The 68421-nt window shown below is 45.4% G+C and overlaps 6 protein-coding genes and 4 long non-coding RNA genes across 10 annotated transcripts; all 10 read right to left on the bottom strand.

Moving 5' to 3' along the window:
* Positions 1-3106: 3106 nt before the first annotated feature.
* LOC116935913 lies at positions 3107-6249 on the bottom strand. The gene is made up of 2 exons (XM_045167619.1): positions 5741-6249; positions 3107-5674 (listed from the first exon to the last, which is right to left on the bottom strand). Exons 1-2 carry the CDS (start codon positions 6231-6233, stop codon positions 3447-3449), a joined length of 2721 nt encoding a protein of 906 aa, XP_045023554.1. The 5' UTR covers positions 6234-6249; the 3' UTR covers positions 3107-3446.
* A 1893-nt stretch (positions 6250-8142) lies between these two features.
* LOC123467850 lies at positions 8143-9416 on the bottom strand. The gene is made up of 4 exons (XR_006641947.1): positions 9371-9416; positions 9230-9304; positions 9088-9163; positions 8143-8581 (listed from the first exon to the last, which is right to left on the bottom strand). It is a non-coding gene; the product is annotated as an uncharacterized LOC123467850 (long non-coding RNA).
* A 7100-nt stretch (positions 9417-16516) lies between these two features.
* LOC123467845 lies at positions 16517-20478 on the bottom strand. Its single transcript, XM_045167613.1, has 2 exons — positions 19152-20478; positions 16517-19084 (listed from the first exon to the last, which is right to left on the bottom strand). Exons 1-2 carry the CDS (start codon positions 19945-19947, stop codon positions 16857-16859), a joined length of 3024 nt encoding a protein of 1007 aa, XP_045023548.1. The 5' UTR covers positions 19948-20478; the 3' UTR covers positions 16517-16856.
* Positions 20479-24236: 3758 nt separating this feature from the next.
* Positions 24237-27381, bottom strand: LOC123467846. The gene is made up of 2 exons (XM_045167614.1): positions 26873-27381; positions 24237-26804 (listed from the first exon to the last, which is right to left on the bottom strand). The coding sequence occupies exons 1-2, from the start codon at positions 27363-27365 to the stop codon at positions 24577-24579; spliced, it is 2721 nt and encodes a 906-aa protein (XP_045023549.1). The 5' UTR covers positions 27366-27381; the 3' UTR covers positions 24237-24576.
* A 5605-nt stretch (positions 27382-32986) lies between these two features.
* On the bottom strand, positions 32987-34455 carry LOC123467848. Its single transcript, XM_045167617.1, has 2 exons — positions 33947-34455; positions 32987-33879 (listed from the first exon to the last, which is right to left on the bottom strand). Exons 1-2 carry the CDS (start codon positions 34437-34439, stop codon positions 32987-32989), a joined length of 1386 nt encoding a protein of 461 aa, XP_045023552.1. The 5' UTR covers positions 34440-34455.
* A 1895-nt stretch (positions 34456-36350) lies between these two features.
* LOC123467851 lies at positions 36351-37623 on the bottom strand. Its single transcript, XR_006641948.1, has 4 exons — positions 37578-37623; positions 37437-37511; positions 37295-37370; positions 36351-36789 (listed from the first exon to the last, which is right to left on the bottom strand). It is a non-coding gene; the product is annotated as an uncharacterized LOC123467851 (long non-coding RNA).
* Positions 37624-45672: 8049 nt separating this feature from the next.
* On the bottom strand, positions 45673-48687 carry LOC123467847. The gene is made up of 2 exons (XM_045167616.1): positions 47361-48687; positions 45673-47294 (listed from the first exon to the last, which is right to left on the bottom strand). The coding sequence occupies exons 1-2, from the start codon at positions 48154-48156 to the stop codon at positions 45673-45675; spliced, it is 2418 nt and encodes an 805-aa protein (XP_045023551.1). The 5' UTR covers positions 48157-48687.
* A 1076-nt stretch (positions 48688-49763) lies between these two features.
* Positions 49764-51037, bottom strand: LOC116935914. Its single transcript, XR_004401496.2, has 4 exons — positions 50992-51037; positions 50851-50925; positions 50709-50784; positions 49764-50202 (listed from the first exon to the last, which is right to left on the bottom strand). It is a non-coding gene; the product is annotated as an uncharacterized LOC116935914 (long non-coding RNA).
* Positions 51038-61272: 10235 nt separating this feature from the next.
* LOC116933292 lies at positions 61273-63470 on the bottom strand. The gene is made up of 2 exons (XM_045167615.1): positions 62962-63470; positions 61273-62894 (listed from the first exon to the last, which is right to left on the bottom strand). The coding sequence occupies exons 1-2, from the start codon at positions 63452-63454 to the stop codon at positions 61273-61275; spliced, it is 2115 nt and encodes a 704-aa protein (XP_045023550.1). The 5' UTR covers positions 63455-63470.
* A 2251-nt stretch (positions 63471-65721) lies between these two features.
* Positions 65722-66635, bottom strand: LOC123466445. The gene is made up of 4 exons (XR_006641945.1): positions 66590-66635; positions 66449-66523; positions 66307-66382; positions 65722-65801 (listed from the first exon to the last, which is right to left on the bottom strand). It is a non-coding gene; the product is annotated as an uncharacterized LOC123466445 (long non-coding RNA).
* Positions 66636-68421: the final 1786 nt, after the last annotated feature.

Genomic DNA, 68421 nt, shown 5'->3' with positions numbered 1-68421 from the left:
ATGGGGCCAGAAAGGAATCTGGCCATCCAGGAATTGGATGAAATGGATGCCTTTTTGGCGGAGTTGATGGGCCAATAAAGTGGCTGAGTTTTGATTTGATTTTTTTCATTATTCAAAAAACCAACAAAAAGACAAAAAAAATATAAAAAACAAAAATACAAAAAAAACAGTTTATTACTAAACCTTTTTTTAGGGCGGGTGGGTGGGGCCATTAACATCAGGCCAGGTCTCTTAAGACCATATTCACATTGAATACAAGTATATTTGGTGCAAAACATATGCAAGAGTACCAAACTTTAAATCCATACTTTGTTTATATGGGTCGTGACATTAGCCGAGTCAATTGTTATGCTCAGTATATGGAATATGAGTGGTTTGATCGGGGCTATGGGGGCAGATGCCCTAGCCTGAGATGGTTCCCGTTTTGAGGGTTTGGTAGTAATTAACTCATAATATGAGGTAACAAGTTTGTATTGCTGGCTAATTGTTTTGGAAATGGTCGGTTTTTCCGGTTTATCCGCCTCCGTGTATTCGTGTAGTTGATAATGTAATTGCCTTTATGACATAAGAGTAGCCCGCCTGGGTCATTCCCCCGGGGCTGTGATAGGCAAAGCTGCCTACCACCGGGGGTATGCCTTTAGGTTAGGTGTTTTGTTCGTTATTTTGGCTTGTACGGCACAAGATCCCCTTACAGGGTTGGCTTTCAAGCGCATGCAAGATTAAAATTAAAAAGTAATTGATTTTATATGGATTTAGGTCAGGGCTGGCAGAAATAAACAAGTTTAAGAAAGAGCCGTGCTAGTTGTGTGTAATCCATGTGTGATGGAGAGACAGCGAAGAAAAAACCGCTTCACCCAGGGTGCAATGGACAAAGGCGTCGGGTCACAAGGGTCCCGCACAGGCGTACGCTTCCACCCCGGCAATGGTTTGTCTAGCTTGGCTGAAATCATCCATGCTGGGGTGGTGCTGGTCAGTCGGGTTCACGTGTAACCTTCGGACCCGTCCCGTATGCATAGACCGGGGCTGAGGTAATCACTTCCATCATAGGCTGTTGAGCAGTTGAAAGGTTACAACTGTTGGAGAGGGTAATCAGGATACCCGCTGGATTGGTTCGTCCAAGTAGTGGATTTTTATAGGAGAAAGGTTTGCCCCAACTCAGGGTGTACTCGCCCAACGGAGTGCGTAGGGTAACAAGGGCCCCGCACAGGCGTACGCTCCCACCCCCGCAGCGGTTAGTCTAGTTTGGCTGAGATCTTCCCCGCCGGGATGGTGCTGGTCAGTCGGGTTCCCGTGCACTCCCCGCAGCCGTCCAGTACGACATTGACCGAGGCTGAGGTAGCCCTTCTTGCCATATATTGAGGAAAAGCAACCGCTTATTGGGGATACCCATGATATCCGTTGATTGATTTTTCCCAGTGATGGGTAGTTAGATGTGTAAGCCTCGGGGCAATACCATGTAATTATGGATTGAACCACAACCGTTCTGTTTAAGGTTGATTTTGGCATGAGAACCATTCGGATGATAGAGAGGGTATAACCGACCCTTCCGAAAATTATGTTGTGTTTGGTCGAGAATAATTGAACTGATTTGTTCGAGGGTTTTATCAGGGGGTCGGGTTAGGTTAGGCTAGGTTCGGTTTGGTTAGGATAGTTAAGTTTTATAGGTTGTCAGGGGATTGGGTTAGGTTAGGCCAGGTTAGGATTGGTTAGGCTCGTGGGTTTTTTTAGGTTGTCAGGGGAATGGGTTAGGTTAGGCCAGGTCAGGTTTAGTTAGGATATTAAGACCATTTTTTGGTGATAGTTAGGTTAAGTAAAGTAGGTTAATTTGTTAGGTTAAAGTGGGGTAGGTTTATTCCAGGTAGGTTAATTTTTAGGTTTATGTAGTGTAGGTTAATTATAGGTTTGTTCCAGGTAGGTTAATTTTAGGTTTATGTAGTGTAGGTTAATTATAGGTTTGTTCTTAGGGTAGGTTTTTTTTCAGGATTATTTTTTAGGATAAGCAAAGTTAGGTTTAAGGTAGGTTTGATTATTTCGAACTCAGTCAATTGTTTTCATGTTCCAATTTGTTTATTATAAGTCCGAGTTGATAGGACACATTTCGTAGCATCGCGGGCAGAAAAAACTGGTACAATGCTTGTGGGGTGTTGTTCCACCATTTTCAATGGTGGGTACCAATAGGGTTGGGCAACAGGCCAATTCGAGACAATTAATGTACATACATTTGTGGCGTCTAGGATTGTCGCGTTGGTTTTTTAACCATTCAACGTCGTCTTTGGATGGCCGTGTGGCGAGTTTGATAGATAGTGGTCCGTTGTTGGTTACGGGGTGCAGGACCTCGAACACAAGAGGCGAGAAGTAAATCGCTTTAAAGTCACATAAGTTCGCGGTAAATCCTATTGGTAGGTTAAACCAGTAAATGTAGTTTTGTGGTAGGGTTAATAATTTCATAGGATCCTGGTTCTGGTCCCCCGGGTCGAATCGGATTTGTCTATATGCGATCCGTTTGATTGCGGTCCCGGAGAGACCCGCATGGTTATAGATAGAAATATCCAGTGTGATCCATGTGTCGTCACTCTTGAGTAGGTGTTGGAAGTGCTCCGGCAACCGGGAGTAATAACGGATCGGTTGGTTACCTAATTCCTCGTGGAGAGCGATTAGGTCGAGCCAAGCGAGGCCTGTTGCCAAGCCCTCTCTGTTGCATAATTGCGTGAGGTTTTCTTGTTGTAAGAGCACCTCAAGGTGTTTGTTGAATGGAAAAGACCTGGAACAGTCATAAGAAAAGGCAACCAAATGAGTTGGCTCAGTTTGGTGGTAGTATCCCTTGTGTTCAGTAGTTGGTGTTTATTTAATTATTAAGCTGCCCCCCGGTGACCCCTTTTAAGTCGATGAAGAACGTTTGGCCCTGGATGGTCAACAACCATATTACAATCAAACTAATTGGCACCGTAATAGGTAAGAAACCAGTGTGTGATTTTTTGTTGTTGTTGTTGTTGTTGTCTTTGCATTCTTCTGGTTGGTCCAGAAGAATGATGAGATGTCTTATTACCCGATTGGTATGTTTAGCACGGTGTTTTATTCAATGGAAAGGACTTGAGCAGACTTTTTCCAGGAAAGGACAACCAGTTTATTAGGAAGTGCAAGTGTTATACAGAACTTATTGTTGTGTTAAGGCTGAGAGTGCAGCCAGGTGTTTGGCTGTGGGCACCAAAGGCTCCAATAATTCAAAATCTTCACGGCCGATCGAGATCCAGTCATGGGATCCAGTTTGCGAGAGGAATTTGTAGATCGGCCTAAAGGGCCGGGATGATGCAGGTGCGATTCTGGAGAAGTGATACGCTGTATTTCCATTATACAAAATGGTTCCGCGGTGTTTTGGTTGGGTAGGTGTTAACATATAGTATTCTTTAAGGGTTTTCCCCTTCCGTCGAAGGTAGGTGTTGCCCCAGTCAAGGCTTCCCTGCCTGGATGTTAGTCCCCGATCCAGTATTCTTTGTACTGTGCCCGAGTTGGTGTTCCCTTGTCGGGTTTCGACGATGTGGGCCGCCCAGTCGAGATTGATATGTTGGGCCTGGTCTGGCATGTTGCTGGTTTGTGTTGGTGAATTCCAGCGTGGTGTAAGGGCTGTGGAGGCTTGGGTAGCTTCTGCCTGGTTGCGATGTATCGTGCTGGGTACTGGTGAGTCCCATGTTAGCCTGCGTCCCACCTGGGTAGGTGTTGAACGGTTTCTTGATTTGTCCAGAAAATCTGGAGTTAATGCTAGGTCCGTTAGTGAAGACGATTGCGGGACGCTTAGCTTGGAGTACCCGAATGTGTTTCCAGTTCTGGAAAGGTCCATTTTTACTGTAATGGTCCAGGATATAGTTGTAGAGGTTTTTTAGTTGGTACAACTTGTGTTTCCAGTTAGTGTATTTGTTAAATGTTGTAATGAGCCGGAATACGTCGTTATTAGTCTGTTTCGTAGTACTAGTCAATGTTGGGTTCCCGCAAAGGGCCTTATTATAGCTGCGCTTGAGTAGTTTCTTGTCGTATGTCATAATTTTGAAGTCGGTCATCATTTTTCGGGCGTGTTTTTTGAATATATCAATTGTAGACGAGTTTCGTCGTAATCTTAAAAATTGAGAGTACGGTATGGCCGAAAGGACATGACCGGGGTGATTGGAGGCTGGGTGTAAATAGGCTCCCGAGGCCGTTTCCTTAGTATAAGGTGAGATTTCAAGTGTGTTGGTAGAAGCTTTGAGGTGGATAGTGATATCCAAAAAATTGTCCGATTGGCTGGGCTGCGTGTGTGTATACGCTATATGCTCCGTAGTTATAGATTTAATTAATTCAGGTAGTTCGTTGGGTCCCGTGTGATTCGAGATGATGAGAATGTCGTCTATGAATCTTAGGAAGGTGATAAGCCAACCTGGAGGTCTTTCGATCACCGGTTGAGTAAGGTGGAACATATAGCAATTGGCGAAATAGACCGAGATACAACAACCCATGGCCGTGCCTTTGGTTTGGTGAAAAAACCGTATATCCTTGAAGTTAATGATAGAGTTGCATAAGACAGTGTTGAGAATTCTTTTGAATAGTGCTGGGTGGGGTGGTCGGAGTAGATTGTTTTGTTCCGCGACCTGTTGCAAGAATTCCAGGTTGCTGGTGTAGAATGAGGTTGCGGCCTCTATGCCAGGACCCCATGGTATGTTTGGGTATAGGCTGGTCACATCCATTGTGGTGATGAGTGTACCCTCAGGTAACTTTTGTTTAGGAAGTTTATCCACGAGGTCGCTAGTGTCAATTAGTGAACCCGGTATTCGGGGGAGGAGAGGTGCAGTAACCTCTGTTATCAGTTTGTCGAGTAGATAAGTTCCTGATGTGAAGGTAGCAACAATTGGTCGCCCAGGAAATGTTAAGCTTGTTTTGTTTATGTCTTTGTGGGTTTTGGGCAGAAAGTAAATATATGCTCCACGTGTTTCGGTGGAGCGTATTGCTTCGTCCTCCATTGTTGTTATGTAACCATTAGCTAGTAGATTCTCAGAGAGAGTCTCACATAGGCAATGGATTCGTTGGAGGTGAGAGTGATACTCAGATAAGGTTAATTCCGTATACGTAGTTATGTCTGACAACTGTCTAGTTGCCTCCCTGTCGTAGGCGTCTGCTTCCCAGATTACTGTGTTCCGGCCTTTATCCGCTTTAAGGATGTGTAGTTTGGTTTCTGATTGAAGTTTCTCGATTGCTTCTATAATTGGTTGGGGAGTTCCCACATGTTCAGCACCGTTTGGTACGCTCATGATATTGTCCAGGATATCGATCACAGCTGGAATTTGTGTCCATGATCGGGTAGGGGGGTCCCAAGTGCTCGGGAGGAACTTAGTTAGTCGTCCCTTCCTTGTATTCGTACTGGAGTTATCTCCAAAATGTAGGCTGATGTTGATTGCTCTAATTAGTTTGCTGACACCTTGGTTAAGGTTGCTGGAGTTGGCTTCTTTCGCTTCCGGACTAATGTCCGATGGTATGAAGTTAAGTCCGAGGCAGAGGGCCTCAATCTCTTCATCAGAGATATTGTAGTGAGATTGGTTTATAAGGACCTGGTTTCGGAGCATCCGATTTAATGCCTTAACGGTCGGGTAGATATGGGGTTTGTAGCCCGTGCTGACCCTTGTTATAAAATTACGGTACGGAATTTCAGTACCTATGGTGTAGGTAAAAAATTTTTTATTTTTCTCAAACAATTACAAATTATTATTGAATTGAGTACGTTGCTGAACCGGTTGTTGCTGAACCGGTTGAGGTGAGGCATAGACTAAGCCTGTTGGTTGGTTGGCGATTGCCGGGTTCCAATAGCCCTGTGGGGCTGCCAGCTGCTGGTTGAGCTGTTGTGGGGCTGGGTTGATGGCTATAGTTGGTGTACCAATGGTTGGTTGATACATTGGTTGCTCAGCTTGACGCTGGTTCCGGCTGTAATCATCCGGGCGGCGATATGATTGTCTGTCATAGTCGTCGTCACGCCAGTTGTTACGTCGGAAATTCTGGTTCCGGAATTCCTGTTGTATTTTTTTGCTCACCACCGAAGTGATATTATCGAGCCCGTGGCTAATAGCCTTCTTGATGGTGTCTTGGGTAGTGACCAGTTGTTTGCTAGAATTAGCTAATTGTGTAGCCCAGACATCATGTTGGATGTGGGAGGATATGCCTGTTTTGAAATCATCCGATTCCACCAGTGTTTTGGCATCGATGCCGTCTTTAAACATAAGTAGTTTAGCTACTTCATCGGTGGTTTCATTAACCACGACTTTTTCCAAATGAGCCAGTCCTTGACCTCATCACGGGCGAGGTGGAATGGTGCGCAAGGATGGTAGACATGTTTGCCTTGGTTACCCAAGTCAAGTGTGTAGAAGGAGTGCGGTATAGATACCGATGATGTCCAATTAATACGTCGAAAGAACGTATTCCATTTCGTGCCATTGCCCCCGTTATCGGTGGCTGGGATGATGATGAAGCTTAGATTATATTCTTTGCCTTCAATTGTCACGTAGTCACGTGATACATGCATGGCCCTATGGGAATAGTTATAGTTATATTCCCGTACCAGACAATGAGAGTATACATATAATTATGTATAGCTAAGTGGCAAGGTAGGTTCGCTTGCAAATTCACGCATTGTTATTTCACATGCGCAGAATCGCACGCGTCCCCTTAACCAGTATAGTGGCTATGGTAGCAGATCAAGGTTGTTTTTAAGTTCGTTGATCTGTCACCGTCCACGTCGATAGGTGGGGTAGAAATGGTCACTCATATAAAGTAAACACTACCACCCCACCCCTCGGTGCTGGAGGTAGTTCTCCTTATGTTGTTCTCACGGCTAATCAGACAAGAGACCACCGTAATAGGAACGAGAGCTTTATCGTACAAAAGTGGCCGACCGAAACAACCAGCGCTAATGTCCCGTAGTCTTATAGGCAGCCAAAAAAAGGCGATACACCAAGCGTTAATACCGTTAACCAGCGTGATTAGTTGTATAACAGTCATAGACCGGTGGTCGTCTCGAGGAGCACGAGTGCGTAATGAATCGTGCGAAACCAAGCGAGTGCACCACTGCCCCCGCACCACAACGCTTCTACCGTTTGGGAAAATGAGCAATTGCTACTACCCGGTCGGAAAAATAGCGAAGAGTGCCGCGAGACAAACCCGAGCGTAAAAACTTACCGCACTGAGCGATAGGGCTTGTGTGATGAACGATTATGACCAATGAAGGCCTCCTCGAACAATCGTTATAGCTTCCATCGAGACTCATTAGTGTGCGGCCATACTCGGGAACGAGGAACGGGTGGCTGAACGCCATTAAAGCCCGCTAACTCATTATCAGTCTTGCCAAGCATTTTTTGTACCCTCACAGAATTGTCTCATGTTCCAACTTGCAGTTGTCTGTCTTTTTCAACCGTATAGAGAAATCCACGTGGTGAAAGTTGTCATCGGTACCCGCAGATGGGGCGACCGTGATCACGTGAATAATTAGTAATAACCCTCGTCCCATCTGAGGGTGGCGATGGTATCGTTTGTTCCGGATCCGTGATTGGATGGCCGTCAGGCGAAAATTACATAGTAATTATCGTTGTTCTTATCAAGCTAAACAATATAAAGTACGGAGGGAGATAGCGGAAAAAGAGGTGTTTCTCCAGTTCGTCAGTAGGAAGTCTAAACCGTCCTCTTGCGAGGACAAGAATTTCGGCCCATTCCTATATTCTTATAGTTTAGATGGGCCGGCTGTGGCAGAGCCACAGCCACTGGACACCTTTTATGTAAGAAGAAAAAACTAAGTTTAACGATTACGGGAGGGCAGAAAAGAAAAAGAAAGAGTCTTATGATCTATAAGCTAAAAAAATAGTGGAAACTCGACCCTGCAGCCAAAGTTGGTCCACTTATCTACCTGACATTACGACAGGAACCACAGAATTCAGACAACACATAAGGCTAACGGGAGATCGGGTAGGTTGTGAACCGGGCTTGGCGGGTTGCGCTGTTTGACAACCCTCACGACTCAGAACGAGTGCGAGCCACAGTAACGGGTGCATTGCTCAATGACACCCTCACGATTAACCTTTTCGCCAGAGCGGCTGGGCCAGCCTCCAGCTAGATCGAGAACCGCCAAATGGTTGTAAGGTGGTTTGAAAACACACTACGAAGGGTTACTGGTCAAACCAGACCCGGCATAGCGGTAGCGTTTATCGATTACGCCAAACAGAATATTTGGTTTCCTAAACAGCTAACGGGAGGGCTAAGCTGACTTGGCCAGGATACATCACGTCTCCGTGGTCCATTTTTGCCGCCAGTAAGGCCAAGAACCGCTGAAAGGTCCCCAAATATTAAAGACGTTTATCGAGTACGTGAAACGAGCCTTATTACGTATACGCGCTGGAAGCCGCCGTATCGTCCCCCTGACGATTCACACGGGGCATGGGCGCATTGTATACGGTTGGGGTGCCAGGGCTTACAGGATGCTAGCCTTTAAAACATGCTTACATTTTTAGTTGTAGAATTCCCGAATGTAGGAAGGTGTAGTCGGCTCGTTGTGGAAGAGAACCGGAGCTGTTGGTGTCGTCTAATCAAGAATAGATTAGAGAGAGTTTAAAAAATATTCTTTGTATTTGAAAACAAAAAATATTGGCTGAGCAATTAAGGCCCATAGGGGGAGAATCTAGAGATTCTCCGTTTAGGCTGTTTAAAAGTAGGTGTATATTCAACAAAAGTTGGTTCCGTGGCCGTCTGTTCGGCTGGCTTAATCTCAGGATGTTGGATTAAAGCGGTGGTTGGGACTTCAAGCAGTGGTAACTGAGTTTCGACAGGTTGGTTTGTCGTGTCTGATTCTTGGGTTCGTTCAGAGGCTGTAATATCAGCGACCTGTTTCAGTAGGGAGGCTGACGGGAGCCATAAGTAACGCCATTTCTTAGGCATCGTCCAACCACTAGGGTAAGGGCGCACAATCATGGAAAGTTGCTTGGTTGTGATTGTCTCGTAGTAACTGATGTGATGCTCGTGAACGGCATTGAGATCCCAAACTATCTTAGGGCTACGGAGGCCACGTAAAATTTCGATAGGATTCATTACCTATGCTGTTGTCGACGTCAAAGTGTCGTGGTACACGGGCAAAGTTGATGTGTGACAGTGGAAATGTCCAATTGCACTAATAACAATAGCCATAGTAAAATAACAAGGCTTAAAGAGTCAATAGTTAAACAAGTTAACTTACAAGGGTGTTGACGTAAAAAGTGTCGTGGTACACAGGCAAAAATTGGTGTGTGACAGTGGAAAATGTCCAATTGCACTAATAACAATAGCCATAGTAAAATAACAAGGCTTAAAGAATCAATAGTTAAACGAGTTAACTTACAAGGGTAGTAGTTCAGGAGGATCCTTAGACTGTTCTTACGCTGGTGACGGCTGGCTGGAGACTGAATCCCGTATGCCGTTTGCCCGCTTTATATACCCCTGTCAGGGGGTGGAGCTAATATTGCTCTGTCAGGGGTTGGTACAGACCCCGGACAAGTGTAATTTTGCTCTGTCCGGGGTTGGTACAGACCCCGGACAAGTGTTATTTTTAATTTTTTAATTTTTTGCTCTGTCTGGGGTTGGTACAGACCCCAGACAAGTGTATTTTGCTTTGTCTGGGGTTGGTACTGACCCCAGACAAGTGTATTTTGCTCTGTCCGGGGTTGGTACAGACCCCAGACACGTGTTATTTTAATTTTTGCTCTGTCCGGGGTTGGTACGTACCCCAGACAAGTGTATTTTTCATTTTTTTGCTCTGTCCGGGGTTGGTACAGACCCCAGACACGTGTTATTTTAGTTTTTGCTCTGTCCGGGGTTGGTACGTACCCCAGACAAGTGTATTTTTCATTATTTTGCTCTGTCCGGGGTTGGTACAGACCCCGGACAAGTGTATTTTTCATTATTTTGCATTATTTTGCTCTGTCCGGGGTTGGTACAGACCCCAGACACGTGTTTTTTTAATTTTTGCTCTGTCCGGGGTTAGTACAGACCCCAGACAAGTGTATTTTTAATATTTTGCTCTGTCCGGGGTTGGTACAGACCCCGGACACGTGTTATTTTAATTTTTGCTCTGTCCGGGGTTAGTACAGACCCCGGACAAGTGTATTTTTCATTATTTTGCATTATTTTGCTCTGTCCGGGGTTGGTACAGACCCCAGACAAGTGTATTTTTCATTATTTTGCATTATTTTGCTCTGTCCGGGGTTGGTACAGACCCCAGACACGTGTTATTTTAATTTTTGCTCTGTCCGGGGTTAGTACAGACCCCAGACAAGTGTATTTTTTGTTATTTTGCTCTGTCCGGGGTTGGTACAGACCCCGGACACGTGTTATTTTAATTTTTGCTCTGTCCGGGGTTGGTACAGACCCCGGACAAGTGTATTTTTCATTATTTTGCATTATTTTGCTCTGTCCGGGGTTGGTACAGACCCCGGACAAGTGTATTTTTCATTATTTTGCATTATTTTGCCCTGTCCGGGGTTGGTACATACCCCAGACACGTGTTATTTTAATTTTTTGCTCTGTCCGGGGTTAGTACAGACCCCAGTCAAGTGTATTTTTTATTATTTTGCTCTGTCCGGGGTTGGTACAGACCCTGGACACGTGTTATTTTAATTATTTGCTCTGTCCGGGGTTGGTACAGACCCCGGACAAGTGTACCTTTCACCACTTTGCATTGTTTTGCTCTGTCCGGGGTTGGTACAGACCCCGGACAAGTGTATTTTTCATTATTTTGCATTATTTTGCTCTGTCCGGGGTTGGTACAAACCCCAGACACGTGTTATTTTAATTTTTGCTCTGTCCGGGGTTAGTACAGACCCCAGACAAGTGTATTTTTATTATTTTGCTCTGTCCGGGGTTGGTACAGACCCCGGACACGTGTTATTTTAATTTTTGCTCTGTCCGGGGTTGGTACAGACCCCGGACAAGTGTAGTTTTCATTATTTTGCATTATTTTGCTCTGTCCGGGGTTGGTACAGACCCCGGACAAGTGTATTTTTCATTATTTTGCATTATTTTGCTCTGTCCGGGGTTGGTACAGACCCCAGACACGTGTTATTTTTAATTTTTGCTCTGTCCGGGGTTAGTACAGACCCCAGACAAGTGTATTTTTTATTATTTTGCTCTGTCCGGGGTTGGTACATACCCCGGACACGTGTTATTTTAATTTTTGCTCTGTCCGGGGTTGGTACAGACCCCGGACAAGTGTATTTATCATTATTTTGCTCTGTCCGGGGTTGGTACAGACCCCGGACAAGTGTATTTTTCATTATTTTGCATAATTCTGCTCTGTCCGGGGTTGGTACAGACCCCAGACACGTGTTATCAATAAGCCGTATATAAGGGTAGACAATCCAGTGTCAAGATCAGTTCGTTTTCATCAGTTGCATTGGTAAGTCAAGCTTTCTCTGCTCTAAGTATTTGTTTTTTGTTAATTTATTATTATTGTTCTCTTTTTTTATTTTTCCATTCAGGATAGTATTTATCGGAGATGGCGGAAGGTGGAAATAATGATCCGGCTGATTTAGATGCCGTTAGCATTCAGAGCGATGCGTCAACCGAGATACTCTATATACCAGAGGGCCAGGTAGTTCCAGTTGTGGATTTAATTACTCCATCAACAACTCCTGATAGTAGTGTACATTTTGTATCACCATCCGGGAGTTCTTGTTCTGATTTGATTGATTCCGATGGAGAGTCTATATGTGATCCCCCATGTTGGATGAATCGGATTATAGTATGTCAATTCCCTCCCCTTGGAATTCGTCTGAAGAGGATCAGATTGTGTATCGAAGGCCAATTTCACCCTCTACATCATTGTTTTCATTAAAGTCCTCGTATTCTGGATCGTTTACCGGATCGGAGCTGTCTTTAGAGAGCTCGGCTGTGTCAGAAGACCTTTTGTTTTGTTGTTCAGAAAGCTCACTGTGTAGTGATGATTCTTAATTTGGAAATAAATAAGATGTTTCATCCGGTGTCTTCTGGTTATCTTTCGTTTTATTCAAAAACGGATGATACCTCCGTTGGTTAAAAAACCTCCAAGTAGGTTGATATTCAATTATTTGAATGTTAATTACTAAGCCGGAGGGCTTAGGTGCTGAATTTGTAGTCATTTTAGTTCAGTTGTTAAGGTTAGGATACGGCCTGTTCTAAGTAGCCTAAATGGCTACAGATGGCAGGGGAAGGTAGTGCCAAAAGCATCGAGTCCTTCGCGAAAAGATGTTCCGTATCAAAGGAATTATTAATCATCCATGTTGTAGTATGTTAATCTCGGGAAAAACAAGTTTCCTCAATAACCAACCGTTCATTTTATTATCTGGTTGTAAGGAGACCATTTTGTCTCGGGACGAAATAAAATATTAGGTCTTAATTTATTCTGACCGTTTGGTATATATTTTTCCGTAAATGTAGGAAATTCAAAGGTTTAGGTGCGGCTAACTCATTGTTATTGAGACTAGGCCTCACTCATCTTCCATTCATCATCCCAATCACACGCACACCTCATCTCTTCCCAAAATCTTTTCGCTGTCTTTTTTTAAGATAATACAAATATGGAGCTATCCACATCGGATGAGGATATGCCTCAGCTTTTCTTTGAGGGCCGGGTATTCACGGAATCCCGCGATACTTTCGGTTCTCCAATTTGGATAGATCGGCTCGATCTCAATTGCTACGCACAGGGAGCCAGGGGAACCCCAAGGGGTTCCTTGACTTGTAAAAGTCACAACGTCCTCCGGGATGCGCACTGCCGTCGCATCGAAGGTGTGTGCGGAGTGGCTCCCGGAGGGGAACATGATCATAGAGACCCGGTGGCAGCCGAAATACGTTATCTTCGGGTAAGGTATTTGGCCCGGGTTTTTTGCTGCGAGGAACGGTCAGCGGTAGGGTTGACGGCCTACCTCGGTGGGTTGGTTGACATCTACCGGCTACCCTGGACACCGAGGGCGCTAATGCGTAGTATGATGGACATGGCGGCCACCTGTGTGCGCACAGGTCGGATCTGGCCCCATGTCCTCCCTTGGGCAGACCCTGAGTCACCCGAGCGTGCCCTTCATTATGGGCGGCTTCGGGCCGCTCAAGGAAGACGGGACGCCCGTATCGCCATGCAAGGCCAATGGGAGCAACTTGGTAATGGTGCCCAGGTACCAGAACCAGTTGCTGGGTTCGACCCGGAGGTCTTTGCTATGGATGGTGCGGTGCCCCTGGTACCGGGCCCGGAGTTGGCCGAATTCATGGGTGAAGTGGCCCCAGTAGAATTGGATGAAGGGTTGCCGGTGCAAAATGCCCCGGTTCCCGATTTGGAAGGGTTCGGGGCGTGGGTGGAGGCAGTAATGCCGACCCCGCTCCCCAACCCGTGGATGTGGAACCCGAGGTTCTAGAGCAGATGGGGCCAGAAAGGAATCTGGCCATCCAGGAATTGGATGAAATGGATGCCTTTTTGGCGGAGTTGATGGGCCAATAAAGTGGCTGAGTTTTGATTTGATTTTTTTCATTATTCAAAAAACCAACAAAAAGACAAAAAAATATAAAAAACAAAAATACAAAAAAAACAGTTTATTACTAAACCTTTTTTTAGGGCGGGTGGGTGGGGCCATTAACATCAGGCCAGGTCTCTTAAGACCATATTCACATTGAATACAAGTATATTTGGTGCAAAACATATGCAAGAGTACCAAACTTTAAATCCATACTTTGTTTATATGGGTCGTGACATTAGCCGAGTCAATTGTTATGCTCAGTATATGGAATATGAGTGGTTTGATCGGGGCTATGGGGGCAGATGCCCTAGCCTGAGATGGTTCCCGTTTTGAGGGTTTGGTAGTAATTAACTCATAATATGAGGTAACAAGTTTGTATTGCTGGCTAATTGTTTTGGAAATGGTCGGTTTTTCCGGTTTATCCGCCTCCGTGTATTCGTGTAGTTGATAATGTAATTGCCTTTATGACATAAGAGTAGCCCGCCTGGGTCATTCCCCCGGGGCTGTGATAGGCAAAGCTGCCTACCACCGGGGGTATGCCTTTAGGTTAGGTGTTTTGTTCGTTATTTTGGCTTGTACGGCACAAGATCCCCTTACAGGGTTGGCTTTCAAGCGCATGCAAGATTAAAATTAAAAAGTAATTGATTTTATATGGATTTAGGTCAGGGCTGGCAGAAATAAACAAGTTTAAGAAAGAGCCGTGCTAGTTGTGTGTAATCCATGTGTGATGGAGAGACAGCGAAGAAAAAACCGCTTCACCCAGGGTGCAATGGACAAAGGCGTCGGGTCACAAGGGTCCCGCACAGGCGTACGCTTCCACCCCGGCAATGGTTTGTCTAGCTTGGCTGAAATCATCCATGCTGGGGTGGTGCTGGTCAGTCGGGTTCACGTGTAACCTTCGGACCCGTCCCGTATGCATAGACCGGGGCTGAGGTAATCACTTCCATCATAGGCTGTTGAGCAGTTGAAAGGTTACAACTGTTGGAGAGGGTAATCAGGATACCCGCTGGATTGGTTCGTCCAAGTAGTGGATTTTTATAGGAGAAAGGTTTGCCCCAACTCAGGGTGTACTCGCCCAACGGAGTGCGTAGGGTAACAAGGGCCCCGCACAGGCGTACGCTCCCACCCCCGCAGCGGTTAGTCTAGTTTGGCTGAGATCTTCCCCGCCGGGATGGTGCTGGTCAGTCGGGTTCCCGTGCACTCCCCGCAGCCGTCCAGTACGACATTGACCGAGGCTGAGGTAGCCCTTCTTGCCATATATTGAGGAAAAGCAACCGCTTATTGGGGATACCCATGATATCCGTTGATTGATTTTTCCCAGTGATGGGTAGTTAGATGTGTAAGCCTCGGGGCAATACCATGTAATTATGGATTGAACCACAACCGTTCTGTTTAAGGTTGATTTTGGCATGAGAACCATTCGGATGATAGAGAGGGTATAACCGACCCTTCCGAAAATTATGTTGTGTTTGGTCGAGAATAATTGAACTGATTTGTTCGAGGGTTTTATCAGGGGGTCGGGTTAGGTTAGGCTAGGTTCGGTTTGGTTAGGATAGTTAAGTTTTATAGGTTGTCAGGGGATTGGGTTAGGTTAGGCCAGGTTAGGATTGGTTAGGCTCGTGGGTTTTTTTAGGTTGTCAGGGGAATGGGTTAGGTTAGGCCAGGTCAGGTTTAGTTAGGATATTAAGACCATTTTTGGTGATAGTTAGGTTAAGTAAAGTAGGTTAATTTGTTAGGTTAAAGTGGGGTAGGTTTATTCCAGGTAGGTTAATTTTTAGGTTTATGTAGTGTAGGTTAATTATAGGTTTGTTCCAGGTAGGTTAATTTTAGGTTTATGTAGTGTAGGTTAATTATAGGTTTGTTCTTAGGGTAGGTTTTTTTCAGGATTATTTTTTAGGATAAGCAAAGTTAGGTTTAAGGTAGGTTTGATTATTTCGAACTCAGTCAATTGTTTTCATGTTCCAATTTGTTTATTATAAGTCCGAGTTGATAGGACACATTTCGTAGCATCGCGGGCAGAAAAAACTGGTACAATGCTTGTGGGGTGTTGTTCCACCATTTTCAATGGTGGGTACCAATAGGGTTGGGCAACAGGCCAATTCGAGACAATTAATGTACATACATTTGTGGCGTCTAGGATTGTCGCGTTGGTTTTTTAACCATTCAACGTCGTCTTTGGATGGCCGTGTGGCGAGTTTGATAGATAGTGGTCCGTTGTTGGTTACGGGGTGCAGGACCTCGAACACAAGAGGCGAGAAGTAAATCGCTTTAAAGTCACATAAGTTCGCGGTAAATCCTATTGGTAGGTTAAACCAGTAAATGTAGTTTTGTGGTAGGGTTAATAATTTCATAGGATCCTGGTTCTGGTCCCCCGGGTCGAATCGGATTTGTCTATATGCGATCCGTTTGATTGCGGTCCCGGAGAGACCCGCATGGTTATAGATAGAAATATCCAGTGTGATCCATGTGTCGTCACTCTTGAGTAGGTGTTGGAAGTGCTCCGGCAACCGGGAGTAATAACGGATCGGTTGGTTACCTAATTCCTCGTGGAGAGCGATTAGGTCGAGCCAAGCGAGGCCTGTTGCCAAGCCCTCTCTGTTGCATAATTGCGTGAGGTTTTCTTGTTGTAAGAGCACCTCAAGGTGTTTGTTGAATGGAAAAGACCTGGAACAGTCATAAGAAAAGGCAACCAAATGAGTTGGCTCAGTTTGGTGGTAGTATCCCTTGTGTTCAGTAGTTGGTGTTTATTTAATTATTAAGCTGCCCCCGGTGACCCCTTTTAAGTCGATGAAGAACGTTTGGCCCTGGATGGTCAACAACCATATTACAATCAAACTAATTGGCACCGTAATAGGTAAGAAACCAGTGTGTGATTTTTTGTTGTTGTTGTTGTTGTTGTCTTTGCATTCTTCTGGTTGGTCCAGAAGAATGATGAGATGTCTTATTACCCGATTGGTATGTTTAGCACGGTGTTTTATTCAATGGAAAGGACTTGAGCAGACTTTTTCCAGGAAAGGACAACCAGTTTATTAGGAAGTGCAAGTGTTATACAGAACTTATTGTTGTGTTAAGGCTGAGAGTGCAGCCAGGTGTTTGGCTGTGGGCACCAAAGGCTCCAATAATTCAAAATCTTCACGGCCGATCGAGATCCAGTCATGGGATCCAGTTTGCGAGAGGAATTTGTAGATCGGCCTAAAGGGCCGGGATGATGCAGGTGCGATTCTGGAGAAGTGATACGCTGTATTTCCATTATACAAAATGGTTCCGCGGTGTTTTGGTTGGGTAGGTGTTAACATATAGTATTCTTTAAGGGTTTTCCCCTTCCGTCGAAGGTAGGTGTTGCCCCAGTCAAGGCTTCCCTGCCTGGATGTTAGTCCCCGATCCAGTATTCTTTGTACTGTGCCCGAGTTGGTGTTCCCTTGTCGGGTTTCGACGATGTGGGCCGCCCAGTCGAGATTGATATGTTGGGCCTGGTCTGGCATGTTGCTGGTTTGTGTTGGTGAATTCCAGCGTGGTGTAAGGGCTGTGGAGGCTTGGGTAGCTTCTGCCTGGTTGCGATGTATCGTGCTGGGTACTGGTGAGTCCCATGTTAGCCTGCGTCCCACCTGGGTAGGTGTTGAACGGTTTCTTGATTTGTCCAGAAAATCTGGAGTTAATGCTAGGTCCGTTAGTGAAGACGATTGCGGGACGCTTAGCTTGGAGTACCCGAATGTGTTTCCAGTTCTGGAAAGGTCCATTTTTACTGTAATGGTCCAGGATATAGTTGTAGAGGTTTTTTAGTTGGTACAACTTGTGTTTCCAGTTAGTGTATTTGTTAAATGTTGTAATGAGCCGGAATACGTCGTTATTAGTCTGTTTCGTAGTACTAGTCAATGTTGGGTTCCCGCAAAGGGCCTTATTATAGCTGCGCTTGAGTAGTTTCTTGTCGTATGTCATAATTTTGAAGTCGGTCATCATTTTTCGGGCGTGTTTTTTGAATATATCAATTGTAGACGAGTTTCGTCGTAATCTTAAAAATTGAGAGTACGGTATGGCCGAAAGGACATGACCGGGGTGATTGGAGGCTGGGTGTAAATAGGCTCCCGAGGCCGTTTCCTTAGTATAAGGTGAGATTTCAAGTGTGTTGGTAGAAGCTTTGAGGTGGATAGTGATATCCAAAAAATTGTCCGATTGGCTGGGCTGCGTGTGTGTATACGCTATATGCTCCGTAGTTATAGATTTAATTAATTCAGGTAGTTCGTTGGGTCCCGTGTGATTCGAGATGATGAGAATGTCGTCTATGAATCTTAGGAAGGTGATAAGCCAACCTGGAGGTCTTTCGATCACCGGTTGAGTAAGGTGGAACATATAGCAATTGGCGAAATAGACCGAGATACAACAACCCATGGCCGTGCCTTTGGTTTGGTGAAAAAACCGTATATCCTTGAAGTTAATGATAGAGTTGCATAAGACAGTGTTGAGAATTCTTTTGAATAGTGCTGGGTGGGGTGGTCGGAGTAGATTGTTTTGTTCCGCGACCTGTTGCAAGAATTCCAGGTTGCTGGTGTAGAATGAGGTTGCGGCCTCTATGCCAGGACCCCATGGTATGTTTGGGTATAGGCTGGTCACATCCATTGTGGTGATGAGTGTACCCTCAGGTAACTTTTGTTTAGGAAGTTTATCCACGAGGTCGCTAGTGTCAATTAGTGAACCCGGTATTCGGGGGAGGAGAGGTGCAGTAACCTCTGTTATCAGTTTGTCGAGTAGATAAGTTCCTGATGTGAAGGTAGCAACAATTGGTCGCCCAGGAAATGTTAAGCTTGTTTTGTTTATGTCTTTGTGGGTTTTGGGCAGAAAGTAAATATATGCTCCACGTGTTTCGGTGGAGCGTATTGCTTCGTCCTCCATTGTTGTTATGTAACCATTAGCTAGTAGATTCTCAGAGAGAGTCTCACATAGGCAATGGATTCGTTGGAGGTGAGAGTGATACTCAGATAAGGTTAATTCCGTATACGTAGTTATGTCTGACAACTGTCTAGTTGCCTCCCTGTCGTAGGCGTCTGCTTCCCAGATTACTGTGTTCCGGCCTTTATCCGCTTTAAGGATGTGTAGTTTGGTTTCTGATTGAAGTTTCTCGATTGCTTCTATAATTGGTTGGGGAGTTCCCACATGTTCAGCACCGTTTGGTACGCTCATGATATTGTCCAGGATATCGATCACAGCTGGAATTTGTGTCCATGATCGGGTAGGGGGGTCCCAAGTGCTCGGGAGGAACTTAGTTAGTCGTCCCTTCCTTGTATTCGTACTGGAGTTATCTCCAAAATGTAGGCTGATGTTGATTGCTCTAATTAGTTTGCTGACACCTTGGTTAAGGTTGCTGGAGTTGGCTTCTTTCGCTTCCGGACTAATGTCCGATGGTATGAAGTTAAGTCCGAGGCAGAGGGCCTCAATCTCTTCATCAGAGATATTGTAGTGAGATTGGTTTATAAGGACCTGGTTTCGGAGCATCCGATTTAATGCCTTAACGGTCGGGTAGATATGGGGTTTGTAGCCCGTGCTGACCCTTGTTATAAAATTACGGTACGGAATTTCAGTACCTATGGTGTAGGTAAAAAATTTTTTTATTTTTCTCAAACAATTACAAATTATTATTGAATTGAGTACGTTGCTGAACCGGTTGTTGCTGAACCGGTTGAGGTGAGGCATAGACTAAGCCTGTTGGTTGGTTGGCGATTGCCGGGTTCCAATAGCCCTGTGGGGCTGCCAGCTGCTGGTTGAGCTGTTGTGGGGCTGGGTTGATGGCTATAGTTGGTGTACCAATGGTTGGTTGATACATTGGTTGCTCAGCTTGACGCTGGTTCCGGCTGTAATCATCCGGGCGGCGATATGATTGTCTGTCATAGTCGTCGTCACGCCAGTTGTTACGTCGGAAATTCTGGTTCCGGAATTCCTGTTGTATTTTTTTGCTCACCACCGAAGTGATATTATCGAGCCCGTGGCTAATAGCCTTCTTGATGGTGTCTTGGGTAGTGACCAGTTGTTTGCTAGAATTAGCTAATTGTGTAGCCCAGACATCATGTTGGATGTGGGAGGATATGCCTGTTTTGAAATCATCCGATTCCACCAGTGTTTTGGCATCGATGCCGTCTTTAAACATAAGTAGTTTAGCTACTTCATCGGTGGTTTCATTAACCACGACTTTTTTCCAAATGAGCCAGTCCTTGACCTCATCACGGGCGAGGTGGAATGGTGCGCAAGGATGGTAGACATGTTTGCCTTGGTTACCCAAGTCAAGTGTGTAGAAGGAGTGCGGTATAGATACCGATGATGTCCAATTAATACGTCGAAAGAACGTATTCCATTTCGTGCCATTGCCCCCGTTATCGGTGGCTGGGATGATGATGAAGCTTAGATTATATTCTTTGCCTTCAATTGTCACGTAGTCACGTGATACATGCATGGCCCTATGGGAATAGTTATAGTTATATTCCCGTACCAGACAATGAGAGTATACATATAATTATGTATAGCTAAGTGGCAAGGTAGGTTCGCTTGCAAATTCACGCATTGTTATTTCACATGCGCAGAATCGCACGCGTCCCCTTAACCAGTATAGTGGCTATGGTAGCAGATCAAGGTTGTTTTTAAGTTCGTTGATCTGTCACCGTCCACGTCGATAGGTGGGGTAGAAATGGTCACTCATATAAAGTAAACACTACCACCCCACCCCTCGGTGCTGGAGGTAGTTCTCCTTATGTTGTTCTCACGGCTAATCAGACAAGAGACCACCGTAATAGGAACGAGAGCTTTATCGTACAAAAGTGGCCGACCGAAACAACCAGCGCTAATGTCCCGTAGTCTTATAGGCAGCCAAAAAAAGGCGATACACCAAGCGTTAATACCGTTAACCAGCGTGATTAGTTGTATAACAGTCATAGACCGGTGGTCGTCTCGAGGAGCACGAGTGCGTAATGAATCGTGCGAAACCAAGCGAGTGCACCACTGCCCCCGCACCACAACGCTTCTACCGTTTGGGAAAATGAGCAATTGCTACTACCCGGTCGGAAAAATAGCGAAGAGTGCCGCGAGACAAACCCGAGCGTAAAAACTTACCGCACTGAGCGATAGGGCTTGTGTGATGAACGATTATGACCAATGAAGGCCTCCTCGAACAATCGTTATAGCTTCCATCGAGACTCATTAGTGTGCGGCCATACTCGGGAACGAGGAACGGGTGGCTGAACGCCATTAAAGCCCGCTAACTCATTATCAGTCTTGCCAAGCATTTTTTGTACCCTCACAGAATTGTCTCATGTTCCAACTTGCAGTTGTCTGTCTTTTTCAACCGTATAGAGAAATCCACGTGGTGAAAGTTGTCATCGGTACCCGCAGATGGGGCGACCGTGATCACGTGAATAATTAGTAATAACCCTCGTCCCATCTGAGGGTGGCGATGGTATCGTTTGTTCCGGATCCGTGATTGGATGGCCGTCAGGCGAAAATTACATAGTAATTATCGTTGTTCTTATCAAGCTAAACAATATAAAGTACGGAGGGAGATAGCGGAAAAAAGAGGTGTTTCTCCAGTTCGTCAGTAGGAAGTCTAAACCGTCCTCTTGCGAGGACAAGAATTTCGGCCCATTCCTATATTCTTATAGTTTAGATGGGCCGGCTGTGGCAGAGCCACAGCCACTGGACACCTTTTTTTTTAAAAAAAAAAAACTAAGTTTAACGATTAGGGGGGGGGAGAAAAAAAAAGAAAGAGAAAGGTCTTATGATCTATAAGCTAAAAAAATAGTGGAAACTCGACCCTGCAGCCAAAGTTGGTCCACTTATCTACCTGACATTACGACAGGAACCACAGAATTCAGACAACACATAAGGCTAACGGGAGATCGGGGGTGGAGGTTGGGGGTTGCGCTGTTTGACAACCCCACGACCAGAACAGTGCGAGCCACAGTAACGGGGCAGCTCAACCCTCACGATTAACCTTTTCGCCAGTGGGCCAGCCCCAGCAGATCGAGAACCGCCAAATGGTTGAAGGTGGTTTGAAAACACACTACGAAGGGTTACTGTCAAACCAGACCCGGCATAGCGGTAGCGTTATCGATTACGCCAAACAGAATATTTGGTTTCCAAACAGCTAAACAAGCTGACTTGCCAGGAACATCACGTCCCGTGGTCCATTTTGCCGCCAGTAACCGAGGCCCAAATATTAAAGAGTTAGAGTAGACGCGCGACGATGGGGCAATAGTGGTTCGTTTTTTCGTTATTTTGTAAAACATTAAAATTCAAAAGCCCCGAATTAGGCTTGTACGGCACAAGATCCCCTTACAGGGTTGGCTTTCAAGCGCATGCAAGATTAAAATTAAAAAGTAATTGATTTTATATGGATTTAGGTCAGGGCTGGCAGAAATAAACAAGTTTAAGAAAGAGCCGTGCTAGTTGTGTGTAATCCATGTGTGATGGAGAGACAGCGAAGAAAAAACCGCTTCACCCAGGGTGCAATGGACAAAGGCGTCGGGTCACAAGGGTCCCGCACAGGCGTACGCTTCCACCCCGGCAATGGTTTGTCTAGCTTGGCTGAAATCATCCATGCTGGGGTGGTGCTGGTCAGTCGGGTTCACGTGTAACCTTCGGACCCGTCCCGTATGCATAGACCGGGGCTGAGGTAATCACTTCCATCATAGGCTGTTGAGCAGTTGAAAGGTTACAACTGTTGGAGAGGGTAATCAGGATACCCGCTGGATTGGTTCGTCCAAGTAGTGGATTTTTATAGGAGAAAGGTTTGCCCCAACTCAGGGTGTACTCGCCCAACGGAGTGCGTAGGGTAACAAGGGCCCCGCACAGGCGTACGCTCCCACCCCCGCAGCGGTTAGTCTAGTTTGGCTGAGATCTTCCCCGCCGGGATGGTGCTGGTCAGTCGGGTTCCCGTGCACTCCCCGCAGCCGTCCAGTACGACATTGACCGAGGCTGAGGTAGCCCTTCTTGCCATATATTGAGGAAAAGCAACCGCTTATTGGGGATACCCATGATATCCGTTGATTGATTTTTCCCAGTGATGGGTAGTTAGATGTGTAAGCCTCGGGGCAATACCATGTAATTATGGATTGAACCACAACCGTTCTGTTTAAGGTTGATTTTGGCATGAGAACCATTCGGATGATAGAGAGGGTATAACCGACCCTTCCGAAAATTATGTTGTGTTTGGTCGAGAATAATTGAACTGATTTGTTCGAGGGTTTTATCAGGGGGTCGGGTTAGGTTAGGCTAGGTTCGGTTTGGTTAGGATAGTTAAGTTTTATAGGTTGTCAGGGGATTGGGTTAGGTTAGGCCAGGTTAGGATTGGTTAGGCTCGTGGGTTTTTTTAGGTTGTCAGGGGAATGGGTTAGGTTAGGCCAGGTCAGGTTTAGTTAGGATATTAAGACCATTTTTTGGTGATAGTTAGGTTAAGTAAAGTAGGTTAATTTGTTAGGTTAAAGTGGGGTAGGTTTATTCCAGGTAGGTTAATTTTTAGGTTTATGTAGTGTAGGTTAATTATAGGTTTGTTCCAGGTAGGTTAATTTTAGGTTTATGTAGTGTAGGTTAATTATAGGTTTGTTCTTAGGGTAGGTTTTTTTTCAGGATTATTTTTTAGGATAAGCAAAGTTAGGTTTAAGGTAGGTTTGATTATTTCGAACTCAGTCAATTGTTTTCATGTTCCAATTTGTTTATTATAAGTCCGAGTTGATAGGACACATTTCGTAGCATCGCGGGCAGAAAAAACTGGTACAATGCTTGTGGGGTGTTGTTCCACCATTTTCAATGGTGGGTACCAATAGGGTTGGGCAACAGGCCAATTCGAGACAATTAATGTACATACATTTGTGGCGTCTAGGATTGTCGCGTTGGTTTTTTAACCATTCAACGTCGTCTTTGGATGGCCGTGTGGCGAGTTTGATAGATAGTGGTCCGTTGTTGGTTACGGGGTGCAGGACCTCGAACACAAGAGGCGAGAAGTAAATCGCTTTAAAGTCACATAAGTTCGCGGTAAATCCTATTGGTAGGTTAAACCAGTAAATGTAGTTTTGTGGTAGGGTTAATAATTTCATAGGATCCTGGTTCTGGTCCCCCGGGTCGAATCGGATTTGTCTATATGCGATCCGTTTGATTGCGGTCCCGGAGAGACCCGCATGGTTATAGATAGAAATATCCAGTGTGATCCATGTGTCGTCACTCTTGAGTAGGTGTTGGAAGTGCTCCGGCAACCGGGAGTAATAACGGATCGGTTGGTTACCTAATTCCTCGTGGAGAGCGATTAGGTCGAGCCAAGCGAGGCCTGTTGCCAAGCCCTCTCTGTTGCATAATTGCGTGAGGTTTTCTTGTTGTAAGAGCACCTCAAGGTGTTTGTTGAATGGAAAAGACCTGGAACAGTCATAAGAAAAGGCAACCAAATGAGTTGGCTCAGTTTGGTGGTAGTATCCCTTGTGTTCAGTAGTTGGTGTTTATTTAATTATTAAGCTGCCCCCCGGTGACCCCTTTTAAGTCGATGAAGAACGTTTGGCCCTGGATGGTCAACAACCATATTACAATCAAACTAATTGGCACCGTAATAGGTAAGAAACCAGTGTGTGATTTTTTGTTGTTGTTGTTGTTGTTGTCTTTGCATTCTTCTGGTTGGTCCAGAAGAATGATGAGATGTCTTATTACCCGATTGGTATGTTTAGCACGGTGTTTTATTCAATGGAAAGGACTTGAGCAGACTTTTTCCAGGAAAGGACAACCAGTTTATTAGGAAGTGCAAGTGTTATACAGAACTTATTGTTGTGTTAAGGCTGAGAGTGCAGCCAGGTGTTTGGCTGTGGGCACCAAAGGCTCCAATAATTCAAAATCTTCACGGCCGATCGAGATCCAGTCATGGGATCCAGTTTGCGAGAGGAATTTGTAGATCGGCCTAAAGGGCCGGGATGATGCAGGTGCGATTCTGGAGAAGTGATACGCTGTATTTCCATTATACAAAATGGTTCCGCGGTGTTTTGGTTGGGTAGGTGTTAACATATAGTATTCTTTAAGGGTTTTCCCCTTCCGTCGAAGGTAGGTGTTGCCCCAGTCAAGGCTTCCCTGCCTGGATGTTAGTCCCCGATCCAGTATTCTTTGTACTGTGCCCGAGTTGGTGTTCCCTTGTCGGGTTTCGACGATGTGGGCCGCCCAGTCGAGATTGATATGTTGGGCCTGGTCTGGCATGTTGCTGGTTTGTGTTGGTGAATTCCAGCGTGGTGTAAGGGCTGTGGAGGCTTGGGTAGCTTCTGCCTGGTTGCGATGTATCGTGCTGGGTACTGGTGAGTCCCATGTTAGCCTGCGTCCCACCTGGGTAGGTGTTGAACGGTTTCTTGATTTGTCCAGAAAATCTGGAGTTAATGCTAGGTCCGTTAGTGAAGACGATTGCGGGACGCTTAGCTTGGAGTACCCGAATGTGTTTCCAGTTCTGGAAAGGTCCATTTTTACTGTAATGGTCCAGGATATAGTTGTAGAGGTTTTTTAGTTGGTACAACTTGTGTTTCCAGTTAGTGTATTTGTTAAATGTTGTAATGAGCCGGAATACGTCGTTATTAGTCTGTTTCGTAGTACTAGTCAATGTTGGGTTCCCGCAAAGGGCCTTATTATAGCTGCGCTTGAGTAGTTTCTTGTCGTATGTCATAATTTTGAAGTCGGTCATCATTTTTCGGGCGTGTTTTTTGAATATATCAATTGTAGACGAGTTTCGTCGTAATCTTAAAAATTGAGAGTACGGTATGGCCGAAAGGACATGACCGGGGTGATTGGAGGCTGGGTGTAAATAGGCTCCCGAGGCCGTTTCCTTAGTATAAGGTGAGATTTCAAGTGTGTTGGTAGAAGCTTTGAGGTGGATAGTGATATCCAAAAAATTGTCCGATTGGCTGGGCTGCGTGTGTGTATACGCTATATGCTCCGTAGTTATAGATTTAATTAATTCAGGTAGTTCGTTGGGTCCCGTGTGATTCGAGATGATGAGAATGTCGTCTATGAATCTTAGGAAGGTGATAAGCCAACCTGGAGGTCTTTCGATCACCGGTTGAGTAAGGTGGAACATATAGCAATTGGCGAAATAGACCGAGATACAACAACCCATGGCCGTGCCTTTGGTTTGGTGAAAAAACCGTATATCCTTGAAGTTAATGATAGAGTTGCATAAGACAGTGTTGAGAATTCTTTTGAATAGTGCTGGGTGGGGTGGTCGGAGTAGATTGTTTTGTTCCGCGACCTGTTGCAAGAATTCCAGGTTGCTGGTGTAGAATGAGGTTGCGGCCTCTATGCCAGGACCCCATGGTATGTTTGGGTATAGGCTGGTCACATCCATTGTGGTGATGAGTGTACCCTCAGGTAACTTTTGTTTAGGAAGTTTATCCACGAGGTCGCTAGTGTCAATTAGTGAACCCGGTATTCGGGGGAGGAGAGGTGCAGTAACCTCTGTTATCAGTTTGTCGAGTAGATAAGTTCCTGATGTGAAGGTAGCAACAATTGGTCGCCCAGGAAATGTTAAGCTTGTTTTGTTTATGTCTTTGTGGGTTTTGGGCAGAAAGTAAATATATGCTCCACGTGTTTCGGTGGAGCGTATTGCTTCGTCCTCCATTGTTGTTATGTAACCATTAGCTAGTAGATTCTCAGAGAGAGTCTCACATAGGCAATGGATTCGTTGGAGGTGAGAGTGATACTCAGATAAGGTTAATTCCGTATACGTAGTTATGTCTGACAACTGTCTAGTTGCCTCCCTGTCGTAGGCGTCTGCTTCCCAGATTACTGTGTTCCGGCCTTTATCCGCTTTAAGGATGTGTAGTTTGGTTTCTGATTGAAGTTTCTCGATTGCTTCTATAATTGGTTGGGGAGTTCCCACATGTTCAGCACCGTTTGGTACGCTCATGATATTGTCCAGGATATCGATCACAGCTGGAATTTGTGTCCATGATCGGGTAGGGGGGTCCCAAGTGCTCGGGAGGAACTTAGTTAGTCGTCCCTTCCTTGTATTCGTACTGGAGTTATCTCCAAAATGTAGGCTGATGTTGATTGCTCTAATTAGTTTGCTGACACCTTGGTTAAGGTTGCTGGAGTTGGCTTCTTTCGCTTCCGGACTAATGTCCGATGGTATGAAGTTAAGTCCGAGGCAGAGGGCCTCAATCTCTTCATCAGAGATATTGTAGTGAGATTGGTTTATAAGGACCTGGTTTCGGAGCATCCGATTTAATGCCTTAACGGTCGGGTAGATATGGGGTTTGTAGCCCGTGCTGACCCTTGTTATAAAATTACGGTACGGAATTTCAGTACCTATGGTGTAGGTAAAAAAATTTTTTTATTTTTCTCAAACAATTACAAATTATTATTGAATTGAGTACGTTGCTGAACCGGTTGTTGCTGAACCGGTTGAGGTGAGGCATAGACTAAGCCTGTTGGTTGGTTGGCGATTGCCGGGTTCCAATAGCCCTGTGGGGCTGCCAGCTGCTGGTTGAGCTGTTGTGGGGCTGGGTTGATGGCTATAGTTGGTGTACCAATGGTTGGTTGATACATTGGTTGCTCAGCTTGACGCTGGTTCCGGCTGTAATCATCCGGGCGGCGATATGATTGTCTGTCATAGTCGTCGTCACGCCAGTTGTTACGTCGGAAATTCTGGTTCCGGAATTCCTGTTGTATTTTTTTGCTCACCACCGAAGTGATATTATCGAGCCCGTGGCTAATAGCCTTCTTGATGGTGTCTTGGGTAGTGACCAGTTGTTTGCTAGAATTAGCTAATTGTGTAGCCCAGACATCATGTTGGATGTGGGAGGATATGCCTGTTTTGAAATCATCCGATTCCACCAGTGTTTTGGCATCGATGCCGTCTTTAAACATAAGTAGTTTAGCTACTTCATCGGTGGTTTCATTAACCACGACTTTTTCCAAATGAGCCAGTCCTTGACCTCATCACGGGCGAGGTGGAATGGTGCGCAAGGATGGTAGACATGTTTGCCTTGGTTACCCAAGTCAAGTGTGTAGAAGGAGTGCGGTATAGATACCGATGATGTCCAATTAATACGTCGAAAGAACGTATTCCATTTCGTGCCATTGCCCCCGTTATCGGTGGCTGGGATGATGATGAAGCTTAGATTATATTCTTTGCCTTCAATTGTCACGTAGTCACGTGATACATGCATGGCCCTATGGGAATAGTTATAGTTATATTCCCGTACCAGACAATGAGAGTATACATATAATTATGTATAGCTAAGTGGCAAGGTAGGTTCGCTTGCAAATTCACGCATTGTTATTTCACATGCGCAGAATCGCACGCGTCCCCTTAACCAGTATAGTGGCTATGGTAGCAGATCAAGGTTGTTTTTAAGTTCGTTGATCTGTCACCGTCCACGTCGATAGGTGGGGTAGAAATGGTCACTCATATAAAGTAAACACTACCACCCCACCCCTCGGTGCTGGAGGTAGTTCTCCTTATGTTGTTCTCACGGCTAATCAGACAAGAGACCACCGTAATAGGAACGAGAGCTTTATCGTACAAAAGTGGCCGACCGAAACAACCAGCGCTAATGTCCCGTAGTCTTATAGGCAGCCAAAAAAAGGCGATACACCAAGCGTTAATACCGTTAACCAGCGTGATTAGTTGTATAACAGTCATAGACCGGTGGTCGTCTCGAGGAGCACGAGTGCGTAATGAATCGTGCGAAACCAAGCGAGTGCACCACTGCCCCCGCACCACAACGCTTCTACCGTTTGGGAAAATGAGCAATTGCTACTACCCGGTCGGAAAAATAGCGAAGAGTGCCGCGAGACAAACCCGAGCGTAAAAACTTACCGCACTGAGCGATAGGGCTTGTGTGATGAACGATTATGACCAATGAAGGCCTCCTCGAACAATCGTTATAGCTTCCATCGAGACTCATTAGTGTGCGGCCATACTCGGGAACGAGGAACGGGTGGCTGAACGCCATTAAAGCCCGCTAACTCATTATCAGTCTTGCCTAGCATTTTTTGTACCCTCACAGAATTGTCTCATGTTCCAACTTGCAGTTGTCTGTCTTTTTCAACCGTATAGAGAAATCCACGTGGTGAAAGTTGTCATCGGTACCCGCAGATGGGGCGACCGTGATCACGTGAATAATTAGTAATAACCCTCGTCCCATCTGAGGGTGGCGATGGTATCGTTTGTTCCGGATCCGTGATTGGATGGCCGTCAGGCGAAAATTACATAGTAATTATCGTTGTTCTTATCAAGCTAAACAATATAAAGTACGGAGGGAGATAGCGGAAAAAGAGGGTTTCTCCAGTTCGCATAGGAAGTCAGACACCACAGCCACTGACCCCTTTTATGTAAGAAGAGGTTAGGTGTTTTGTTCGTTATTTTGGCTTGTACGGCACAAGATCCCCTTACAGGGTTGGCTTTCAAGCGCATGCAAGATTAAAATTAAAAAGTAATTGATTTTATATGGATTTAGGTCAGGGCTGGCAGAAATAAACAAGTTTAAGAAAGAGCCGTGCTAGTTGTGTGTAATCCATGTGTGATGGAGAGACAGCGAAGAAAAAACCGCTTCACCCAGGGTGCAATGGACAAAGGCGTCGGGTCACAAGGGTCCCGCACAGGCGTACGCTTCCACCCCGGCAATGGTTTGTCTAGCTTGGCTGAAATCATCCATGCTGGGGTGGTGCTGGTCAGTCGGGTTCACGTGTAACCTTCGGACCCGTCCCGTATGCATAGACCGGGGCTGAGGTAATCACTTCCATCATAGGCTGTTGAGCAGTTGAAAGGTTACAACTGTTGGAGAGGGTAATCAGGATACCCGCTGGATTGGTTCGTCCAAGTAGTGGATTTTTATAGGAGAAAGGTTTGCCCCAACTCAGGGTGTACTCGCCCAACGGAGTGCGTAGGGTAACAAGGGCCCCGCACAGGCGTACGCTCCCACCCCCGCAGCGGTTAGTCTAGTTTGGCTGAGATCTTCCCCGCCGGGATGGTGCTGGTCAGTCGGGTTCCCGTGCACTCCCCGCAGCCGTCCAGTACGACATTGACCGAGGCTGAGGTAGCCCTTCTTGCCATATATTGAGGAAAAGCAACCGCTTATTGGGGATACCCATGATATCCGTTGATTGATTTTTCCCAGTGATGGGTAGTTAGATGTGTAAGCCTCGGGGCAATACCATGTAATTATGGATTGAACCACAACCGTTCTGTTTAAGGTTGATTTTGGCATGAGAACCATTCGGATGATAGAGAGGGTATAACCGACCCTTCCGAAAATTATGTTGTGTTTGGTCGAGAATAATTGAACTGATTTGTTCGAGGGTTTTATCAGGGGGTCGGGTTAGGTTAGGCTAGGTTCGGTTTGGTTAGGATAGTTAAGTTTTATAGGTTGTCAGGGGATTGGGTTAGGTTAGGCCAGGTTAGGATTGGTTAGGCTCGTGGGTTTTTTTAGGTTGTCAGGGGAATGGGTTAGGTTAGGCCAGGTCAGGTTTAGTTAGGATATTAAGACCATTTTTTGGTGATAGTTAGGTTAAGTAAAGTAGGTTAATTTGTTAGGTTAAAGTGGGGTAGGTTTATTCCAGGTAGGTTAATTTTTAGGTTTATGTAGTGTAGGTTAATTATAGGTTTGTTCCAGGTAGGTTAATTTTAGGTTTATGTAGTGTAGGTTAATTATAGGTTTGTTCTTAGGGTAGGTTTTTTTTCAGGATTATTTTTTAGGATAAGCAAAGTTAGGTTTAAGGTAGGTTTGATTATTTCGAACTCAGTCAATTGTTTTCATGTTCCAATTTGTTTATTATAAGTCCGAGTTGATAGGACACATTTCGTAGCATCGCGGGCAGAAAAAACTGGTACAATGCTTGTGGGGTGTTGTTCCACCATTTTCAATGGTGGGTACCAATAGGGTTGGGCAACAGGCCAATTCGAGACAATTAATGTACATACATTTGTGGCGTCTAGGATTGTCGCGTTGGTTTTTTAACCATTCAACGTCGTCTTTGGATGGCCGTGTGGCGAGTTTGATAGATAGTGGTCCGTTGTTGGTTACGGGGTGCAGGACCTCGAACACAAGAGGCGAGAAGTAAATCGCTTTAAAGTCACATAAGTTCGCGGTAAATCCTATTGGTAGGTTAAACCAGTAAATGTAGTTTTGTGGTAGGGTTAATAATTTCATAGGATCCTGGTTCTGGTCCCCCGGGTCGAATCGGATTTGTCTATATGCGATCCGTTTGATTGCGGTCCCGGAGAGACCCGCATGGTTATAGATAGAAATATCCAGTGTGATCCATGTGTCGTCACTCTTGAGTAGGTGTTGGAAGTGCTCCGGCAACCGGGAGTAATAACGGATCGGTTGGTTACCTAATTCCTCGTGGAGAGCGATTAGGTCGAGCCAAGCGAGGCCTGTTGCCAAGCCCTCTCTGTTGCATAATTGCGTGAGGTTTTCTTGTTGTAAGAGCACCTCAAGGTGTTTGTTGAATGGAAAAGACCTGGAACAGTCATAAGAAAAGGCAACCAAATGAGTTGGCTCAGTTTGGTGGTAGTATCCCTTGTGTTCAGTAGTTGGTGTTTATTTAATTATTAAGCTGCCCCCCGGTGACCCCTTTTAAGTCGATGAAGAACGTTTGGCCCTGGATGGTCAACAACCATATTACAATCAAACTAATTGGCACCGTAATAGGTAAGAAACCAGTGTGTGATTTTTTGTTGTTGTTGTTGTTGTTGTCTTTGCATTCTTCTGGTTGGTCCAGAAGAATGATGAGATGTCTTATTACCCGATTGGTATGTTTAGCACGGTGTTTTATTCAATGGAAAGGACTTGAGCAGACTTTTTCCAGGAAAGGACAACCAGTTTATTAGGAAGTGCAAGTGTTATACAGAACTTATTGTTGTGTTAAGGCTGAGAGTGCAGCCAGGTGTTTGGCTGTGGGCACCAAAGGCTCCAATAATTCAAAATCTTCACGGCCGATCGAGATCCAGTCATGGGATCCAGTTTGCGAGAGGAATTTGTAGATCGGCCTAAAGGGCCGGGATGATGCAGGTGCGATTCTGGAGAAGTGATACGCTGTATTTCCATTATACAAAATGGTTCCGCGGTGTTTTGGTTGGGTAGGTGTTAACATATAGTATTCTTTAAGGGTTTTCCCCTTCCGTCGAAGGTAGGTGTTGCCCCAGTCAAGGCTTCCCTGCCTGGATGTTAGTCCCCGATCCAGTATTCTTTGTACTGTGCCCGAGTTGGTGTTCCCTTGTCGGGTTTCGACGATGTGGGCCGCCCAGTCGAGATTGATATGTTGGGCCTGGTCTGGCATGTTGCTGGTTTGTGTTGGTGAATTCCAGCGTGGTGTAAGGGCTGTGGAGGCTTGGGTAGCTTCTGCCTGGTTGCGATGTATCGTGCTGGGTACTGGTGAGTCCCATGTTAGCCTGCGTCCCACCTGGGTAGGTGTTGAACGGTTTCTTGATTTGTCCAGAAAATCTGGAGTTAATGCTAGGTCCGTTAGTGAAGACGATTGCGGGACGCTTAGCTTGGAACCTACCCGAATGTGTTTCCAGTTCTGGAAAGGTCCATTTTTACTGTAATGGTCCAGGATATAGTTGTAGAGGTTTTTTAGTTGGTACAACTTGTGTTTCCAGTTAGTGTATTTGTTAAATGTTGTAATGAGCCGGAATACGTCGTTATTAGTCTGTTTCGTAGTACTAGTCAATGTTGGGTTCCCGCAAAGGGCCTTATTATAGCTGCGCTTGAGTAGTTTCTTGTCGTATGTCATAATTTTGAAGTCGGTCATCATTTTTCGGGCGTGTTTTTTGAATATATCAATTGTAGACGAGTTTCGTCGTAATCTTAAAAATTGAGAGTACGGTATGGCCGAAAGGACATGACCGGGGTGATTGGAGGCTGGGTGTAAATAGGCTCCCGAGGCCGTTTCCTTAGTATAAGGTGAGATTTCAAGTGTGTTGGTAGAAGCTTTGAGGTGGATAGTGATATCCAAAAAATTGTCCGATTGGCTGGGCTGCGTGTGTGTATACGCTATATGCTCCGTAGTTATAGATTTAATTAATTCAGGTAGTTCGTTGGGTCCCGTGTGATTCGAGATGATGAGAATGTCGTCTATGAATCTTAGGAAGGTGATAAGCCAACCTGGAGGTCTTTCGATCACCGGTTGAGTAAGGTGGAACATATAGCAATTGGCGAAATAGACCGAGATACAACAACCCATGGCCGTGCCTTTGGTTTGGTGAAAAAACCGTATATCCTTGAAGTTAATGATAGAGTTGCATAAGACAGTGTTGAGAATTCTTTTGAATAGTGCTGGGTGGGGTGGTCGGAGTAGATTGTTTTGTTCCGCGACCTGTTGCAAGAATTCCAGGTTGCTGGTGTAGAATGAGGTTGCGGCCTCTATGCCAGGACCCCATGGTATGTTTGGGTATAGGCTGGTCACATCCATTGTGGTGATGAGTGTACCCTCAGGTAACTTTTGTTTAGGAAGTTTATCCACGAGGTCGCTAGTGTCAATTAGTGAACCCGGTATTCGGGGGGAGGAGGTGCAGTAACCTCTGTTATCAGTTTGTCGAGTAGATAAGTTCCTGATGTGAAGGTAGCAACAATTGGTCGCCCAGGAAATGTTAAGCTTGTTTTGTTTATGTCTTTGTGGGTTTTGGGCAGAAAGTAAATATATGCTCCACGTGTTTCGGTGGAGCGTATTGCTTCGTCCTCCATTGTTGTTATGTAACCATTAGCTAGTAGATTCTCAGAGAGAGTCTCACATAGGCAATGGATTCGTTGGAGGTGAGAGTGATACTCAGATAAGGTTAATTCCGTATACGTAGTTATGTCTGACAACTGTCTAGTTGCCTCCCTGTCGTAGGCGTCTGCTTCCCAGATTACTGTGTTCCGGCCTTTATCCGCTTTAAGGATGTGTAGTTTGGTTTCTGATTGAAGTTTCTCGATTGCTTCTATAATTGGTTGGGGAGTTCCCACATGTTCAGCACCGTTTGGTACGCTCATGATATTGTCCAGGATATCGATCACAGCTGGAATTTGTGTCCATGATCGGGTAGGGGGGTCCCAAGTGCTCGGGAGGAACTTAGTTAGTCGTCCCTTCCTTGTATTCGTACTGGAGTTATCTCCAAAATGTAGGCTGATGTTGATTGCTCTAATTAGTTTGCTGACACCTTGGTTAAGGTTGCTGGAGTTGGCTTCTTTCGCTTCCGGACTAATGTCCGATGGTATGAAGTTAAGTCCGAGGCAGAGGGCCTCAATCTCTTCATCAGAGATATTGTAGTGAGATTGGTTTATAAGGACCTGGTTTCGGAGCATCCGATTTAATGCCTTAACGGTCGGGTAGATATGGGGTTTGTAGCCCGTGCTGACCCTTGTTATAAAATTACGGTACGGAATTTCAGTACCTATGGTGTAGGTAAAAAATTTTTTTATTTTTCTCAAACAATTACAAATTATTATTGAATTGAGTACGTTGCTGAACCGGTTGTTGCTGAACCGGTTGAGGTGAGGCATAGACTAAGCCTGTTGGTTGGTTGGCGATTGCCGGGTTCCAATAGCCCTGTGGGGCTGCCAGCTGCTGGTTGAGCTGTTGTGGGGCTGGGTTGATGGCTATAGTTGGTGTACCAATGGTTGGTTGATACATTGGTTGCTCAGCTTGACGCTGGTTCCGGCTGTAATCATCCGGGCGGCGATATGATTGTCTGTCATAGTCGTCGTCACGCCAGTTGTTACGTCGGAAATTCTGGTTCCGGAATTCCTGTTGTATTTTTTTGCTCACCACCGAAGTGATATTATCGAGCCCGTGGCTAATAGCCTTCTTGATGGTGTCTTGGGTAGTGACCAGTTGTTTGCTAGAATTAGCTAATTGTGTAGCCCAGACATCATGTTGGATGTGGGAGGATATGCCTGTTTTGAAATCATCCGATTCCACCAGTGTTTTGGCATCGATGCCGTCTTTAAACATAAGTAGTTTAGCTACTTCATCGGTGGTTTCATTAACCACGACTTTTTCCAAATGAGCCAGTCCTTGACCTCATCACGGGCGAGGTGGAATGGTGCGCAAGGATGGTAGACATGTTTGCCTTGGTTACCCAAGTCAAGTGTGTAGAAGGAGTGCGGTATAGATACCGATGATGTCCAATTAATACGTCGAAAGAACGTATTCCATTTCGTGCCATTGCCCCCGTTATCGGTGGCTGGGATGATGATGAAGCTTAGATTATATTCTTTGCCTTCAATTGTCACGTAGTCACGTGATACATGCATGGCCCTATGGGAATAGTTATAGTTATATTCCCGTACCAGACAATGAGAGTATACATATAATTATGTATAGCTAAGTGGCAAGGTAGGTTCGCTTGCAAATTCACGCATTGTTATTTCACATGCGCAGAATCGCACGCGTCCCCTTAACCAGTATAGTGGCTATGGTAGCAGATCAAGGTTGTTTTTAAGTTCGTTGATCTGTCACCGTCCACGTCGATAGGTGGGGTAGAAATGGTCACTCATATAAAGTAAACACTACCACCCCACCCCTCGGTGCTGGAGGTAGTTCTCCTTATGTTGTTCTCACGGCTAATCAGACAAGAGACCACCGTAATAGGAACGAGAGCTTTATCGTACAAAAGTGGCCGACCGAAACAACCAGCGCTAATGTCCCGTAGTCTTATAGGCAGCCAAAAAAAAGGCGATACACCAAGCGTTAATACCGTTAACCAGCGTGATTAGTTGTATAACAGTCATAGACCGGTGGTCGTCTCGAGGAGCACGAGTGCGTAATGAATCGTGCGAAACCAAGCGAGTGCACCACTGCCCCCGCACCACAACGCTTCTACCGTTTGGGAAAATGAGCAATTGCTACTACCCGGTCGGAAAAATAGCGAAGAGTGCCGCGAGACAAACCCGAGCGTAAAAACTTACCGCACTGAGCGATAGGGCTTGTGTGATGAACGATTATGACCAATGAAGGCCTCCTCGAACAATCGTTATAGCTTCCATCGAGACTCATTAGTGTGCGGCCATACTCGGGAACGAGGAACGGGTGGCTGAACGCCATTAAAGCCCGCTAACTCATTATCAGTCTTGCCTAGCATTTTTTGTACCCTCACAGAATTGTCTCATGTTCCAACTTGCAGTTGTCTGTCTTTTTCAACCGTATAGAGAAATCCACGTGGTGAAAGTTGTCATCGGTACCCGCAGATGGGGCGACCGTGATCACGTGAATAATTAGTAATAACCCTCGTCCCATCTGAGGGTGGCGATGGTATCGTTTGTTCCGGATCCGTGATTGGATGGCCGTCAGGCGAAAATTACATAGTAATTATCGTTGTTCTTATCAAGCTAAACAATATAAAGTACGGAGGGAGATAGCGGAAAAAAGAGGTGTTTCTCCAGTTCGTCAGTAGGAAGTCTAAACCGTCCTCTTGCGAGGACAAGAATTTCGGCCCATTCCTATATTCTTATAGTTTAGATGGGCCGGCTGTGGCAGAGCCACAGCCACTGGACACCTTTTATGTAAGAAGAAAAAACTAAGTTTAACGATTACGGGAGGGCAGAAAAGAAAAAGAAAGAGTCTTATGATCTATAAGCTAAAAAAATAGTGGAAACTCGACCCTGCAGCCAAAGTTGGTCCACTTATCTACCTGACATTACGACAGGAACCACAGAATTCAGACAACACATAAGGCTAACGGGAGATCGGGTAGGTTGTGAACCGGGCTTGGCGGGTTGCGCTGTTTGACAACCCTCACGACTCAGAACGAGTGCGAGCCACAGTAACGGGTGCATTGCTCAATGACACCCTCACGATTAACCTTTTCGCCAGAGCGGCTGGGCCAGCCTCCAGCTAGATCGAGAACCGCCAAATGGTTGTAAGGTGGTTTGAAAACACACTACGAAGGGTTACTGGTCAAACCAGACCCGGCATAGCGGTAGCGTTTATCGATTACGCCAAACAGAATATTTGGTTTCCTAAACAGCTAACGGGAGGGCTAAGCTGACTTGGCCAGGATACATCACGTCTCCGTGGTCCATTTTTGCCGCCAGTAAGGCCAAGAACCGCTGAAAGGTCCCCAAATATTAAAGACGTTTATCGAGTACGTGAAACGAGCCTTATTACGTATACGCGCTGGAAGCCGCCGTATCGTCCCCCTGACGATTCACACGGGGCATGGGCGCATTGTATACGGTTGGGGTGCCAGGGCTTACAGGATGCTAGCCTTTAAAACATGCTTACATTTTTAGTTGTAGAATTCCCGAATGTAGGAAGGTGTAGTCGGCTCGTTGTGGAAGAGAACCGGAGCTGTTGGTGTCGTCTAATCAAGAATAGATTAGAGAGAGTTTAAAAAATATTCTTTGTATTTGAAAACAAAAAATATTGGCTGAGCAATTAAGGCCCATAGGGGAGAATCTAGAGATTCTCCGTTTAGGCTGTTTAAAAGTAGGTGTATATTCAACAAAAGTTGGTTCCGTGGCCGTCTGTTCGGCTGGCTTAATCTCAGGATGTTGGATTAAAGCGGTGGTTGGGACTTCAAGCAGTGGTAACTGAGTTTCGACAGGTTGGTTTGTCGTGTCTGATTCTTGGGTTCGTTCAGAGGCTGTAATATCAGCGACCTGTTTCAGTAGGGAGGCTGACGGGAGCCATAAGTAACGCCATTTCTTAGGCATCGTCCAACCACTAGGGTAAGGGCGCACAATCATGGAAAGTTGCTTGGTTGTGATTGTCTCGTAGTAACTGATGTGATGCTCGTGAACGGCATTGAGATCCCAAACTATCTTAGGGCTACGGAGGCCACGTAAAATTTCGATAGGATTCATTACCTATGCTGTTGTCGACGTCAAAGTGTCGTGGTACACGGGCAAAGTTGATGTGTGACAGTGGAAATGTCCAATTGCACTAATAACAATAGCCATAGTAAAATAACAAGGCTTAAAGAGTCAATAGTTAAACAAGTTAACTTACAAGGGTGTTGACGTAAAAAGTGTCGTGGTACACAGGCAAAAATTGGTGTGTGACAGTGGAAAATGTCCAATTGCACTAATAACAATAGCCATAGTAAAATAACAAGGCTTAAAGAATCAATAGTTAAACGAGTTAACTTACAAGGGTAGTAGTTCAGGAGGATCCTTAGACTGTTCTTACGCTGGTGACGGCTGGCTGGAGACTGAATCCCGTATGCCGTTTGCCCGCTTTATATACCCCTGTCAGGGGGTGGAGCTAATATTGCTCTGTCAGGGGTTGGTACAGACCCCGGACAAGTGTAATTTTGCTCTGTCCGGGGTTGGTACAGACCCCGGACAAGTGTTATTTTTAATTTTTTAATTTTTGCTCTGTCTGGGGTTGGTACAGACCCCAGACAAGTGTATTTTTGCTTTGTCTGGGGTTGGTACTGACCCCAGACAAGTGTATTTTGCTCTGTCCGGGGTTGGTACAGACCCCAGACACGTGTTATTTTAATTTTTGCTCTGTCCGGGGTTGGTACGTACCCCAGACAAGTGTATTTTTCATTTTTTGCTCTGTCCGGGGTTGGTACAGACCCCAGACACGTGTTATTTTAGTTTTTTGCTCTGTCCGGGGTTGGTACGTACCCCAGACAAGTGTATTTTTCATTATTTTGCTCTGTCCGGGGTTGGTACAGACCCCGGACAAGTGTATTTTTCATTATTTTGCATTATTTTGCTCTGTCCGGGGTTGGTACAGACCCCAGACACGTGTTTTTTTAATTTTTGCTCTGTCCGGGGTTAGTACAGACCCCAGACAAGTGTATTTTTAATATTTTGCTCTGTCCGGGGTTGGTACAGACCCCGGACACGTGTTATTTTAATTTTTGCTCTGTCCGGGGTTAGTACAGACCCCGGACAAGTGTATTTTTCATTATTTTGCATTATTTTGCTCTGTCCGGGGTTGGTACAGACCCCAGACAAGTGTATTTTTCATTATTTTGCATTATTTTGCTCTGTCCGGGGTTGGTACAGACCCCAGACACGTGTTATTTTAATTTTTGCTCTGTCCGGGGTTAGTACAGACCCCAGACAAGTGTATTTTTTTGTTATTTTGCTCTGTCCGGGGTTGGTACAGACCCCGGACACGTGTTATTTTAATTTTTGCTCTGTCCGGGGTTGGTACAGACCCCGGACAAGTGTATTTTTCATTATTTTGCATTATTTTGCTCTGTCCGGGGTTGGTACAGACCCCGGACAAGTGTATTTTTCATTATTTTGCATTATTTTGCCCTGTCCGGGGTTGGTACATACCCCAGACACGTGTTATTTTAATTTTTTGCTCTGTCCGGGGTTAGTACAGACCCCAGTCAAGTGTATTTTTTATTATTTTGCTCTGTCCGGGGTTGGTACAGACCCTGGACACGTGTTATTTTAATTATTTGCTCTGTCCGGGGTTGGTACAGACCCCGGACAAGTGTACCTTTCACCACTTTGCATTGTTTTGCTCTGTCCGGGGTTGGTACAGACCCCGGACAAGTGTATTTTTCATTATTTTGCATTATTTTGCTCTGTCCGGGGTTGGTACAAACCCCAGACACGTGTTATTTTAATTTTTGCTCTGTCCGGGGTTAGTACAGACCCCAGACAAGTGTATTTTTTATTATTTTGCTCTGTCCGGGGTTGGTACAGACCCCGGACACGTGTTATTTTAATTTTTTGCTCTGTCCGGGGTTGGTACAGACCCCGGACAAGTGTAGTTTTCATTATTTTGCATTATTTTGCTCTGTCCGGGGTTGGTACAGACCCCGGACAAGTGTATTTTTCATTATTTTGCATTATTTTTTGCTCTGTCCGGGGTTGGTACAGACCCCAGACACGTGTTATTTTTAATTTTTGCTCTGTCCGGGGTTAGTACAGACCCCAGACAAGTGTATTTTTTATTATTTTGCTCTGTCCGGGGTTGGTACATACCCCGGACACGTGTTATTTTAATTTTTTGCTCTGTCCGGGGTTGGTACAGACCCCGGACAAGTGTATTTATCATTATTTTGCTCTGTCCGGGGTTGGTACAGACCCCGGACAAGTGTATTTTTCATTATTTTGCATAATTCTGCTCTGTCCGGGGTTGGTACAGACCCCAGACACGTGTTATCAATAAGCCGTATATAAGGGTAGACAATCCAGTGTCAAGATCAGTTCGTTTTCATCAGTTGCATTGGTAAGTCAAGCTTTCTCTGCTCTAAGTATTTGTTTTTTGTTAATTTATTATTATTGTTCTCTTTTTTTATTTTTCCATTCAGGATAGTATTTATCGGAGATGGCGGAAGGTGGAAATAATGATCCGGCTGATTTAGATGCCGTTAGCATTCAGAGCGATGCGTCAACCGAGATACTCTATATACCAGAGGGCCAGGTAGTTCCAGTTGTGGATTTAATTACTCCATCAACAACTCCTGATAGTAGTGTACATTTTGTATCACCATCCGGGAGTTCTTGTTCTGATTTGATTGATTCCGATGGAGAGTCTATATGTGATCCCCCATGTTGGATGAATCGGATTATAGTATGTCAATTCCCTCCCCTTGGAATTCGTCTGAAGAGGATCAGATTGTGTATCGAAGGCCAATTTCACCCTCTACATCATTGTTTTCATTAAAGTCCTCGTATTCTGGATCGTTTACCGGATCGGAGCTGTCTTTAGAGAGCTCGGCTGTGTCAGAAGACCTTTTGTTTTGTTGTTCAGAAAGCTCACTGTGTAGTGATGATTCTTAATTTGGAAATAAATAAGATGTTTCATCCGGTGTCTTCTGGTTATCTTTCGTTTTATTCAAAAACGGATGATACCTCCGTTGGTTAAAAAACCTCCAAGTAGGTTGATATTCAATTATTTGAATGTTAATTACTAAGCCGGAGGGCTTAGGTGCTGAATTTGTAGTCATTTTAGTTCAGTTGTTAAGGTTAGGATACGGCCTGTTCTAAGTAGCCTAAATGGCTACAGATGGCAGGGGAAGGTAGTGCCAAAAGCATCGAGTCCTTCGCGAAAAGATGTTCCGTATCAAAGGAATTATTAATCATCCATGTTGTAGTATGTTAATCTCGGGAAAAACAAGTTTCCTCAATAACCAACCGTTCATTTTATTATCTGGTTGTAAGGAGACCATTTTGTCTCGGGACGAAATAAAATATTAGGTCTTAATTTATTCTGACCGTTTGGTATATATTTTTCCGTAAATGTAGGAAATTCAAAGGTTTAGGTGCGGCTAACTCATTGTTATTGAGACTAGGCCTCACTCATCTTCCATTCATCATCCCAATCACACGCACACCTCATCTCTTCCCAAAATCTTTTCGCTGTCTTTTTTAAGATAATACAAATATGGAGCTATCCACATCGGATGAGGATATGCCTCAGCTTTTCTTTGAGGGCCGGGTATTCACGGAATCCCGCGATACTTTCGGTTCTCCAATTTGGATAGATCGGCTCGATCTCAATTGCTACGCACAGGGAGCCAGGGAACCCCAAGGGGTTCCTTGACTTGTAAAAGTCACAACGTCCTCCGGGATGCGCACTGCCGTCGCATCGAAGGTGTGTGCGGAGTGGCTCCCGGAGGGGAACATGATCATAGAGACCCGGTGGCAGCCGAAATACGTTATCTTCGGGTAAGGTATTTGGCCCGGGTTTTTTGCTGCGAGGAACGGTCAGCGGTAGGGTTGACGGCCTACCTCGGTGGGTTGGTTGACATCTACCGGCTACCCTGGACACCGAGGGCGCTAATGCGTAGTATGATGGACATGGCGGCCACCTGTGTGCGCACAGGTCGGATCTGGCCCCATGTCCTCCCTTGGGCAGACCCTGAGTCACCCGAGCGTGCCCTTCATTATGGGCGGCTTCGGGCCGCTCAAGGAAGACGGGACGCCCGTATCGCCATGCAAGGCCAATGGGAGCAACTTGGTAATGGTGCCCAGGTACCAGAACCAGTTGCTGGGTTCGACCCGGAGGTCTTTGCTATGGATGGTGCGGTGCCCCTGGTACCGGGCCCGGAGTTGGCCGAATTCATGGGTGAAGTGGCCCCAGTAGAATTGGATGAAGGGTTGCCGGTGCAAAATGCCCCGGTTCCCGATTTGGAAGGGTTCGGGGCGTGGGTGGAGGCAGTAATGCCGACCCCGCTCCCCAACCCGTGGATGTGGAACCCGAGGTTCTAGAGCAGATGGGGCCAGAAAGGAATCTGGCCATCCAGGAATTGGATGAAATGGATGCCTTTTTGGCGGAGTTGATGGGCCAATAAAGTGGCTGAGTTTTGATTTGATTTTTTTCATTATTCAAAAAACCAACAAAAAGACAAAAAAAATATAAAAAACAAAAATACAAAAAAACAGTTTATTACTAAACCTTTTTTAGGGCGGGTGGGTGGGGCCATTAACATCAGGCCAGGTCTCTTAAGACCATATTCACATTGAATACAAGTATATTTGGTGCAAAACATATGCAAGAGTACCAAACTTTAAATCCATACTTTGTTTATATGGGTCGTGACATTAGCCGAGTCAATTGTTATGCTCAGTATATGGAATATGAGTGGTTTGATCGGGGCTATGGGGGCAGATGCCCTAGCCTGAGATGGTTCCCGTTTTGAGGGTTTGGTAGTAATTAACTCATAATATGAGGTAACAAGTTTGTATTGCTGGCTAATTGTTTTGGAAATGGTCGGTTTTTCCGGTTTATCCGCCTCCGTGTATTCGTGTAGTTGATAATGTAATTGCCTTTATGACATAAGAGTAGCCCGCCTGGGTCATTCCCCCGGGGCTGTGATAGGCAAAGCTGCCTACCACCGGGGGTATGCCTTTAGGTTAGGTGTTTTGTTCGTTATTTTGGCTTGTACGGCACAAGATCCCCTTACAGGGTTGGCTTTCAAGCGCATGCAAGATTAAAATTAAAAAGTAATTGATTTTATATGGATTTAGGTCAGGGCTGGCAGAAATAAACAAGTTTAAGAAAGAGCCGTGCTAGTTGTGTGTAATCCATGTGTGATGGAGAGACAGCGAAGAAAAAACCGCTTCACCCAGGGTGCAATGGACAAAGGCGTCGGGTCACAAGGGTCCCGCACAGGCGTACGCTTCCACCCCGGCAATGGTTTGTCTAGCTTGGCTGAAATCATCCATGCTGGGGTGGTGCTGGTCAGTCGGGTTCACGTGTAACCTTCGGACCCGTCCCGTATGCATAGACCGGGGCTGAGGTAATCACTTCCATCATAGGCTGTTGAGCAGTTGAAAGGTTACAACTGTTGGAGAGGGTAATCAGGATACCCGCTGGATTGGTTCGTCCAAGTAGTGGATTTTTATAGGAGAAAGGTTTGCCCCAACTCAGGGTGTACTCGCCCAACGGAGTGCGTAGGGTAACAAGGGCCCCGCACAGGCGTACGCTCCCACCCCCGCAGCGGTTAGTCTAGTTTGGCTGAGATCTTCCCCGCCGGGATGGTGCTGGTCAGTCGGGTTCCCGTGCACTCCCCGCAGCCGTCCAGTACGACATTGACCGAGGCTGAGGTAGCCCTTCTTGCCATATATTGAGGAAAAGCAACCGCTTATTGGGGATACCCATGATATCCGTTGATTGATTTTTCCCAGTGATGGGTAGTTAGATGTGTAAGCCTCGGGGCAATACCATGTAATTATGGATTGAACCACAACCGTTCTGTTTAAGGTTGATTTTGGCATGAGAACCATTCGGATGATAGAGAGGGTATAACCGACCCTTCCGAAAATTATGTTGTGTTTGGTCGAGAATAATTGAACTGATTTGTTCGAGGGTTTTATCAGGGGGTCGGGTTAGGTTAGGCTAGGTTCGGTTTGGTTAGGATAGTTAAGTTTTATAGGTTGTCAGGGGATTGGGTTAGGTTAGGCCAGGTTAGGATTGGTTAGGCTCGTGGGTTTTTTTAGGTTGTCAGGGGAATGGGTTAGGTTAGGCCAGGTCAGGTTTAGTTAGGATATTAAGACCATTTTTTGGTGATAGTTAGGTTAAGTAAAGTAGGTTAATTTGTTAGGTTAAAGTGGGGTAGGTTTATTCCAGGTAGGTTAATTTTTAGGTTTATGTAGTGTAGGTTAATTATAGGTTTGTTCCAGGTAGGTTAATTTTAGGTTTATGTAGTGTAGGTTAATTATAGGTTTGTTCTTAGGGTAGGTTTTTTTTCAGGATTATTTTTTAGGATAAGCAAAGTTAGGTTTAAGGTAGGTTTGATTATTTCGAACTCAGTCAATTGTTTTCATGTTCCAATTTGTTTATTATAAGTCCGAGTTGATAGGACACATTTCGTAGCATCGCGGGCAGAAAAACTGGTACAATGCTTGTGGGTGTTGTTCCACCATTTTCAATGGTGGGTACCAATAGGGTTGGGCAACAGGCCAATTCGAGACAATTAATGTACATACATTTGTGGCGTCTAGGATTGTCGCGTTGGTTTTTTAACCATTCAACGTCGTCTTTGGATGGCCGTGTGGCGAGTTTGATAGATAGTGGTCCGTTGTTGGTTACGGGGTGCAGGACCTCGAACACAAGAGGCGAGAAGTAAATCGCTTTAAAGTCACATAAGTTCGCGGTAAATCCTATTGGTAGGTTAAACCAGTAAATGTAGTTTTGTGGTAGGGTTAATAATTTCATAGGATCCTGGTTCTGGTCCCCCGGGTCGAATCGGATTTGTCTATATGCGATCCGTTTGATTGCGGTCCCGGAGAGACCCGCATGGTTATAGATAGAAATATCCAGTGTGATCCATGTGTCGTCACTCTTGAGTAGGTGTTGGAAGTGCTCCGGCAACCGGGAGTAATAACGGATCGGTTGGTTACCTAATTCCTCGTGGAGAGCGATTAGGTCGAGCCAAGCGAGGCCTGTTGCCAAGCCCTCTCTGTTGCATAATTGCGTGAGGTTTTCTTGTTGTAAGAGCACCTCAAGGTGTTTGTTGAATGGAAAAGACCTGGAACAGTCATAAGAAAAGGCAACCAAATGAGTTGGCTCAGTTTGGTGGTAGTATCCCTTGTGTTCAGTAGTTGGTGTTTATTTAATTATTAAGCTGCCCCCCGGTGACCCCTTTTAAGTCGATGAAGAACGTTTGGCCCTGGATGGTCAACAACCATATTACAATCAAACTAATTGGCACCGTAATAGGTAAGAAACCAGTGTGTGATTTTTTGTTGTTGTTGTTGTTGTTGTCTTTGCATTCTTCTGGTTGGTCCAGAAGAATGATGAGATGTCTTATTACCCGATTGGTATGTTTAGCACGGTGTTTTATTCAATGGAAAGGACTTGAGCAGACTTTTTCCAGGAAAGGACAACCAGTTTATTAGGAAGTGCAAGTGTTATACAGAACTTATTGTTGTGTTAAGGCTGAGAGTGCAGCCAGGTGTTTGGCTGTGGGCACCAAAGGCTCCAATAATTCAAAATCTTCACGGCCGATCGAGATCCAGTCATGGGATCCAGTTTGCGAGAGGAATTTGTAGATCGGCCTAAAGGGCCGGGATGATGCAGGTGCGATTCTGGAGAAGTGATACGCTGTATTTCCATTATACAAAATGGTTCCGCGGTGTTTTGGTTGGGTAGGTGTTAACATATAGTATTCTTTAAGGGTTTTCCCCTTCCGTCGAAGGTAGGTGTTGCCCCAGTCAAGGCTTCCCTGCCTGGATGTTAGTCCCCGATCCAGTATTCTTTGTACTGTGCCCGAGTTGGTGTTCCCTTGTCGGGTTTCGACGATGTGGGCCGCCCAGTCGAGATTGATATGTTGGGCCTGGTCTGGCATGTTGCTGGTTTGTGTTGGTGAATTCCAGCGTGGTGTAAGGGCTGTGGAGGCTTGGGTAGCTTCTGCCTGGTTGCGATGTATCGTGCTGGGTACTGGTGAGTCCCATGTTAGCCTGCGTCCCACCTGGGTAGGTGTTGAACGGTTTCTTGATTTGTCCAGAAAATCTGGAGTTAATGCTAGGTCCGTTAGTGAAGACGATTGCGGGACGCTTAGCTTGGAGTACCCGAATGTGTTTCCAGTTCTGGAAAGGTCCATTTTTACTGTAATGGTCCAGGATATAGTTGTAGAGGTTTTTTAGTTGGTACAACTTGTGTTTCCAGTTAGTGTATTTGTTAAATGTTGTAATGAGCCGGAATACGTCGTTATTAGTCTGTTTCGTAGTACTAGTCAATGTTGGGTTCCCGCAAAGGGCCTTATTATAGCTGCGCTTGAGTAGTTTCTTGTCGTATGTCATAATTTTGAAGTCGGTCATCATTTTTCGGGCGTGTTTTTGAATATATCAATTGTAGACGAGTTTCGTCGTAATCTTAAAAATTGAGAGTACGGTATGGCCGAAAGGACATGACCGGGGTGATTGGAGGCTGGGTGTAAATAGGCTCCCGAGGCCGTTTCCTTAGTATAAGGTGAGATTTCAAGTGTGTTGGTAGAAGCTTTGAGGTGGATAGTGATATCCAAAAAATTGTCCGATTGGCTGGGCTGCGTGTGTGTATACGCTATATGCTCCGTAGTTATAGATTTAATTAATTCAGGTAGTTCGTTGGGTCCCGTGTGATTCGAGATGATGAGAATGTCGTCTATGAATCTTAGGAAGGTGATAAGCCAACCTGGAGGTCTTTCGATCACCGGTTGAGTAAGGTGGAACATATAGCAATTGGCGAAATAGACCGAGATACAACAACCCATGGCCGTGCCTTTGGTTTGGTGAAAAAACCGTATATCCTTGAAGTTAATGATAGAGTTGCATAAGACAGTGTTGAGAATTCTTTTGAATAGTGCTGGGTGGGGTGGTCGGAGTAGATTGTTTTGTTCCGCGACCTGTTGCAAGAATTCCAGGTTGCTGGTGTAGAATGAGGTTGCGGCCTCTATGCCAGGACCCCATGGTATGTTTGGGTATAGGCTGGTCACATCCATTGTGGTGATGAGTGTACCCTCAGGTAACTTTTGTTTAGGAAGTTTATCCACGAGGTCGCTAGTGTCAATTAGTGAACCCGGTATTCGGGGGAGGAGAGGTGCAGTAACCTCTGTTATCAGTTTGTCGAGTAGATAAGTTCCTGATGTGAAGGTAGCAACAATTGGTCGCCCAGGAAATGTTAAGCTTGTTTTGTTTATGTCTTTGTGGGTTTTGGGCAGAAAGTAAATATATGCTCCACGTGTTTCGGTGGAGCGTATTGCTTCGTCCTCCATTGTTGTTATGTAACCATTAGCTAGTAGATTCTCAGAGAGAGTCTCACATAGGCAATGGATTCGTTGGAGGTGAGAGTGATACTCAGATAAGGTTAATTCCGTATACGTAGTTATGTCTGACAACTGTCTAGTTGCCTCCCTGTCGTAGGCGTCTGCTTCCCAGATTACTGTGTTCCGGCCTTTATCCGCTTTAAGGATGTGTAGTTTGGTTTCTGATTGAAGTTTCTCGATTGCTTCTATAATTGGTTGGGGAGTTCCCACATGTTCAGCACCGTTTGGTACGCTCATGATATTGTCCAGGATATCGATCACAGCTGGAATTTGTGTCCATGATCGGGTAGGGGGGTCCCAAGTGCTCGGGAGGAACTTAGTTAGTCGTCCCTTCCTTGTATTCGTACTGGAGTTATCTCCAAAATGTAGGCTGATGTTGATTGCTCTAATTAGTTTGCTGACACCTTGGTTAAGGTTGCTGGAGTTGGCTTCTTTCGCTTCCGGACTAATGTCCGATGGTATGAAGTTAAGTCCGAGGCAGAGGGCCTCAATCTCTTCATCAGAGATATTGTAGTGAGATTGGTTTATAAGGACCTGGTTTCGGAGCATCCGATTTAATGCCTTAACGGTCGGGTAGATATGGGGTTTGTAGCCCGTGCTGACCCTTGTTATAAAATTACGGTACGGAATTTCAGTACCTATGGTGTAGGTAAAAAATTTTTTATTTTTCTCAAACAATTACAAATTATTATTGAATTGAGTACGTTGCTGAACCGGTTGTTGCTGAACCGGTTGAGGTGAGGCATAGACTAAGCCTGTTGGTTGGTTGGCGATTGCCGGGTTCCAATAGCCCTGTGGGGCTGCCAGCTGCTGGTTGAGCTGTTGTGGGGCTGGGTTGATGGCTATAGTTGGTGTACCAATGGTTGGTTGATACATTGGTTGCTCAGCTTGACGCTGGTTCCGGCTGTAATCATCCGGGCGGCGATATGATTGTCTGTCATAGTCGTCGTCACGCCAGTTGTTACGTCGGAAATTCTGGTTCCGGAATTCCTGTTGTATTTTTTTGCTCACCACCGAAGTGATATTATCGAGCCCGTGGCTAATAGCCTTCTTGATGGTGTCTTGGGTAGTGACCAGTTGTTTGCTAGAATTAGCTAATTGTGTAGCCCAGACATCATGTTGGATGTGGGAGGATATGCCTGTTTTGAAATCATCCGATTCCACCAGTGTTTTGGCATCGATGCCGTCTTTAAACATAAGTAGTTTAGCTACTTCATCGGTGGTTTCATTAACCACGACTTTTTTCCAAATGAGCCAGTCCTTGACCTCATCACGGGCGAGGTGGAATGGTGCGCAAGGATGGTAGACATGTTTGCCTTGGTTACCCAAGTCAAGTGTGTAGAAGGAGTGCGGTATAGATACCGATGATGTCCAATTAATACGTCGAAAGAACGTATTCCATTTCGTGCCATTGCCCCCGTTATCGGTGGCTGGGATGATGATGAAGCTTAGATTATATTCTTTGCCTTCAATTGTCACGTAGTCACGTGATACATGCATGGCCCTATGGGAATAGTTATAGTTATATTCCCGTACCAGACAATGAGAGTATACATATAATTATGTATAGCTAAGTGGCAAGGTAGGTTCGCTTGCAAATTCACGCATTGTTATTTCACATGCGCAGAATCGCACGCGTCCCCTTAACCAGTATAGTGGCTATGGTAGCAGATCAAGGTTGTTTTTAAGTTCGTTGATCTGTCACCGTCCACGTCGATAGGTGGGGTAGAAATGGTCACTCATATAAAGTAAACACTACCACCCCACCCCTCGGTGCTGGAGGTAGTTCTCCTTATGTTGTTCTCACGGCTAATCAGACAAGAGACCACCGTAATAGGAACGAGAGCTTTATCGTACAAAAGTGGCCGACCGAAACAACCAGCGCTAATGTCCCGTAGTCTTATAGGCAGCCAAAAAAAGGCGATACACCAAGCGTTAATACCGTTAACCAGCGTGATTAGTTGTATAACAGTCATAGACCGGTGGTCGTCTCGAGGAGCACGAGTGCGTAATGAATCGTGCGAAACCAAGCGAGTGCACCACTGCCCCCGCACCACAACGCTTCTACCGTTTGGGAAAATGAGCAATTGCTACTACCCGGTCGGAAAAATAGCGAAGAGTGCCGCGAGACAAACCCGAGCGTAAAAACTTACCGCACTGAGCGATAGGGCTTGTGTGATGAACGATTATGACCAATGAAGGCCTCCTCGAACAATCGTTATAGCTTCCATCGAGACTCATTAGTGTGCGGCCATACTCGGGAACGAGGAACGGGTGGCTGAACGCCATTAAAGCCCGCTAACTCATTATCAGTCTTGCCAAGCATTTTTGTACCCTCACAGAATTGTCTCATGTTCCAACTTGCAGTTGTCTGTCTTTTTCAACCGTATAGAGAAATCCACGTGGTGAAAGTTGTCATCGGTACCCGCAGATGGGGCGACCGTGATCACGTGAATAATTAGTAATAACCCTCGTCCCATCTGAGGGTGGCGATGGTATCGTTTGTTCCGGATCCGTGATTGGATGGCCGTCAGGCGAAAATTACATAGTAATTATCGTTGTTCTTATCAAGCTAAACAATATAAAGTACGGAGGGAGATAGCGGAAAAAAGAGGTGTTTCTCCAGTTCGTCAGTAGGAAGTCTAAACCGTCCTCTTGCGAGGACAAGAATTTCGGCCCATTCCTATATTCTTATAGTTTAGATGGGCCGGCTGTGGCAGAGCCACAGCCACTGGACACCTTTTATGTAAGAAGAAAAAACTAAGTTTAACGATTACGGGAGGGCAGAAAAGAAAAAGAAAGAGTCTTATGATCTATAAGCTAAAAAAATAGTGGAAACTCGACCCTGCAGCCAAAGTTGGTCCACTTATCTACCTGACATTACGACAGGAACCACAGAATTCAGACAACACATAAGGCTAACGGGAGATCGGGTAGGTTGTGAACCGGGCTTGGCGGGTTGCGCTGTTTGACAACCCTCACGACTCAGAACGAGTGCGAGCCACAGTAACGGGTGCATTGCTCAATGACACCCTCACGATTAACCTTTTCGCCAGAGCGGCTGGGCCAGCCTCCAGCTAGATCGAGAACCGCCAAATGGTTGTAAGGTGGTTTGAAAACACACTACGAAGGGTTACTGGTCAAACCAGACCCGGCATAGCGGTAGCGTTTATCGATTACGCCAAACAGAATATTTGGTTTCCTAAACAGCTAACGGGAGGGCTAAGCTGACTTGGCCAGGATACATCACGTCTCCGTGGTCCATTTTTGCCGCCAGTAAGGCCAAGAACCGCTGAAAGGTCCCCAAATATTAAAGACGTTTATCGAGTACGTGAAACGAGCCTTATTACGTATACGCGCTGGAAGCCGCCGTATCGTCCCCCTGACGATTCACACGGGGCATGGGCGCATTGTATACGGTTGGGGTGCCAGGGCTTACAGGATGCTAGCCTTTAAAACATGCTTACATTTTTAGTTGTAGAATTCCCGAATGTAGGAAGGTGTAGTCGGCTCGTTGTGGAAGAGAACCGGAGCTGTTGGTGTCGTCTAATCAAGAATAGATTAGAGAGAGTTTAAAAAATATTCTTTGTATTTGAAAACAAAAAATATTGGCTGAGCAATTAAGGCCCATAGGGGGAGAATCTAGAGATTCTCCGTTTAGGCTGTTTAAAAGTAGGTGTATATTCAACAAAAGTTGGTTCCGTGGCCGTCTGTTCGGCTGGCTTAATCTCAGGATGTTGGATTAAAGCGGTGGTTGGGACTTCAAGCAGTGGTAACTGAGTTTCGACAGGTTGGTTTGTCGTGTCTGATTCTTGGGTTCGTTCAGAGGCTGTAATATCAGCGACCTGTTTCAGTAGGGAGGCTGACGGGAGCCATAAGTAACGCCATTTCTTAGGCATCGTCCAACCACTAGGGTAAGGGCGCACAATCATGGAAAGTTGCTTGGTTGTGATTGTCTCGTAGTAACTGATGTGATGCTCGTGAACGGCATTGAGATCCCAAACTATCTTAGGGCTACGGAGGCCACGTAAAATTTCGATAGGATTCATTACCTATGCTGTTGTCGACGTCAAAGTGTCGTGGTACACGGGCAAAGTTGATGTGTGACAGTGGAAATGTCCAATTGCACTAATAACAATAGCCATAGTAAAATAACAAGGCTTAAAGAGTCAATAGTTAAACAAGTTAACTTACAAGGGTGTTGACGTAAAAAGTGTCGTGGTACACAGGCAAAAATTGGTGTGTGACAGTGGAAAATGTCCAATTGCACTAATAACAATAGCCATAGTAAAATAACAAGGCTTAAAGAATCAATAGTTAAACGAGTTAACTTACAAGGGTAGTAGTTCAGGAGGATCCTTAGACTGTTCTTACGCTGGTGACGGCTGGCTGGAGACTGAATCCCGTATGCCGTTTGCCCGCTTTATATACCCCTGTCAGGGGGTGGAGCTAATATTGCTCTGTCAGGGGTTGGTACAGACCCCGGACAAGTGTAATTTTGCTCTGTCCGGGGTTGGTACAGACCCCGGACAAGTGTTATTTTTAATTTTTTAATTTTTTGCTCTGTCTGGGGTTGGTACAGACCCCAGACAAGTGTATTTTTGCTTTGTCTGGGGTTGGTACTGACCCCAGACAAGTGTATTTTGCTCTGTCCGGGGTTGGTACAGACCCCAGACACGTGTTATTTTAATTTTTTGCTCTGTCCGGGGTTGGTACGTACCCCAGACAAGTGTATTTTTCATTTTTTTGCTCTGTCCGGGGTTGGTACAGACCCCAGACACGTGTTATTTTAGTTTTTTGCTCTGTCCGGGGTTGGTACGTACCCCAGACAAGTGTATTTTTCATTATTTTGCTCTGTCCGGGGTTGGTACAGACCCCGGACAAGTGTATTTTTCATTATTTTGCATTATTTTGCTCTGTCCGGGGTTGGTACAGACCCCAGACACGTGTTTTTTTAATTTTTTTGCTCTGTCCGGGGTTAGTACAGACCCCAGACAAGTGTATTTTTAATATTTTGCTCTGTCCGGGGTTGGTACAGACCCCGGACACGTGTTATTTTAATTTTTTGCTCTGTCCGGGGTTAGTACAGACCCCGGACAAGTGTATTTTTCATTATTTTGCATTATTTTGCTCTGTCCGGGGTTGGTACAGACCCCAGACAAGTGTATTTTTCATTATTTTGCATTATTTTGCTCTGTCCGGGGTTGGTACAGACCCCAGACACGTGTTATTTTAATTTTTGCTCTGTCCGGGGTTAGTACAGACCCCAGACAAGTGTATTTTTTTGTTATTTTGCTCTGTCCGGGGTTGGTACAGACCCCGGACACGTGTTATTTTAATTTTTTGCTCTGTCCGGGGTTGGTACAGACCCCGGACAAGTGTATTTTTCATTATTTTGCATTATTTTGCTCTGTCCGGGGTTGGTACAGACCCCGGACAAGTGTATTTTTCATTATTTTGCATTATTTTGCCCTGTCCGGGGTTGGTACATACCCCAGACACGTGTTATTTTAATTTTTTGCTCTGTCCGGGGTTAGTACAGACCCCAGTCAAGTGTATTTTTTATTATTTTGCTCTGTCCGGGGTTGGTACAGACCCTGGACACGTGTTATTTTAATTATTTGCTCTGTCCGGGGTTGGTACAGACCCCGGACAAGTGTACCTTTCACCACTTTGCATTGTTTTGCTCTGTCCGGGGTTGGTACAGACCCCGGACAAGTGTATTTTTCATTATTTTGCATTATTTTGCTCTGTCCGGGGTTGGTACAAACCCCAGACACGTGTTATTTTAATTTTTTGCTCTGTCCGGGGTTAGTACAGACCCCAGACAAGTGTATTTTTTATTATTTTGCTCTGTCCGGGGTTGGTACAGACCCCGGACACGTGTTATTTTAATTTTTTGCTCTGTCCGGGGTTGGTACAGACCCCGGACAAGTGTAGTTTTCATTATTTTGCATTATTTTGCTCTGTCCGGGGTTGGTACAGACCCCGGACAAGTGTATTTTTCATTATTTTGCATTATTTTGCTCTGTCCGGGGTTGGTACAGACCCCAGACACGTGTTATTTTTAATTTTTGCTCTGTCCGGGGTTAGTACAGACCCCAGACAAGTGTATTTTTTATTATTTTGCTCTGTCCGGGGTTGGTACATACCCCGGACACGTGTTATTTTAATTTTTGCTCTGTCCGGGGTTGGTACAGACCCCGGACAAGTGTATTTATCATTATTTTGCTCTGTCCGGGGTTGGTACAGACCCCGGACAAGTGTATTTTTCATTATTTTGCATAATTCTGCTCTGTCCGGGGTTGGTACAGACCCCAGACACGTGTTATCAATAAGCCGTATATAAGGGTAGACAATCCAGTGTCAAGATCAGTTCGTTTTCATCAGTTGCATTGGTAAGTCAAGCTTTCTCTGCTCTAAGTATTTGTTTTTTGTTAATTTATTATTATTGTTCTCTTTTTTTATTTTTCCATTCAGGATAGTATTTATCGGAGATGGCGGAAGGTGGAAATAATGATCCGGCTGATTTAGATGCCGTTAGCATTCAGAGCGATGCGTCAACCGAGATACTCTATATACCAGAGGGCCAGGTAGTTCCAGTTGTGGATTTAATTACTCCATCAACAACTCCTGATAGTAGTGTACATTTTGTATCACCATCCGGGAGTTCTTGTTCTGATTTGATTGATTCCGATGGAGAGTCTATATGTGATCCCCCCATGTTGGATGAATCGGATTATAGTATGTCAATTCCCTCCCCTTGGAATTCGTCTGAAGAGGATCAGATTGTGTATCGAAGGCCAATTTCACCCTCTACATCATTGTTTTCATTAAAGTCCTCGTATTCTGGATCGTTTACCGGATCGGAGCTGTCTTTAGAGAGCTCGGCTGTGTCAGAAGACCTTTTGTTTTGTTGTTCAGAAAGCTCACTGTGTAGTGATGATTCTTAATTTGGAAATAAATAAGATGTTTCATCCGGTGTCTTCTGGTTATCTTTCGTTTTATTCAAAAACGGATGATACCTCCGTTGGTTAAAAAACCTCCAAGTAGGTTGATATTCAATTATTTGAATGTTAATTACTAAGCCGGAGGGCTTAGGTGCTGAATTTGTAGTCATTTTAGTTCAGTTGTTAAGGTTAGGATACGGCCTGTTCTAAGTAGCCTAAATGGCTACAGATGGCAGGGGAAGGTAGTGCCAAAAGCATCGAGTCCTTCGCGAAAAGATGTTCCGTATCAAAGGAATTATTAATCATCCATGTTGTAGTATGTTAATCTCGGGAAAAACAAGTTTCCTCAATAACCAACCGTTCATTTTATTATCTGGTTGTAAGGAGACCATTTTGTCTCGGGACGAAATAAAATATTAGGTCTTAATTTATTCTGACCGTTTGGTATATATTTTTCCGTAAATGTAGGAAATTCAAAGGTTTAGGTGCGGCTAACTCATTGTTATTGAGACTAGGCCTCACTCATCTTCCATTCATCATCCCAATCACACGCACACCTCATCTCTTCCCAAAATCTTTTCGCTGTCTTTTTTTAAGATAATACAAATATGGAGCTATCCACATCGGATGAGGATATGCCTCAGCTTTTCTTTGAGGGCCGGGTATTCACGGAATCCCGCGATACTTTCGGTTCTCCAATTTGGATAGATCGGCTCGATCTCAATTGCTACGCACAGGGAGCCAGGGGAACCCCAAGGGGTTCCTTGACTTGTAAAAGTCACAACGTCCTCCGGGATGCGCACTGCCGTCGCATCGAAGGTGTGTGCGGAGTGGCTCCCGGAGGGGAACATGATCATAGAGACCCGGTGGCAGCCGAAATACGTTATCTTCGGGTAAGGTATTTGGCCCGGGTTTTTTGCTGCGAGGAACGGTCAGCGGTAGGGTTGACGGCCTACCTCGGTGGGTTGGTTGACATCTACCGGCTACCCTGGACACCGAGGGCGCTAATGCGTAGTATGATGGACATGGCGGCCACCTGTGTGCGCACAGGTCGGATCTGGCCCCATGTCCTCCCTTGGGCAGACCCTGAGTCACCCGAGCGTGCCCTTCATTATGGGCGGCTTCGGGCCGCTCAAGGAAGACGGGACGCCCGTATCGCCATGCAAGGCCAATGGGAGCAACTTGGTAATGGTGCCCAGGTACCAGAACCAGTTGCTGGGTTCGACCCGGAGGTCTTTGCTATGGATGGTGCGGTGCCCCTGGTACCGGGCCCGGAGTTGGCCGAATTCATGGGTGAAGTGGCCCCAGTAGAATTGGATGAAGGGTTGCCGGTGCAAAATGCCCCGGTTCCCGATTTGGAAGGGTTCGGGGCGTGGGTGGAGGCAGTAATGCCGACCCCGCTCCCCAACCCGTGGATGTGGAACCCGAGGTTCTAGAGCAGATGGGGCCAGAAAGGAATCTGGCCATCCAGGAATTGGATGAAATGGATGCCTTTTTGGCGGAGTTGATGGGCCAATAAAGTGGCTGAGTTTTGATTTGATTTTTTTCATTATTCAAAAAACCAACAAAAAGACAAAAAAATATAAAAACAAAAATACAAAAAAAACAGTTTATTACTAAACCTTTTTTTAGGGCGGGTGGGTGGGGCCATTAACATCAGGCCAGGTCTCTTAAGACCATATTCACATTGAATACAAGTATATTTGGTGCAAAACATATGCAAGAGTACCAAACTTTAAATCCATACTTTGTTTATATGGGTCGTGACATTAGCCGAGTCAATTGTTATGCTCAGTATATGGAATATGAGTGGTTTGATCGGGGCTATGGGGGCAGATGCCCTAGCCTGAGATGGTTCCCGTTTTGAGGGTTTGGTAGTAATTAACTCATAATATGAGGTAACAAGTTTGTATTGCTGGCTAATTGTTTTGGAAATGGTCGGTTTTTCCGGTTTATCCGCCTCCGTGTATTCGTGTAGTTGATAATGTAATTGCCTTTATGACATAAGAGTAGCCCGCCTGGGTCATTCCCCGGGGCTGTGATAGGCAAAGCTGCCTACCACCGGGGGTATGCCTTTAGGTTAGGTGTTTTGTTCGTTATTTTGGCTTGTACGGCACAAGATCCCCTTACAGGGTTGGCTTTCAAGCGCATGCAAGATTAAAATTAAAAAGTAATTGATTTTATATGGATTTAGGTCAGGGCTGGCAGAAATAAACAAGTTTAAGAAAGAGCCGTGCTAGTTGTGTGTAATCCATGTGTGATGGAGAGACAGCGAAGAAAAAACCGCTTCACCCAGGGTGCAATGGACAAAGGCGTCGGGTCACAAGGGTCCCGCACAGGCGTACGCTTCCACCCCGGCAATGGTTTGTCTAGCTTGGCTGAAATCATCCATGCTGGGGTGGTGCTGGTCAGTCGGGTTCACGTGTAACCTTCGGACCCGTCCCGTATGCATAGACCGGGGCTGAGGTAATCACTTCCATCATAGGCTGTTGAGCAGTTGAAAGGTTACAACTGTTGGAGAGGGTAATCAGGATACCCGCTGGATTGGTTCGTCCAAGTAGTGGATTTTTATAGGAGAAAGGTTTGCCCCAACTCAGGGTGTACTCGCCCAACGGAGTGCGTAGGGTAACAAGGGCCCCGCACAGGCGTACGCTCCCACCCCCGCAGCGGTTAGTCTAGTTTGGCTGAGATCTTCCCCGCCGGGATGGTGCTGGTCAGTCGGGTTCCCGTGCACTCCCCGCAGCCGTCCAGTACGACATTGACCGAGGCTGAGGTAGCCCTTCTTGCCATATATTGAGGAAAAGCAACCGCTTATTGGGGATACCCATGATATCCGTTGATTGATTTTTCCCAGTGATGGGTAGTTAGATGTGTAAGCCTCGGGGCAATACCATGTAATTATGGATTGAACCACAACCGTTCTGTTTAAGGTTGATTTTGGCATGAGAACCATTCGGATGATAGAGAGGGTATAACCGACCCTTCCGAAAATTATGTTGTGTTTGGTCGAGAATAATTGAACTGATTTGTTCGAGGGTTTTATCAGGGGGTCGGGTTAGGTTAGGCTAGGTTCGGTTTGGTTAGGATAGTTAAGTTTTATAGGTTGTCAGGGGATTGGGTTAGGTTAGGCCAGGTTAGGATTGGTTAGGCTCGTGGGTTTTTTTAGGTTGTCAGGGGAATGGGTTAGGTTAGGCCAGGTCAGGTTTAGTTAGGATATTAAGACCATTTTTTGGTGATAGTTAGGTTAAGTAAAGTAGGTTAATTTGTTAGGTTAAAGTGGGGTAGGTTTATTCCAGGTAGGTTAATTTTTAGGTTTATGTAGTGTAGGTTAATTATAGGTTTGTTCCAGGTAGGTTAATTTTAGGTTTATGTAGTGTAGGTTAATTATAGGTTTGTTCTTAGGGTAGGTTTTTTTTCAGGATTATTTTTTAGGATAAGCAAAGTTAGGTTTAAGGTAGGTTTGATTATTTCGAACTCAGTCAATTGTTTTCATGTTCCAATTTGTTTATTATAAGTCCGAGTTGATAGGACACATTTCGTAGCATCGCGGGCAGAAAAAACTGGTACAATGCTTGTGGGGTGTTGTTCCACCATTTTCAATGGTGGGTACCAATAAAAGGGTTGGGCAACAGGCCAATTCGAGACAATTAATGTACATACATTTGTGGCGTCTAGGATTGTCGCGTTGGTTTTTTAACCATTCAACGTCGTCTTTGGATGGCCGTGTGGCGAGTTTGATAGATAGTGGTCCGTTGTTGGTTACGGGGTGGGGCAGGACCTCGAACACAAGAGGCGAGAAGTAAATCGCTTTAAAGTCACATAAGTTCGCGGTAAATCCTATTGGTAGGTTAAACCAGTAAATGTAGTTTTGTGGTAGGGTTAATAATTTCATAGGATCCTGGTTCTGGTCCCCCGGGTCGAATCGGATTTGTCTATATGCGATCCGTTTGATTGCGGTCCCGGAGAGACCCGCATGGTTATAGATAGAAATATCCAGTGTGATCCATGTGTCGTCACTCTTGAGTAGGTGTTGGAAGTGCTCCGGCAACCGGGAGTAATAACGGATCGGTTGGTTGCCAATGATAAAAGACAGACCTGTTTCATCCGTATCGTTGGTGAAGAGCGATTAGGTCCGAGCTCTTATACCCATTGTTTTATCAGAACTTATTCCCGTCTGTGTTAAGGCATAATTGTGCAGATTTTTTTGCTAAAGGGCCGGGATGAATGCGACAGAAGTGATACCTGTATTCCATTAGGGTGGTTAGGTGTTTTGTTCGTTATTTTGGCTTGTACGGCACAAGATCCCCTTACAGGGTTGGCTTTCAAGCGCATGCAAGATTAAAATTAAAAAGTAATTGATTTTATATGGATTTAGGTCAGGGCTGGCAGAAATAAACAAGTTTAAGAAAGAGCCGTGCTAGTTGTGTGTAATCCATGTGTGATGGAGAGACAGCGAAGAAAAAACCGCTTCACCCAGGGTGCAATGGACAAAGGCGTCGGGTCACAAGGGTCCCGCACAGGCGTACGCTTCCACCCCGGCAATGGTTTGTCTAGCTTGGCTGAAATCATCCATGCTGGGGTGGTGCTGGTCAGTCGGGTTCACGTGTAACCTTCGGACCCGTCCCGTATGCATAGACCGGGGCTGAGGTAATCACTTCCATCATAGGCTGTTGAGCAGTTGAAAGGTTACAACTGTTGGAGAGGGTAATCAGGATACCCGCTGGATTGGTTCGTCCAAGTAGTGGATTTTTATAGGAGAAAGGTTTGCCCCAACTCAGGGTGTACTCGCCCAACGGAGTGCGTAGGGTAACAAGGGCCCCGCACAGGCGTACGCTCCCACCCCCGCAGCGGTTAGTCTAGTTTGGCTGAGATCTTCCCCGCCGGGATGGTGCTGGTCAGTCGGGTTCCCGTGCACTCCCCGCAGCCGTCCAGTACGACATTGACCGAGGCTGAGGTAGCCCTTCTTGCCATATATTGAGGAAAAGCAACCGCTTATTGGGGATACCCATGATATCCGTTGATTGATTTTTCCCAGTGATGGGTAGTTAGATGTGTAAGCCTCGGGGCAATACCATGTAATTATGGATTGAACCACAACCGTTCTGTTTAAGGTTGATTTTGGCATGAGAACCATTCGGATGATAGAGAGGGTATAACCGACCCTTCCGAAAATTATGTTGTGTTTGGTCGAGAATAATTGAACTGATTTGTTCGAGGGTTTTATCAGGGGGTCGGGTTAGGTTAGGCTAGGTTCGGTTTGGTTAGGATAGTTAAGTTTTATAGGTTGTCAGGGGATTGGGTTAGGTTAGGCCAGGTTAGGATTGGTTAGGCTCGTGGGTTTTTTTAGGTTGTCAGGGGAATGGGTTAGGTTAGGCCAGGTCAGGTTTAGTTAGGATATTAAGACCATTTTTTGGTGATAGTTAGGTTAAGTAAAGTAGGTTAATTTGTTAGGTTAAAGTGGGGTAGGTTTATTCCAGGTAGGTTAATTTTTAGGTTTATGTAGTGTAGGTTAATTATAGGTTTGTTCCAGGTAGGTTAATTTTAGGTTTATGTAGTGTAGGTTAATTATAGGTTTGTTCTTAGGGTAGGTTTTTTTCAGGATTATTTTTTAGGATAAGCAAAGTTAGGTTTAAGGTAGGTTTGATTATTTCGAACTCAGTCAATTGTTTTCATGTTCCAATTTGTTTATTATAAGTCCGAGTTGATAGGACACATTTCGTAGCATCGCGGGCAGAAAAAACTGGTACAATGCTTGTGGGGTGTTGTTCCACCATTTTCAATGGTGGGTACCAATAGGGTTGGGCAACAGGCCAATTCGAGACAATTAATGTACATACATTTGTGGCGTCTAGGATTGTCGCGTTGGTTTTTTAACCATTCAACGTCGTCTTTGGATGGCCGTGTGGCGAGTTTGATAGATAGTGGTCCGTTGTTGGTTACGGGGTGCAGGACCTCGAACACAAGAGGCGAGAAGTAAATCGCTTTAAAGTCACATAAGTTCGCGGTAAATCCTATTGGTAGGTTAAACCAGTAAATGTAGTTTTGTGGTAGGGTTAATAATTTCATAGGATCCTGGTTCTGGTCCCCGGGTCGAATCGGATTTGTCTATATGCGATCCGTTTGATTGCGGTCCCGGAGAGACCCGCATGGTTATAGATAGAAATATCCAGTGTGATCCATGTGTCGTCACTCTTGAGTAGGTGTTGGAAGTGCTCCGGCAACCGGGAGTAATAACGGATCGGTTGGTTACCTAATTCCTCGTGGAGAGCGATTAGGTCGAGCCAAGCGAGGCCTGTTGCCAAGCCCTCTCTGTTGCATAATTGCGTGAGGTTTTCTTGTTGTAAGAGCACCTCAAGGTGTTTGTTGAATGGAAAAGACCTGGAACAGTCATAAGAAAAGGCAACCAAATGAGTTGGCTCAGTTTGGTGGTAGTATCCCTTGTGTTCAGTAGTTGGTGTTTATTTAATTATTAAGCTGCCCCCCCGGTGACCCCTTTTAAGTCGATGAAGAACGTTTGGCCCTGGATGGTCAACAACCATATTACAATCAAACTAATTGGCACCGTAATAGGTAAGAAACCAGTGTGTGATTTTTTGTTGTTGTTGTTGTTGTCTTTGCATTCTTCTGGTTGGTCCAGAAGAATGATGAGATGTCTTATTACCCGATTGGTATGTTTAGCACGGTGTTTTATTCAATGGAAAGGACTTGAGCAGACTTTTTCCAGGAAAGGACAACCAGTTTATTAGGAAGTGCAAGTGTTATACAGAACTTATTGTTGTGTTAAGGCTGAGAGTGCAGCCAGGTGTTTGGCTGTGGGCACCAAAGGCTCCAATAATTCAAAATCTTCACGGCCGATCGAGATCCAGTCATGGGATCCAGTTTGCGAGAGGAATTTGTAGATCGGCCTAAAGGGCCGGGATGATGCAGGTGCGATTCTGGAGAAGTGATACGCTGTATTTCCATTATACAAAATGGTTCCGCGGTGTTTTGGTTGGGTAGGTGTTAACATATAGTATTCTTTAAGGGTTTTCCCCTTCCGTCGAAGGTAGGTGTTGCCCCAGTCAAGGCTTCCCTGCCTGGATGTTAGTCCCCGATCCAGTATTCTTTGTACTGTGCCCGAGTTGGTGTTCCCTTGTCGGGTTTCGACGATGTGGGCCGCCCAGTCGAGATTGATATGTTGGGCCTGGTCTGGCATGTTGCTGGTTTGTGTTGGTGAATTCCAGCGTGGTGTAAGGGCTGTGGAGGCTTGGGTAGCTTCTGCCTGGTTGCGATGTATCGTGCTGGGTACTGGTGAGTCCCATGTTAGCCTGCGTCCCACCTGGGTAGGTGTTGAACGGTTTCTTGATTTGTCCAGAAAATCTGGAGTTAATGCTAGGTCCGTTAGTGAAGACGATTGCGGGACGCTTAGCTTGGAGTACCCGAATGTGTTTCCAGTTCTGGAAAGGTCCATTTTTACTGTAATGGTCCAGGATATAGTTGTAGAGGTTTTTTAGTTGGTACAACTTGTGTTTCCAGTTAGTGTATTTGTTAAATGTTGTAATGAGCCGGAATACGTCGTTATTAGTCTGTTTCGTAGTACTAGTCAATGTTGGGTTCCCGCAAAGGGCCTTATTATAGCTGCGCTTGAGTAGTTTCTTGTCGTATGTCATAATTTTGAAGTCGGTCATCATTTTTCGGGCGTGTTTTTGAATATATCAATTGTAGACGAGTTTCGTCGTAATCTTAAAAATTGAGAGTACGGTATGGCCGAAAGGACATGACCGGGGTGATTGGAGGCTGGGTGTAAATAGGCTCCCGAGGCCGTTTCCTTAGTATAAGGTGAGATTTCAAGTGTGTTGGTAGAAGCTTTGAGGTGGATAGTGATATCCAAAAAATTGTCCGATTGGCTGGGCTGCGTGTGTGTATACGCTATATGCTCCGTAGTTATAGATTTAATTAATTCAGGTAGTTCGTTGGGTCCCGTGTGATTCGAGATGATGAGAATGTCGTCTATGAATCTTAGGAAGGTGATAAGCCAACCTGGAGGTCTTTCGATCACCGGTTGAGTAAGGTGGAACATATAGCAATTGGCGAAATAGACCGAGATACAACAACCCATGGCCGTGCCTTTGGTTTGGTGAAAAAACCGTATATCCTTGAAGTTAATGATAGAGTTGCATAAGACAGTGTTGAGAATTCTTTTGAATAGTGCTGGGTGGGGTGGTCGGAGTAGATTGTTTTGTTCCGCGACCTGTTGCAAGAATTCCAGGTTGCTGGTGTAGAATGAGGTTGCGGCCTCTATGCCAGGACCCCATGGTATGTTTGGGTATAGGCTGGTCACATCCATTGTGGTGATGAGTGTACCCTCAGGTAACTTTTGTTTAGGAAGTTTATCCACGAGGTCGCTAGTGTCAATTAGTGAACCCGGTATTCGGGGGAGGAGAGGTGCAGTAACCTCTGTTATCAGTTTGTCGAGTAGATAAGTTCCTGATGTGAAGGTAGCAACAATTGGTCGCCCAGGAAATGTTAAGCTTGTTTTGTTTATGTCTTTGTGGGTTTTGGGCAGAAAGTAAATATATGCTCCACGTGTTTCGGTGGAGCGTATTGCTTCGTCCTCCATTGTTGTTATGTAACCATTAGCTAGTAGATTCTCAGAGAGAGTCTCACATAGGCAATGGATTCGTTGGAGGTGAGAGTGATACTCAGATAAGGTTAATTCCGTATACGTAGTTATGTCTGACAACTGTCTAGTTGCCTCCCTGTCGTAGGCGTCTGCTTCCCAGATTACTGTGTTCCGGCCTTTATCCGCTTTAAGGATGTGTAGTTTGGTTTCTGATTGAAGTTTCTCGATTGCTTCTATAATTGGTTGGGGAGTTCCCACATGTTCAGCACCGTTTGGTACGCTCATGATATTGTCCAGGATATCGATCACAGCTGGAATTTGTGTCCATGATCGGGTAGGGGGGTCCCAAGTGCTCGGGAGGAACTTAGTTAGTCGTCCCTTCCTTGTATTCGTACTGGAGTTATCTCCAAAATGTAGGCTGATGTTGATTGCTCTAATTAGTTTGCTGACACCTTGGTTAAGGTTGCTGGAGTTGGCTTCTTTCGCTTCCGGACTAATGTCCGATGGTATGAAGTTAAGTCCGAGGCAGAGGGCCTCAATCTCTTCATCAGAGATATTGTAGTGAGATTGGTTTATAAGGACCTGGTTTCGGAGCATCCGATTTAATGCCTTAACGGTCGGGTAGATATGGGGTTTGTAGCCCGTGCTGACCCTTGTTATAAAATTACGGTACGGAATTTCAGTACCTATGGTGTAGGTAAAAAATTTTTTTATTTTTCTCAAACAATTACAAATTATTATTGAATTGAGTACGTTGCTGAACCGGTTGTTGCTGAACCGGTTGAGGTGAGGCATAGACTAAGCCTGTTGGTTGGTTGGCGATTGCCGGGTTCCAATAGCCCTGTGGGGCTGCCAGCTGCTGGTTGAGCTGTTGTGGGGCTGGGTTGATGGCTATAGTTGGTGTACCAATGGTTGGTTGATACATTGGTTGCTCAGCTTGACGCTGGTTCCGGCTGTAATCATCCGGGCGGCGATATGATTGTCTGTCATAGTCGTCGTCACGCCAGTTGTTACGTCGGAAATTCTGGTTCCGGAATTCCTGTTGTATTTTTTTGCTCACCACCGAAGTGATATTATCGAGCCCGTGGCTAATAGCCTTCTTGATGGTGTCTTGGGTAGTGACCAGTTGTTTGCTAGAATTAGCTAATTGTGTAGCCCAGACATCATGTTGGATGTGGGAGGATATGCCTGTTTTGAAATCATCCGATTCCACCAGTGTTTTGGCATCGATGCCGTCTTTAAACATAAGTAGTTTAGCTACTTCATCGGTGGTTTCATTAACCACGACTTTTTCCAAATGAGCCAGTCCTTGACCTCATCACGGGCGAGGTGGAATGGTGCGCAAGGATGGTAGACATGTTTGCCTTGGTTACCCAAGTCAAGTGTGTAGAAGGAGTGCGGTATAGATACCGATGATGTCCAATTAATACGTCGAAAGAACGTATTCCATTTCGTGCCATTGCCCCCGTTATCGGTGGCTGGGATGATGATGAAGCTTAGATTATATTCTTTGCCTTCAATTGTCACGTAGTCACGTGATACATGCATGGCCCTATGGGAATAGTTATAGTTATATTCCCGTACCAGACAATGAGAGTATACATATAATTATGTATAGCTAAGTGGCAAGGTAGGTTCGCTTGCAAATTCACGCATTGTTATTTCACATGCGCAGAATCGCACGCGTCCCCTTAACCAGTATAGTGGCTATGGTAGCAGATCAAGGTTGTTTTTAAGTTCGTTGATCTGTCACCGTCCACGTCGATAGGTGGGGTAGAAATGGTCACTCATATAAAGTAAACACTACCACCCCACCCCTCGGTGCTGGAGGTAGTTCTCCTTATGTTGTTCTCACGGCTAATCAGACAAGAGACCACCGTAATAGGAACGAGAGCTTTATCGTACAAAAGTGGCCGACCGAAACAACCAGCGCTAATGTCCCGTAGTCTTATAGGCAGCCAAAAAAAGGCGATACACCAAGCGTTAATACCGTTAACCAGCGTGATTAGTTGTATAACAGTCATAGACCGGTGGTCGTCTCGAGGAGCACGAGTGCGTAATGAATCGTGCGAAACCAAGCGAGTGCACCACTGCCCCCGCACCACAACGCTTCTACCGTTTGGGAAAATGAGCAATTGCTACTACCCGGTCGGAAAAATAGCGAAGAGTGCCGCGAGACAAACCCGAGCGTAAAAACTTACCGCACTGAGCGATAGGGCTTGTGTGATGAACGATTATGACCAATGAAGGCCTCCTCGAACAATCGTTATAGCTTCCATCGAGACTCATTAGTGTGCGGCCATACTCGGGAACGAGGAACGGGTGGCTGAACGCCATTAAAGCCCGCTAACTCATTATCAGTCTTGCCAAGCATTTTTGTACCCTCACAGAATTGTCTCATGTTCCAACTTGCAGTTGTCTGTCTTTTTCAACCGTATAGAGAAATCCACGTGGTGAAAGTTGTCATCGGTACCCGCAGATGGGGCGACCGTGATCACGTGAATAATTAGTAATAACCCTCGTCCCATCTGAGGGTGGCGATGGTATCGTTTGTTCCGGATCCGTGATTGGATGGCCGTCAGGCGAAAATTACATAGTAATTATCGTTGTTCTTATCAAGCTAAACAATATAAAGTACGGAGGGAGATAGCGGAAAAAAGAGGTGTTTCTCCAGTTCGTCAGTAGGAAGTCTAAACCGTCCTCTTGCGAGGACAAGAATTTCGGCCCATTCCTATATTCTTATAGTTTAGATGGGCCGGCTGTGGCAGAGCCACAGCCACTGGACACCTTTTATGTAAGAAGAAAAAACTAAGTTTAACGATTACGGGAGGGCAGAAAAGAAAAAGAAAGAGTCTTATGATCTATAAGCTAAAAAAATAGTGGAAACTCGACCCTGCAGCCAAAGTTGGTCCACTTATCTACCTGACATTACGACAGGAACCACAGAATTCAGACAACACATAAGGCTAACGGGAGATCGGGTAGGTTGTGAACCGGGCTTGGCGGGTTGCGCTGTTTGACAACCCTCACGACTCAGAACGAGTGCGAGCCACAGTAACGGGTGCATTGCTCAATGACACCCTCACGATTAACCTTTTCGCCAGAGCGGCTGGGCCAGCCTCCAGCTAGATCGAGAACCGCCAAATGGTTGTAAGGTGGTTTGAAAACACACTACGAAGGGTTACTGGTCAAACCAGACCCGGCATAGCGGTAGCGTTTATCGATTACGCCAAACAGAATATTTGGTTTCCTAAACAGCTAACGGGAGGGCTAAGCTGACTTGGCCAGGATACATCACGTCTCCGTGGTCCATTTTTGCCGCCAGTAAGGCCAAGAACCGCTGAAAGGTCCCCAAATATTAAAGACGTTTATCGAGTACGTGAAACGAGCCTTATTACGTATACGCGCTGGAAGCCGCCGTATCGTCCCCTGACGATTCACACGGGGCATGGGCGCATTGTATACGGTTGGGGTGCCAGGGCTTACAGGATGCTAGCCTTTAAAACATGCTTACATTTTTAGTTGTAGAATTCCCGAATGTAGGAAGGTGTAGTCGGCTCGTTGTGGAAGAGAACCGGAGCTGTTGGTGTCGTCTAATCAAGAATAGATTAGAGAGAGTTTAAAAAATATTCTTTGTATTTGAAAACAAAAAATATTGGCTGAGCAATTAAGGCCCATAGGGGAGAATCTAGAGATTCTCCGTTTAGGCTGTTTAAAAGTAGGTGTATATTCAACAAAAGTTGGTTCCGTGGCCGTCTGTTCGGCTGGCTTAATCTCAGGATGTTGGATTAAAGCGGTGGTTGGGACTTCAAGCAGTGGTAACTGAGTTTCGACAGGTTGGTTTGTCGTGTCTGATTCTTGGGTTCGTTCAGAGGCTGTAATATCAGCGACCTGTTTCAGTAGGGAGGCTGACGGGAGCCATAAGTAACGCCATTTCTTAGGCATCGTCCAACCACTAGGGTAAGGGCGCACAATCATGGAAAGTTGCTTGGTTGTGATTGTCTCGTAGTAACTGATGTGATGCTCGTGAACGGCATTGAGATCCCAAACTATCTTAGGGCTACGGAGGCCACGTAAAATTTCGATAGGATTCATTACCTATGCTGTTGTCGACGTCAAAGTGTCGTGGTACACGGGCAAAGTTGATGTGTGACAGTGGAAATGTCCAATTGCACTAATAACAATAGCCATAGTAAAATAACAAGGCTTAAAGAGTCAATAGTTAAACAAGTTAACTTACAAGGGTGTTGACGTAAAAAGTGTCGTGGTACACAGGCAAAAATTGGTGTGTGACAGTGGAAAATGTCCAATTGCACTAATAACAATAGCCATAGTAAAATAACAAGGCTTAAAGAATCAATAGTTAAACGAGTTAACTTACAAGGGTAGTAGTTCAGGAGGATCCTTAGACTGTTCTTACGCTGGTGACGGCTGGCTGGAGACTGAATCCCGTATGCCGTTTGCCCGCTTTATATACCCCTGTCAGGGGGTGGAGCTAATATTGCTCTGTCAGGGGTTGGTACAGACCCCGGACAAGTGTAATTTGCTGCTCTGTCCGGGGTTGGTACAGACCCCGGACAAGTGTTATTTTTAATTTTTTAATTTTTTGCTCTGTCTGGGGTTGGTACAGACCCCAGACAAGTGTATTTTGCTTTGTCTGGGGTTGGTACTGACCCCAGACAAGTGTATTTTGCTCTGTCCGGGGTTGGTACAGACCCCAGACACGTGTTATTTTAATTTTTGCTCTGTCCGGGGTTGGTACGTACCCCAGACAAGTGTATTTTTCATTTTTTTGCTCTGTCCGGGGTTGGTACAGACCCCAGACACGTGTTATTTTAGTTTTTTGCTCTGTCCGGGGTTGGTACGTACCCCAGACAAGTGTATTTTTCATTATTTTGCTCTGTCCGGGGTTGGTACAGACCCCGGACAAGTGTATTTTTCATTATTTTGCATTATTTTGCTCTGTCCGGGGTTGGTACAGACCCCAGACACGTGTTTTTTTAATTTTTTGCTCTGTCCGGGGTTAGTACAGACCCCAGACAAGTGTATTTTTAATATTTTGCTCTGTCCGGGGTTGGTACAGACCCCGGACACGTGTTATTTTAATTTTTGCTCTGTCCGGGGTTAGTACAGACCCCGGACAAGTGTATTTTTCATTATTTTGCATTATTTTGCTCTGTCCGGGGTTGGTACAGACCCCAGACAAGTGTATTTTTCATTATTTTGCATTATTTTGCTCTGTCCGGGGTTGGTACAGACCCCAGACACGTGTTATTTTAATTTTTGCTCTGTCCGGGGTTAGTACAGACCCCAGACAAGTGTATTTTTTGTTATTTTGCTCTGTCCGGGGTTGGTACAGACCCCGGACACGTGTTATTTTAATTTTTTGCTCTGTCCGGGGTTGGTACAGACCCCGGACAAGTGTATTTTTCATTATTTTGCATTATTTTGCTCTGTCCGGGGTTGGTACAGACCCCGGACAAGTGTATTTTTCATTACTTTGCATTATTTTGCCCTGTCCGGGGTTGGTACATACCCCAGACACGTGTTATTTTAATTTTTTGCTCTGTCCGGGGTTAGTACAGACCCCAGTCAAGTGTATTTTTATTATTTTGCTCTGTCCGGGGTTGGTACAGACCCTGGACACGTGTTATTTTAATTATTTGCTCTGTCCGGGGTTGGTACAGACCCCGGACAAGTGTACCTTTCACCACTTTGCATTGTTTTGCTCTGTCCGGGGTTGGTACAGACCCCGGACAAGTGTATTTTTCATTATTTTGCATTATTTTGCTCTGTCCGGGGTTGGTACAAACCCCAGACACGTGTTATTTTAATTTTTTGCTCTGTCCGGGGTTAGTACAGACCCCAGACAAGTGTATTTTTTATTATTTTGCTCTGTCCGGGGTTGGTACAGACCCCGGACACGTGTTATTTTAATTTTTTGCTCTGTCCGGGGTTGGTACAGACCCTGGACAAGTGTAGTTTTCATTATTTTGCATTATTTTGCTCTGTCCGGGGTTGGTACAGACCCCGGACAAGTGTATTTTTCATTATTTTGCATTATTTTGCTCTGTCCGGGGTTGGTACAGACCCCAGACACGTGTTATTTTTAATTTTTTGCTCTGTCCGGGGTTAGTACAGACCCCAGACAAGTGTATTTTTTATTATTTTGCTCTGTCCGGGGTAGGTACATACCCCGGACACGTGTTATTT

This window comes from Daphnia magna, unplaced genomic scaffold (assembly GCF_020631705.1).
Source record: "Daphnia magna isolate NIES unplaced genomic scaffold, ASM2063170v1.1 Dm_contigs246, whole genome shotgun sequence".
Taxonomy (NCBI): domain Eukaryota; kingdom Metazoa; phylum Arthropoda; class Branchiopoda; order Diplostraca; family Daphniidae; genus Daphnia; species Daphnia magna.
The sequence above is the reverse complement of the archived record's forward strand: the minus strand, read 5'-3'. Positions and strand labels throughout refer to the sequence as shown.

Excerpts from the sequence above, each read along its gene's own strand:
- LOC123467845 (XM_045167613.1), bottom strand. The coding sequence starts at position 19,947 with ATGCATGTATCACGTGACTACGTGACAATTGAAGGCAAAGAATATAAT. Across the intron at positions 19,085-19,151 it reads GCAACAACCGGTTCAGCAAC|GTACTGAAATTCCGTACCGT; the intron begins GTACTCAATTCA and ends CCTACACCATAG.
- LOC123467848 (XM_045167617.1), bottom strand. The coding sequence starts at position 34,439 with ATGTTTAAAGACGGCATCGATGCCAAAACACTGGTGGAATCGGATGAT. Across the intron at positions 33,880-33,946 it reads GCAACAACCGGTTCAGCAAC|GTACTGAAATTCCGTACCGT; the intron begins GTACTCAATTCA and ends CCTACACCATAG.
- LOC123467846 (XM_045167614.1), bottom strand. The coding sequence starts at position 27,365 with ATGTTTAAAGACGGCATCGATGCCAAAACACTGGTGGAATCGGATGAT. Across the intron at positions 26,805-26,872 it reads GCAACAACCGGTTCAGCAAC|GTACTGAAATTCCGTACCGT; the intron begins GTACTCAATTCA and ends CCTACACCATAG.
- LOC116935913 (XM_045167619.1), bottom strand. The coding sequence starts at position 6,233 with ATGTTTAAAGACGGCATCGATGCCAAAACACTGGTGGAATCGGATGAT. Across the intron at positions 5,675-5,740 it reads GCAACAACCGGTTCAGCAAC|GTACTGAAATTCCGTACCGT; the intron begins GTACTCAATTCA and ends CCTACACCATAG.
- LOC123467847 (XM_045167616.1), bottom strand. The coding sequence starts at position 48,156 with ATGCATGTATCACGTGACTACGTGACAATTGAAGGCAAAGAATATAAT. Across the intron at positions 47,295-47,360 it reads GCAACAACCGGTTCAGCAAC|GTACTGAAATTCCGTACCGT; the intron begins GTACTCAATTCA and ends CCTACACCATAG.
- LOC116933292 (XM_045167615.1), bottom strand. The coding sequence starts at position 63,454 with ATGTTTAAAGACGGCATCGATGCCAAAACACTGGTGGAATCGGATGAT. Across the intron at positions 62,895-62,961 it reads GCAACAACCGGTTCAGCAAC|GTACTGAAATTCCGTACCGT; the intron begins GTACTCAATTCA and ends CCTACACCATAG.